The sequence below is a fragment of the Herpailurus yagouaroundi genome, unplaced genomic scaffold (genome assembly GCF_014898765.1).
Source record: "Herpailurus yagouaroundi ecotype Mexico unplaced genomic scaffold, PumYag 189, whole genome shotgun sequence".
NCBI classification, from domain to species: domain Eukaryota; kingdom Metazoa; phylum Chordata; class Mammalia; order Carnivora; family Felidae; genus Herpailurus; species Herpailurus yagouaroundi.
In genome coordinates this window covers 7,692,332-7,764,420 of record NW_024412420.1, presented here as the reverse complement: position 1 = coordinate 7,764,420, position 72,089 = coordinate 7,692,332, and positions in this window count along the sequence as shown.

Sequence of the window (72,089 nt, the reverse complement as noted above, 5' to 3'; positions counted from 1 at the left end):
CAAAAATATATTTGTGTTTGCAGTGGACAGATATTCGACAAATATTTATCAAGAATTCTCTGTGCCAGGTTAGACACTATAAATAATACTGAAGGTGAGCAATGCACATTTTTTTTTACCTTGAACTTACACCTTTTATGTGAATGTTTGTAAATATGTGAAAGGGAGAATAACAAATGGACAGTTGAGGAAGAATACATTTATTTGTGGGAAGCATTGAGTTATTAACAAAACTGTGGGAACAAGATGAAAACAAAGTTGACTGAGAAGGGAAAGCCAAGGACTAAGGACATAAAAGCAGGTGAACTCAGTCTGTCAATTATAAGGCCCACTCCAGCTACAATATATTCTAAGATGTTGCTGCCCACTGCTTAAGAGACAGCGCTATGATAATAGCTCAAATCATTTCACCTGAACACTGTTTACTGACTCAGAGTTTGCCAAGAACAGTTATTCGATGACATAGGCAACTAAATTTGATGTGCACTAGTGGAAAAGAATGAACTGAGACTACCATATTCTCTCTCTGGAATTGTATTGGGCAAACCAGAAAAACAAACAAACAAACAAACAAACAAAAAAGGACATTAAGAACAAGAGCTAAAAATTCCAGAGAGAGGACAGTGGACAGAAATGGGTCTATGAATTATCTTGGTAAGCCAGAACCATAAGGCAACAGGAACTATGGATACACATATGAAGTGGATACACAATATGAAGAGTATATGAAAGAGAAAATCAGTAGACTATGAGATAAAAATGGAATCAACAATGGGGCGCCTGGGTGGCTCAGCCGGTTAAGCGTCCGACTTCAGCTCAAGTCCCAGGTCTGCGGTCCGTGAGTTCAAGCCCCGCGTCGGGATCTGGGCTGATGGCTCAGAGCCTGAAGCCTGCTTCCGATTCCGTGTCTCCCTCTGTCTCTGCGCCCCCCCCCCATTCATGCTCTGTCTCTATCTGTCTCAAAAATAAATAAACGTTAAAAAAAATTAAAAAAAATGGAATCAACAAGCAGAAAATATGAGAAACAGTTTCCATGGTTAGGGTGTGGTTAATCCCTACAGCTTGTCTTTCCTTCCTTCCTCCCTTCCTCCCTTCCTTCGTTCCTCCCTGTCCCTCCTTCCCTCCCTCTCTTCGTTCCTTCGTTCCTTCCTTCCTTCTCTCCATCCCTCCTTACTTTCCTCCCTCATTCTTACCTTCCCTCCTCCCCTTCCTCCTTCCTTCCTTTCTCTTCTAATTGAGGTACATAGCACATGACATTAAATTTATCATCTTAACCATTTTTAAATGTACAGTTCAGTCATGTTAAGTTTTTCACATTATTTGCAACATATCTCTAGAACTTTTTCATCTTGCAAGACTGAAGCCCTGTACTCATCAAACACTAATTCTCCTTCTCTCTCCCCAGCCCTTGATAACAATCTACTTTCCATTTCTATGATTTTGTCTATTTTAGATACTTCATATGAGTGAAATCATAGACATATGTTATTCTGTGTCTCTACAGATTTCTTGAGTTGTGTGGTTTTCCAGTCTGACTCAACTTAGGGGCAAATGGATCACTACATCAGGTAGGAAAACAAATAGCCACCCATGAGAGACAAAACAATACAAAAAATCAACTAGTATGGAGCAAGATTTTCTTATTCAGTCTGGGAAATAATTGAAACATGCACTTTGAAATGTTGATTTATTCAACAAAATAATATTTTGGGGGGAGTACATGAGCCCAAATGATGGATTAGGCATTGGTGATGAAGAGAGATTAAAATAAATACATCCAGTTTTTTGCTTTGTGCCAGGAAAAAAAAACATTTTAAAATATTTTATTGATTTTAAAGTAAGCTTAATGTATTTAACTCAGCTTAGAGACTTGAGGGAGAATGCAACTAATGATGGATTCTTTAATAATGTTTTCATAAAACATTAAAATAGGTCTTAGTTCCACTCATCCTTTACAATGACAATACTCCTTGCTAGATTAATCCTAAAATAAACTTGATGTATTTTAATCCTGTGTGAATGTTTCAAATACACATTGTACTGAATTTTAGTAAAATGTATAAATGATGACATCTCTGTAAACAGTACTATACTCTACTAGCATAGAGATACTGCTGAGCTCACTGGCCATTATAGAACTGGGGTTATCAAATACCCTGCAAGCTTTGAAAGAGTCCTCCTTTTTATCATGCTAAGCATTTTTTTTTTAAATATCCTCTGCGTTGGCAAAACTAGACACACACTGTGAGAGTTTGTAATTAGGGTTTACTTAGAAAACATATTAAGTGTTATTAGAAAGCTTTTGTGCAAGTGCTAATGAACATACCGTATTTAACCATCATCAGACAGATTAAATACAAGAGACTAATGTTCTAAAGTAAGCAACTCTCAATAATGAGAATGTGCTAATAATTACAGTGTTGTCGTTATAAGGAGGAGACTTATTTCATGCCATTTATATTAAACTAATTTTTTTAACTTCTGACTAGTGACATAGTTGGACGATAGCTGCTAAAGTAAACTTATAACAGATGACCTCTGGGGAAATTGTATGGATTATAATAACAGGAAAATGAATTTGAAAAGAAAAAGTATTATCTGATTATGTGAAAGACCTTCCACAAATAACTAAGTATTTGGAAGGTCTTACCTCTGGTCTTTTCAGGATCATTGTGAACCTATTCAAGTAAGTGACCTTGATCTGGAACTGTTAGACTCAATGACAAGGGAAAGGAGGTAGCCAAATTCAGGTGGTGTAAGAGATGAGGTTTTGCATGAAGCTGGATGGTATAAAGCAATGAATTATGAGTTACAGGACAAGGTAATGAATGGAAATGATGCAAGACTCATTGTGGGGCATCATTTCCTTTCTTGGGAGTCAAGGTCAAAAGATAAGCTTCTTTGTAAACAAAGGAGTAAGTAGTACACATATTTCTCTGACTGGATCAGGAAAAGCTTCCCTCACACCTAGAAACCAAGTTCCTCTCAATTCGCTGATCATTTCTTATTACTTTGTCTTTCTTCAAGATATGAGAAGGTCCTTAAATACTCAGAGAATGAATATTGCCCTCAATACTCTAAATGTTGCAGCTCATATCAGATTGTGATGATAGAAAGGAGAGATACATTTGGGCAATGGCTCAAAAACTTAAACGTAATAGAAAACAGGTCAGCAGAAAGCTTCTTTAAAAGTAAAATTATGTAAGTATAAAGAAAATCACTATTTTGAAAATATAGTTTTTCTTGGTTGAAGCAAGAACATTTACTAAAAGGCTTATTTAAATGAATTCCATATTGCAAAGAAATTGCAGGTAGGCTCAAAAATGTAAACTTAGACTATGTTTTAACTCAACACCAAACCCCCAAAATAATCCAATTACAAAATGGACAGAGGACCTGAATAGACATTTTGCCAAAGAAGACATACATATGGCATACAGCCACATGAAAAGATGCTCAACATCACTAATTATCAGAGAAATGCAATCAAAATTACAATCAAATATCACCTCACCCCTGTCAGAATAGCTAGAATTAAAAACAAGAAATAACAGGTACAAGTGTTGGCAAGGATGTGGGGAAAAAAGAACCCTCTGCACTGTTGGTAGGAATGCAAACTGGTGCAGACACTGTGGAAAACAGTATGGACATTCCTCAGAAAATCAAAAATACATCTACCGTATGATCCATTAGTTCCAATACTGGACATTTACTCAAAGAAAGTGAAAACACTAATTCAAAAAGACACATGCACTCCTATGTTTACTGCAACATGATTCACAACAGTCAAGATATGGAAGCAACCCACTGTTCTTGCATAGGTGGATGCATAAAGTAGACATTATATATATATATATATATATATATATATATGACATTTATATTATGTCTTCTTTATGCATATATATATATACATATATATATATAATTTAGCCATAAAAAAGAATGAAATCTTGCCATTTGCAAAAACATGGATGGAAAAGACAGAGAAACACAAAATACTATACGACTTCACTTAAATGTGGAATCTAAAAAAAAAAACAAAACAAATGAATAAAGAAACAAAAAAGTAGAAACAGTCTCATAAATACAGAGAACAAACTGATGGTTGCCGGAAGGCTATGGGTGGGAGATGGGCAAATGGGTGAAGGTGAGTGGGAGGTACAGACTTCCAGCTGTGGAATGAATAAGTCACAGGAATAAAAAGTATAGCAAAGGGGGGACACATGGGTGGCTCAGTCCATTGAGCATCCAACTCTTGATTTTGGCCAGTGTCATGATTCCAGGGTCATGGGATCAAGCCCTGCATTGGGCTCTGTGCTGAGAGTGGAACCTGCTTAAGATTGTCTCTCTTTGCCTCTCTTCCCCTCTCCACCCACCCCCTTAAAAAAGAAAAAAAAAAAAAAAAAGTACAGCCTAGGGAATATAGTCAATGGTACTATAGCAGCATTGTGTGATAACAGATAGTAGCTACACTTGTGGTGAGCACAGGTTAAATACACTGTGAAATCACTATTTTGTGTTCTTGAAACTAATTTAACATTGTGTGCCAAATAAATATATACATATATATGTATTTAAGATATATATTTAGATATATATATTTAATGTATATATATTATATATATATTTAAGATATATATTTAAGATTAAGATATATATATTTATGATACATACTTATATATTTAAGATATATATATCTTAATTGCAAACTACACAACATACTTGTAAAAACAAGTGGAAATTATAAGACAAAATTATTTGAAAAGCTTAAGGGACAAAACGAAGTAGAATTCTGGTAAAAACTAATCCAATTCTATCACTTTATGAATAAAGGAGTTAAATTCCTTAGATGTAAAACCAGTTGTCCTAGATCATGCCTCCAATTTATCAAGGTATTTTTTTCTTTAAAAAGTTTGTGTTTTTTGTAATCTCTCCACCCAATGTGGGACTTGAACTCACAACCCTGATCTGAGATCAAGTCACATGCTCCTCTGACCGAGCCAGCCAGGCACCCCAAGATATTTCTTTTTAAAAAACAAAAATGAAGAGAGAGAGTATGAAGACAGAATACACAGAGACACAGTTTAATGGAGGAGCAAAGCAGTTAGGTTCAAGATTAGGAACTTGATAAACTGGAAAGACCCGAAAAACACCAAAGATTAAGAAAAGTATGTTGAATAAGTTAAGGCAAAAAGTTATAGAAGTCTATTGGAAAGTCTTCCAAAAAATCAGTATCGGTACAAGAGACAATAGGAAGTGAGACTGAAAATTCTCATTCTGGGAAGATAGCATCACAAACCCTACAGTAATGAATTCAGAAACAGCTCTTGTCAATCTATAGATTCTGGGGTAGGTTATCATTAAAAGACACCAACAGAGATATGACATAACCTATTGATTCTAATGCCATTATTTCAGCATCTATAATTGTTTGTCCAAGACTGTACTAAATTTTATACACACACAAACACACACACACGCTCTTCCCCTCATTTTAGAAATGAGTATTATCCAAGCAAATTAATAGGATCAATCAATTTATATAGGGAATGTCCACTTCTTGTATACTGCATTTTGGAATTATAGCATATAAATTATTTATAGGCAAATAAATATTCCACATGGAAATCTAATTCCTAAGGCAAAACCCCAGCTTAGTAATTCATAAGTGGTTTAAGCAACTGTGATTCTTGAAAAAAATGTAATCACCTGTCTTAAATGATGTCTTATAATTCATTCTCTCAGTTAATATGGATTTGTTAGGGATTCTTATGATTCCAAATTGCTTATCACCTTTCTTACGATGGAAAATAATTAACAAGTATTTTAGAGCTTTCAACTCCAGTAGTATTTAAGTGTGGAATACTTTAGGACATTTTGTTTTGTTTTTGTTTTTGTTTTCTGGAAATCCTGGTTGTGGACAAGTAGAATGCTACTGTAAAGTTATTAGAAACAGTTCATGGCCATGTTTACATTATGAAATCATGAATCAGTGTGGTTTCTGTGTGATTGAGACATTCTTACCTGATTATTTTTATCTACAGGGAAATTTTAAGCAGCTACAATTTATGTCCTGATTCAAAATTCTAATATCAGTAAGAGACAAATGGAAGTCATTCTGAGGTGGTATTATCTCCTTACAGGCTCAAAATGTATTCAGTAATGGGGTTAAGATTGAAAACTGACCCCCCCCAAAAAAAGAGAAAATACTAATTTTGAGAGTTTAATGAGACTAAATTTCTAAAAAGCTGAGTATTTTACTTAATTCAAGTATTTGGATACCTTTTTAAAATATTTTCAGCGCACAAATATTTAGCCACAGTTACAGCCTAAATGCTGTGTGCTTTACAGGGCCAGAAAAACAAATTTAGCTTTGATCAAATATTTCAGCACCAAGATAATTGACTCTCCTCAAAGGTAGAATTAGATAAAAGAATGATAGAGTGCCAACATATCAGGCTATTATCAGATGCTATAATTTATATGGTCCACATTGATTCTGTTCTTTGTAGGAGCTAATGCACATGCTTGTAGATTTAGCAAGAGGATTTTAAAAAGGAAGTATAAAATCCACAAAATATATATCTCCATGAAGTTTTATACCAGCAAATCCATGAGCACTGAAGTGAAGAAAAGGCAACCTATATTTTATATGATATTTAATTTAACTCCTCCATTGCCCTTTAACACATAACACCCAGCCATAAAGTCTAATTTTCTTCTGTTTCAATAACTTTAACATGATATAGAACAAAAAGTTACAACTATTTATATTGCCTTAAGAATAAAAATCAATTTGCCCTAGTCAAAGATAATATAAAACTAATTAATTGAAATACAATTCTTAAAAAACTTTTAGTATCAGTAAATGAGGTTGAAAAAAAAGTGAAATCTTCTGCTCTCAAAACTGAAATATTAACTAAAACATTTTTAGAACAAATTCTATGTCTAAATCTTTAGTGAAAATCTTGTAACTTATTTAAGATTCAGTAAAGAAGAATGTAATCTAAACAGCCAGGAGTTGATTGTGTATACTAGAAGAGAATAGATTCTCAGGGCACCTGGGTGGCTCAGTCAGTTGAGCGTCCAGCTTCGGCTCAGGTCATGGTCTCCTGGTTCCCGAGTTCGAGCCCTGCGTTGGGCTCTGTGCTGACAGCTCAGAGCCTGGACCCTGCTTTGGATTCTGTGACTCCTTCTCTCTCTGTCTCTCTCAAAAATAAATAAACATTAAAAAAAAAAAACATTTTAAGAATAGATTCTCTAAAAAAGTGAATAATTAAAAATCTTGCACTTTCGAAAGTCTCTTTCGTTTCAGATGTGGAATGAGACCCTATAGGAAGAAGAATTTTATCACATATTATGACCGGCAGGAAATAAAGGAAATGATCAACTCTCCATCCAAAAAGGGGTGGGGAATGGTATCTGAGCAGGAAACAAGTATTGACGTGCAAAAAGTTAGGTGATTCTGAGGGTAAATATTTATATAGTACATACTGTTATCTAAAGACTGAGCTGTAAATCACTGGCAAGATGGTAGAACTGTATTTAAAATTCTTTCTTCTCCAGTAAACTGGGGGTGGGGGGCAAAGGCCCTGAAAATGGCCCCTACCTTAGTAGTAGCACCATAGATCTGGGAAGAAGCAAAGGGATGAGAGGCTGCAGGAATTCCCATGAGTTCAAGGGAACCAAATTTTCATTAACAATAAAAAAAAAAAAAAATCTGAAAAAAAAAAACAACAAGGAAACAAGCCAATGTGAGTGAGATTCAGCAGGAAAACAAATAAACTGACTTAGAATATCTACAAGCTGATGTAGAATACAACTAATTTCAGATTAAAATATAAAATAAATGGATTAAGGATATGTTAAAATATGAGAAGAAATAACAAAACTAGTGAAGCAGAAAGGGTCTACAATGAATAACTGAAGATATTTGAAAAGAAAATCAAACATAATTTTTGGAATAAATATGATTTTTAGTATGAACTACTAGATGGATGGGTGAAAACTATGTAAGTTAAGGTAAAAAGAGAACTTTTTAACTAGACCACAAATGATTAATATCCAAAAATGCATCGAGAGTCAAAACAATGTAAAATATAAAAATGAAAGCATGCAGAATAAAAAGTCCAGTCACTATCATAAAGTACCAGAAGAACATAGTAAAGAAGCAATATATGAAGAGATGTTGAGTTCATTTGTTTTAAACTAATAAAGTACATTTATCAAAGATAAATGTACATAATAAGATTACAACATACATAAGCAAAATAAATGGGAAAAAAATCATTCCAAAAAATATTCCACTAAAACTGCAAAGCCCCAAAGACAAAGAGAAGATTTCATCTTAAAGCCAAAGAAGATCAATAAATAACAGAAAATCAGATCACCAACAAAGCAATGACAATAAAACTGACAACTGACTTCTTGATAGCAAAAAAGAAACAAGTAGACAATGAAACCAGTATTAGAAATTTGAGAGAAAGTCACTATCAACCTGGAATTCTGCACCTAGCAAAATTGTGTTTTAAAAATAATGATTATCATTTTCAGGTAAGTTAAGTAATCATGATATGCATTCAAGCATAACATAGAGGGAAATTCATAGCATTCAGTGTCTATGTTAAAAGACAGCCTAAAAATGGTAAGTTTAAATATCTGGACTGAGATGTGAGGGATAATACAATATAAATGCACAGAAATCCAGTAAAGACATATTAAAGATATTAGCAAAGTGGAATAAAACAAAAAATAAAGATCCATAATGGAATCCACAAAGTTAAAAAGTGATTATTTGAAAGCCCAAAAAAATAAGGGAAATAGTAGCAAAATTCATTCAGAATAGAAGAGAAGTGAATAAATGAGTGAATGAATGAATTATAATAAGAAAGGGTATAACTAGTGGGCAATAAGTAGAAAGACGAGTTACCCCCATGAAAAACTTTTACACTTAAGTTCCAAAAATTAGATCCAATGTGTGAATGTCTAAAAAATTTTACTTATTGGAATTGAATGAAGGAGAAATAAAATGCAAAATTCATACAAGTCCTGAAGAAAAAGAAAGTTAGGGGCACATGGATAGCTCAGATGCTTGAGCTTCTGGTCTTGATTTCAGCACAAGTCATGATCTCACAGTTGGTGAGATCGAACCCTGAGGCAGGCTCTGTGCTGATAGCGTGAAGCCTACTTGGGATTCATTCTCTCTCTGTCCCTCTGTCTGTGAGAGTGCAATGAGAGTGACACTCTGGACCCCGGAACCACTGTAGCTCCAGTGCACATGCGCTCCAGACGGGCTTTGCGACCGTCCCACGGACATGCGCACTCTAGATATTGGCTCCCTGGCCACTCCACAGGTGCCGGTGGTTTAGACACAGGGCCACTGCCACCAGAAGCATGCCAGTGAGCAGGTGCCAGAGGAAGCCACGAATTTCCCCATGGGAGAAAAGAGATTGGAAAGACACCAGGAGTCCTCTCCCACCAACAAACCCAACAGCACTTGGCCACTATGGACACCTGCAGTCTTGGCCGCTGAGGATCCCTGCCATCCTAATTCTAACTGCAGCTCATGGGGCTGCACAGAGGCTAAGACAGCTACATACACCCTGAGCCTCCTGCCCCATGCAGCCAGCCCTCACACCCACCCATCCGTACCAGAAGACTTTTCCTTCCTCAGCATTAGAGGGAGAAGATTTCAGGTTATCTAGTTTATAATATGGCTGCAACTAAAATTGCTTATTCCTTCTTCAATTGCCCCAATATAGTTTCCACTGCACTGAAACCATGTACTGGAACTGTGTGTGATTACGCTTGCTGTGTCGTTGAATCTCATCTGATCTGGACTATTCTGTTTTCCTTTACATGAGCAATCATCAGCATTCAAAGGCTTTGGACTTCTTTTTTTAAATTTTTAAAATTCAATTTAGTCACATACAGCGTAGTATTGGTTTCCAGAGTAGGACCCAATGATTCACCACTTACCTGCAATACCCAGTGCTCATCTCAACAACGCCCATCATCCATTTAGCCCATCCCCCCACCCACTTTCCCTCCAGCAATCCTTAGTTTATTCTCTGTATTTAAGAGTGTCTTATGGTTTGGGGCACCTGGATGGCTCAGTTGGTTAAGCGTCTGACTTTGGCTCAGGTCATAATCTCATGGCTTGTGAGTTTGAGCCCTGTGTCAGGCTCTGTGCTGACAGCTCAGAACCTGGAGCCTGCTTCCGATTCTGTGTCTCCGTCTGTCCCTGCCCCTCCCAGACACACGCTCTTTCTCTCTCTCAAAAATAAATAAACATTTTTAAAAAAGAGTCTGCTATGGTTTGCTTCCCTTCTGTTTTTATCTTATTTTTCCTTCCCCTCCCGTATGTTCATCTATTCTATTTCTTAACTTCCACGTATGAGTGAAATTATATATTTATCTTTTATCTTTCTTTGACTGATTTATTTCGCATAGCATAGTACACTCTAGTTCCATCCATGTTGTTGGAAATGGCAAGACTTCATTCTTTTTTGATGGCTGAGTAATATTCCATTGTGTGTGTGTGTGTGTGTGTGTGTGTGTGTGTATGTATGTATATATATATATATATATATATATATATATATATATACACATACCACATCTTCTTTATCCATTTATCAATTAGTGGACATTTGGGCTCTTTCCATAACTTGGCTATTGTTGATAGTGCTGCCATAAACATTGGGGTGCATGTGTCCCTTTGAATCTGTATTTTTGTACCCTTTGGATAAATTCCTAGTAGTGCAACCCTAGGTTGAGGGTAGTTCTATTTTTAATTTTTGAGGAACCTCCATACTATTTTCCAGAGTGGCCACATCAGTTTGCATTCCCATTAACAGTGCAAAGTGTCCCCTTTTCTCTGCATTCTTGCCAACATCTGTTGTTGCCTGAGTTGTTAATTTTAGCCACTCTGACTGATTTGAGGTGGCATCTCATTTTGATTTTGATTTGTATTTCTCTGTTGATGAGTGATGTTGAGCTTCTTCTCATGTGTCTGTTGGCCATCTGGATGTTTTCTTTGGAAGGGTGTCTACTCCTGTCTTCTGCCCATTTCTTCACTGAATTATTTGTTTTTTGGGTGTTGAGTTTGGTAAATTCTTTATAGATTTTGGATACTAACCCTTTATCTGATATGTCATTTGCAAATAGCTTCTCCCACTTAATTTGTTGCCTTTTAGTTTTGTTGATTGTTTCCTTTGCTGTGCAGAATCTTTTTATCTTGGTAAAGTCCCAATGGTTCATTTTTTCTTTTGTTTCCCTTGTCTCCAGAGACATGTCAAGTAAGAAATTGCTGCAGCCAGACTCAAAGAGGTTGTTTCTTGTTTTCTTCTCTAGGATTTTGATCATTTCCTGTCTCACATCCGTTTTGGTTGTGTGTGTGTGTGTGTGTGTTTTACTCTGTTTTTAACTTTTTAAATTTATTTTTGTGTATGGTGTAAGAAAGTGGTCCAGGTTCATTTTCCCACATCTTGTTGTCCAGTTTTACCAGCACCGTTTGCTGAAGACACGTCTTCTTTTCCTCTGGATATTCTTTCCTGCATTATTGAAGATTTGTTGGTCACACATTTGTGTGTCCGTTTCTGGGTTCCCTATTCTATTCCAATGATCTATGTATCTGTTTTTGTGCCTGTACCTTGCTGTCTTGATGATTACAGCTTTGTAATACAGCTTGGAGTCTGGAACTGTGATGCCTCCAGCTTTGGTTTTCTTTTTCAACATTACTCTGGTTATTTGGGGACTTTTCTGGTTCCATACAATTTTATAGTTGTTTGTTCTAGCTCTGTGAAGAATGCTGGTGTTATCTTGATAGGGATTCATTAAATGTGTGTATTTATTCGGGTAGTGTAGACTTTTTCTTTCCCTCCTGAAATACCCCTTTCTTTGCTTTTTTAAAAATACTGTCTTCTATGTTTCTTTCTTTTTCACCAGGACATACCTTTCAGTTTATTTTTGCCAACTTCACTTCTTTTCTCTACATTCTTGCCCAAGTTGATATCAATGACTTTTCACACTTTAATGTCATCCAAATGCAGATAAGCTACCAAACTTACATCTCCAACATATTTCTCTTTTCCTGTTTCCTACTACTTACATCTCACCTTACTTGATATATAAATTTCCACTCTAGAACCTGTTTTCATAACTCAATTCAGACTTCCCCTTCCTGGCGTGCAATATTCCCATCAACACACATGGTTAAACTAGAAATCTGAAGTTCATCTCCACTGACTCTGAGATCTAAACCTATCATTTAATCTTTTGTAATTTTAGGAGAAAGTTTTTGGAACAATGCTATAGCATATTATCTTTAAATGCAGCTTTAGGGGTGCCTGGGTGGCTCAGTCGGTTGAGCATCGGACTTTGGCTTGGGTCATGATCTCACAGCTCGTGAGTTCGAGCCCCATGTCAGGCTCTGTGCTGACAGCTCCAAACCTGAAGCCTGCTTCAGATTCGGTGCCTCCCTCTCTCTCTGCCCCAACCCACTCACATTCTGTCTCTGTCTCTCTCAAAAATAAATAAACATTAAAAAAAAATAAAAAATAAAAGCAGCTTTATACATTGATATGCCCAGGGGAAGTCATCACATGGAAAGTTATTATTTGGGGGAATAGATTATAAATAATTTTATTTTATTTTTTAAAAATTTAATATTAGGGGTGCCTGGGTGGATCAGTTGGTTAAGCATTTGACTCTTGGTTTCAGATCAGGTCATGATCTCACAGTTTCATGGGTTCAAGCCCTGCATTGGGCTCTATGCTGACAGTGGATGCTGCTTAGGACCCTCTGTCTCTCTCTCTCTCTCTCTCTCTCTGCCCCTCCCCCACTCATGCTGTCTCTGTCTCTCTCAAAATAAATAAGTAAACTTTAAAAAAATTAAAATTTCATATAAATAATATAATTATAATCAGAAAAACAGATGATTAAAACAAATTTGAAATTTTTCTTGAAACCAGAAATCCTCGGGATCATTCTTTCTTGATAACTTAACCAATCTCATATATATCCCTTAGCTCAATTGCTTTATTACCTAGACATATCTGGCAAACTGAGGGCAAAAAAAAGCATTCCTTTTATCATATGTGTTTGGAGTATTAAGAAAGGTCTAACCCTAATTTTCTTTTTTTTTAATTTTTTTTTTAACGTTTATTTATTTTTGAGACAGAGAGAGACACAGCATGAACGGGGGAGGGGCAGAGAGAGAGGGAAACACAGAATCGGAAGCAGGCTCCAGGCTCTGAGCCATCAGCCCAGAGCCCGATGCGGGGCTCGAACTCGCAGACCGCGAGATGGTGACCTGAGCTGAAGTCGGACGCTTAACCGACTGAGCCACCCAGGCGCCCTGTAATTTTCAAGATTTGAGGGTTAGCAGAATAGATACAAAGGGGTTTCTTTTGAAAGTCAAGATTGTGCATATATGTTTTAGCTACATGCATGTGTTTAAGCCATTAAGAAAATTATGAAATGGAAAGATTTGAAAGATCGAATGTGTTTTGAACATTGCTCTGTGCTTCAATTATATTCAGTAAGATTTCATTCTCCATCTGATAGTGGTCTTAAATTTATATTTATGAATGTTAGCTTTGAATGACCAAAGTTGATTCTTTACATTGCTTGTAATAGTTTTTTAATAGAAACCATTAGTTTGAATTATGAGCAATCTAGTATATATTTTGGAATGTATTACTTCAAGTAACTGCTAATAATTCTGTGCAAGTTCATTTCATATGCTGAAATATATGGCAGTTACGTTAAAATTAAATGGTACTACAGACCCTTGATAAGTTTATTAATTACCAAGAAACTTGAATACTAAATATGTTATTGATGGAATAATTCACTTAAAGTAGTGACCAGTGTAGAGGAATGGAACACACATAGACATTGGTGAAAAAAAAGATATCGATTTGAAACCCACCACTTACTGTCTGTATGACCTTAAGCAGGTTGCTTAACCTCTCGAGCATATCTATACAATTTGAAAAATAATTCTTACTTCTTAGCATTCTAAGAATCAGAAAAAAATTATGTAAAATTCCTGACTTATAGTAATTTATATCTTTCTGACTACTTTTAACTTATTAACTTAAATGATACCATACATACAATTCTGATATTTTACATCACCTACCATGTACCAGATGAGACTGGTTGGTTAGTCAATCCTCATTGTCTCTGTTGACATTTGACTCTCTTGGTGGCTTCATAGCACTTGAGATGAAGGCTGTTTTGGGTATTTCAGAGTGGGAAAGGGAGAACTACACATGTAAACACACAGCCCAAAATAGTCAAGAGGAAGCACATGTGTACTCATTTTTGTGATTTTAGAGCAAACATTCCCTCCAACCCTGCTCAAATTTCAACTTTCTTTAGCCCATATTATCAAGATGACAATTCACAAACCGGGTTATCTAGAGTGATTCTATTCACTCAACAGGTAGTAACATGTTGTATTTACTAGAATGTGCTAGGTTGGAGGAAACTGTATGCATGTCCATTAGCAAAGCATGAAAATATTTCACTAAAATATGCTCATTTCGCTAAAATATGCTTAACAATTAACAAAGAATAATGGGGTAATAAGAAAAGTGAATGCAATGAACTTATGTCTGGTTGGTATAAATGGCACATCACAGATAGTTCAGAGAACATCATCCCTTCTTCTTATAGCAACTTCAGCCTTGGCTTTGAATCAGAAAGGTATACTAAAATCTCCATACATAAAATCTGCATTGGAGACACATGAAGCAAAATTTTAAATAATTATTGATCAGGGAAATATTCACCATAGTTATTTCAAGGTACTTTATAGTACTTGAGAATACAGAATGCTCCATTTCATTATTAAAAAAATTCAATCCGATCAATTATATTATACAGATTTCTCATTTGCTGGTAAAACTTTAAGCATAATGGGAAAACTTTAAAACTGGAGCTGGAAGAGGCATTAAATGTCATATTGGTTATTCCCCTGCTACAAAATTGACTTAATTCAATTCACATAGATCATTATTGATTCTAGTTCTACAAAATGCGAATGAAAAAATCCTGTCTGGCATAATTTAAAGTCTACAATGCCAATATTTTTTCCTCCCTTATATAACTTCAATTTGTTGAAATGCAAGAATGTCAAATTAAATTACAATCAATATTAGTAAATAAAATTCCTGTATAAAAATGTATTTTCCAAGTATCAACTTAAGACTGTCTAAAACCAAAATATGGATTATATTCATATTGTACCCAAGCAAAGCATGGATAATTTCTTGGAATTCCTTGGGGATTCCCCAAAGTAGTGTCTGGAGATTCTCATTATTTATGTTTTAATTTTTTTCAGAGCTAATTGCTATTCTACATTTGTTTTGTTTTGTTGTTTACATTTTATACAATATATTTTGCTATATTTATTACTTATATTGGTTTATGGCCATGATTCTAAGCTTCAGTGCATATGCATCAGAGTCACATAGCAAGCCTATTAAGAACATAGCTTTGTTAGCCTCAGACATGCTCACCTACTTACACTTGCTTGTCTCAGATTCTGATTTGGCAGAAGTGCATTAAGGTCTAGGAATATGATTTCGAAAATAAACCTTCTGATGGCTCTGGCTGACTGGATTGCACAACTGGAAAGTACAGTCCTATGATTTTCTTTCCCGTGCTCTCCTTGTGAGCATTGTGCATGAAGTTTACCCTTGTGCTAATGTGTTAAGTGGTTCATCTTTTTAAAGACTCAAGAGTTTTGATGACAGACATTACCTATTTGATACAATTTTCTGATGAAATCATATTTATTTGTGACTTCTGAAGGAATGAATCATGTACTAAATTTTCAAGTTCTTCTATAGTTACCACTTGTAGCTGTTTTCTACATCTCCTTTAGTCAGTTTTTATAGATAAATTTTTTATTGTAAAATTTGTTTGTGTTTGTGAGGTGGAGGGGGTTATATCCTGGTGGAATAATTTCAGATTTTATATTTATAAGCCTCTTCTTTCTCCTTCCTCTCTGTTTACTTCGTTCTGTGTCTAGTTTCTTCAGTTTAATGCTTAATTTTTTTCATACTCCTTTTATAGTATGACTAGTATGATTATCTCCTAACCATGGACATGGTATAGCTCTGCTTAGATTTGGGTCTATTTTGATGCCTGCCAATTTTTTTTTTTTTTTTACTTCTTAGATATCATTTTATTAAATTTAATTCTACATTTCATATAAATTGTATTGCTGATGTGAATAGGATATTTTTTATTACTTTGTTTTCTAAATGTTTATTTTAGTTACATTGTAAGAATTTTTATTTTGATGTACCAGTGTTTGTGTAAGGATTTTTGTTTTGTACCTGGGAATTTTGCTGAATTCCTATTAATTCTGATGGTCTGACTGTTGCTGGTCTTTGATTTTCTATGTAAGTAACGTTATATGTGTATATATATATATGTATAATTTCATTTTTCCTTTTCAATTTTTAGTTTTCTTCACATTTTCTTTTTTCTTTCTTTTTAATTTTTTTTAACCTTAGCTACTAGATCCTTTAATACAATGTGAACAGCAGTAATGGAAAACAGCACCCTTATCATGTAGTGACCTTAACTAACTTCAAAAATCTCATGTTTAATATATTTGTTGTAGTATTTTTTATAAGAAATAAATTGGGCTATTTCTCTTGTATAAATGTGGATGGTCTGTTCTATGAAATTTGAGTATGTTCGATTTAAGCTGCCTATGAAATCAGCTGGACCAAAAGATCACTCAGGTCATGGAACTTGATTACCAATTCAACACATTGTATCTCTTCACCTCCTATTTTTCTGAGTAATTTCGCATTAAGTATACCTCTTTTAAAGATCATCTATCAAGGGAGTGCCTGGGTGGCTCAGTCTGTTAAGCATCTGACTGTGACTCAGGTCATGATCTCACCATTGCTGAGTTGGAGCCGCGCATCAGGCTCTGTGCTGACAGCTCGGAGCCTGGAGCCTGCTTCAGAGTCTGTGTCTTCCCCTCTCTCTGCCCCTCCCATGCTCATGCTCTGACTCTCTCTGTCTCTCAATAATAAATAAACATTAAAAAAGAAAAATAAAAAAAATTTTAAAAAAGCATCCGACTTCAGCACAGGTCATGATCTCACAGCTCATGGGTTCAAGCCCTGCATCAGGCTGTGTGCTGACAGCTCAGAGCCTGGAGTCTAAGATTCTGTGTCTCCCTCTCTCTCTGCTCCTACCCCGCTCATGTTCTACCTCTCTCTCTCTCTTAAAAATAAATAAGCATTAAATTTTTTTAAAAAAAGATCATCTATATAGGCTTTTGTTTTGCTCTAGTAGGATAGGTACTTAATAAGGATAAATGTATTTTCCTGGCTCTGTTTTTAGTCTTCCTTTAGTCTTCTCTGTTGAATTGATATAATTTTTTTAAAAATTCATTTTCATTAAGATAAATTAGAAGCAAAATATTCAGATTCTCTCTTTCAGAAGATGTCCTTTACAATTTAATACACATATTTATCATTATTTTTTCTAGAAATGTTTAAAAGTTTCAGCATTTCTATCTCTCATTCAACCACATGAAGGACTTTAACAAATTTTGACAACTCATTCACTATTTTCCAATCAAGTTTTATTTTATTTATTTTTTCAATGTTTACTTATTAGGGCCTTTCATTCTTTCTTGGAACCTATGCATTCCCTTAGTTTATATTTTCCTCTCTAGGTGTAATTGTTTAGAATTCATTTGGTGAGATTTGTTGAATATTTTCCTAATGTTTATATGAACACATCAGGAAGGTTTTTGTATTACTTTATGAATTATAGTTGCCTGATAGCCATGTGAAAGACTGTCAGTGATGCCCAAACAACACAACCAACGTCATTTTGTTCACAGCAAGAGTTGATAATCCAGGCCCAAGATGATCAGATGTCTGCTCAATTTTGCATCCCATCGTGACAGATGATCTGGAGAGTTCCATAATAGAAAAAGCAGAGAGACCATTTGTTGCCTAAGATTGGTGAATTCTGTCAAAAGCTATTCGGACCCCAGTATCAATCAAGTTCAGAGGCAAGACTGGCAAATGCCAGGCAGAGGCATTTGAAGAAGCAGGGAAGCTACACCACCAGCTCTCAGAAACAGATCCATGCCCAAGACCACTTATGGAAACAACAGCAGACCAGGGCTGTTGTTCAACAGTGGTGACATGCTTCTGGCCTAAACCTCCAGAAGGTCTAGGACTCCACAAAAGATGATCACTTGAGGGCCCAACTATGGGGATCAAGGAATCTAGACAAACTAACTAGGTCCTGACAGAAGTTTTGAGGCTAAAGACAAAAAATTAGCTTTAGAATTTTGTCAGAGGCCATTTCTAATTAGTTAATTAATTTATTTCTTTTTAATGTTTATTTACTTTTGAGAGAGAGAGAGAGAGAGCACGAGCATGAATGGGGGAGGGGCAGAGAGAGGGAGACACAATCCAAAGTAGGCTCCAGGCTCTGAGCTGTCGGCAACAGAGCCTGATGCAGGGTTTGAACTCATGAACTATGAGATCATGAACTGAGCCAAAGTCAGGTGCTTAACAGACTGAGCCACCCAGGCACCCCATTGCTTCTAGTTTAAATGTTCACTTGTGTAACACCAAGGTGTCCATTTTGTGGTGCAACAACTTTGTAATTTCAGGAAAGCCTGTCAGATTAAATTTGCACTTTCTAGTCTGTTGATGTTCATCGAATGCACTGTGCTTTAATGGTAGCACTCTCCAGGGGTGCCTGGGTGTCTCAGTCGGTTAAGCATCTGAATTTGGCTCAGGTCATGATCTCACAGTTCGTGGGATTGAGCCCCACATCAGGCTCTGTGTTGACAGCTTAGAGCCTGGAGCCTGCTTGGGATTGTCTCTCCCTCTCTCTCTGTCCTGCATGCACTCTCTCTCTCTCAAAATAAATAAACATTTAAAAAAATTTTAGCACTCTTCTAAATATCTAGACAAAATATGAACAATTTGTTTCCAAAGGGAAGGCCACAGTTTAAGGAAATTTTATTCCAAAGTTGAATTTCTCTGCATTCACAAAAAAAGAGATCTAAAAGTGCTTGACCATGTTTTATATGTTAAGCAGTGTTATAAGGTGCTTTAAATAGCTGGTTTTATTAACTTTTCCACCCTAATCTATGAAAAGATATGCTCACTGCTAGTCTATACGTTTGGAACCAAGACTGAAAATGATCACATAATTTTCCCAAGGCTACACAGCTCATGTCTAATCAACTCTGAAACTCCTGCTGCCTCTATTTCATCAAGATGTCCTCTATAATCAAAACGTGTTGACATGTCTAGGCCTTAAGAAGTGAAGTCCTTCATCTGAAGAACTTTATATGCCTTAAACATGAAAACAATTATATAGACCAGAAGTAGCCTTACATTGCACTCTTATGTTAAATAAGGTAATGTACGCTGTATGGAAAAGTTACTATCCACTATATATCAAAAATTATATGCTATCATGTATTTTATTAAGCAAACAGGTGATGATAATATCCTTCTACCTAAAACTAAACCAGTCCTCCATTCTTTTAGTATGAATTCGGTTTAAATCTGACATGTTGATGGTTAGATGTCAAGATGCTAATATTGACTTTTATTTTTTTAATCACTTTTCTAGGCAGTTAAGGCAAACTAAGTAACTCCACAGATTTCTACACAGAATATTGATAAAAAATTCAAGTGACTTCACAGCTGAGGATATTTATGGCTTTCCCTCCAATTAAATAGGGAGAAGGTAATATATTCTAAAGTATTTGACTGCAACATTGCTCCCAGGTTTTAAAGCACAGCAAAAAAAAAGTGATTTAGTATAAAAAGACATTACTTTGCATTAGTATTCTTTTAAACTTCAAAGACACAAGAAGTTCTATCAAAAAAAAAGCACAAGATTTAGGTTTTAAAAATTCTTTTTAATCTTCTCCATAGTTCTATTAATCAATAGCTGTAAACTTAGCACAGTGCAGGACAAGTCAGCAGTTAAAAAGAAACATGAGAATTAATAATATTGATGGTCTCTGGAATGAGTTGGGTCCGTATCTCCAACAAGATACAAAATCAGTGCAATTTATAGTCAATGGACGAATACACTTTTTTCAGTTCACTGATATTTTTTAAAAGCACTGCTTACAGAATTCTCTCCAGAAAACCATTCTATGTTGTTTTCATATTTTCTTCAAAATTTAGTAAAATTTTAATGGAATTCTATTGTATGCTGATTGTGGAAAAAATGTATTTGGAGGCTAAAGCATTTCTTGTTTCTCAAAGCATAAAAACCTAAGTATTCACTCAAAAATGTTTAAGTCATTCAACAATATCATTGCACACTGAGTGCCATAAATTCAATGGCATTTATTGCATGAGGAGAAAGGGTTACAAAGATCAATAAAATCACATCAATTACCTCAAGGAACAAATTCCATTATTTTAATTCATCATAAATAAATTACTATATTTAAATCATTCTAAGAGCCCATCAACTGTAAAGTGATGTCTCTTGCAGGATGTTAAAATATAAAAACTGTGTACCTTGGAATTAATGAAATACGACATAATGCAGAGTCTGAAACCAAAACTCACTTAATTGTTTTGCATCCCCTCATTTCATTTAGCATCAAACTATAACACTTTTCATAGGCCACTAAATAATTTAAAAATAATTTTTTAATGTTTATTTATTTTTGAGAACGAGACAGAGCATGAGTGGGGGAGGGTCAGAGAAAGGGAGAGACAGAATCTGAAACAGGCTCCAGGCTCTGAGCTGTCAGCACAGACCCCTACATGGATCTCAAACCCACGGACCACAAAATCATGATCTGAGCCAAAGTCGGATGCTTAACTGACTGAGCCACTCAGGCGCTCCAATAATTTTTGAAAACATAATTTTAATGACTTCATATTAGCCTACTATATGAGTGAGCCATTGCTTATTAATAAGATCTCTAGTTACTATTTTTATTCTTTTCTTCGTACTAAATGTTTCCATCTTGAATATCATGCTTACCATTGAATATTTCCTTTGGATAAACTTTTTTTGTTGTTTATTAATCTGAGATCAATAATTATGATACTATTGTAATACACGATACTCTGAACTGACACTCATATATTTTTACTCTGAAACATTTTTGTTTGCATAAAATACTTTTTTTGCAAATAAATAAATAAATCATATTTATGATTGTTTTTCTTTAGGAAGGGTATTAGATAAGGCACTTTCTGAGCCTGCCATGTCTGAGAAATATTTTGCCTGCAGTGACTGGGTCACTTTTATTTTTCTTCTGTAAATGTTATTCAATTTTCTTCTGACATTTTAGTGCCACTGAGATTTCTGAGGCCAGCCTCACTTTTGTATATTTCATTCACCCAATGAATATCTACTGAGCATTCACAGGGGTCTAGGTGCTGGTAAACAGTTACCAAGATGGCAGGGTTGTTACCCTTATGGACTTTTTTGTCACATAGAACCTGTCTTTTTTAGGCAGCAACTTCTTTTCACCCTACATACTTAGAGAAATAGTATTTCCTTGTCTCTTAATTAAATTTTATGTTAAATTCTGGGATGGAAAACAGATTTCATCCAATTTTCCAAATCTGATGGATTGTTAATGGTGACCTCTAGGGATGTGTTGAAAAATTAGGAGATTGATTTTGAATTCACTGGGAAGAGTTTCATAATCGTCAGTCATTGTGATAGGTCCCCTGGCTGCTGAGTATGTTCCAGTCCAAGTCAAGCAAAGATCTCTTCAATATTTTTCCTGAATCTTGGTGATCCATTTCAATTTGCAGCTGTTTCCCCCCACCCCCCTGCCCAAGTCATTTTTTTTTTAGTATTTCTTCCATTACTGATTCTTTACCATCTGTGTTCTTAACTTTGGGAATACAAATTTTATACATAACAGATACCTGTGATCTGCATAGTTCACCTTTGCTTATTTTTATCTCCATCTCCATCTCCTTTTGGGAAATATTGCAGAAATGACTGTGTATGCAATAATCTTTCTTCTTTTTCATTGTAGCCACCCACTACAATGACTTTTATTATTCACTAATGAAATATTCACTTTGTGTATCAGTCAAAGTTGGCAGAAAATGTACGAAATTCTCAAATTTGGTATGTTTAGGAAAGGTTTGAAATAGGTGCTAATTATACATGCATGGTCTGGATATAAGAAAACCACAAGGTAGAGTTGATTACTCTGGCACTAATAATAGCTAAGTGCTCTTTCCTCGCCACCTCCAACCCTCTTATGCCTGAGGTGAAACAGCAGTTACCAAAACCTGGAGCTGGAGACAGCCATGTGGAATGGGCCACCTGCTATTAGCTAATGGTTAAGAGCAGATGAAAGCCTACAGCAGCCCCATAGGGAGAGAACCAAAGAATAATTCGTAGCAAGGTGTTTTAGGATAAAAAATGCAATCCTCTCTATTTACCAGGAATATACAAAAAAAAAAATGAAAAAGAAAAATCCAACAGTGTGAAATGACTTTACATTGACACATGATATATAATAACATTATATGGCAGAACTGAGACCAAACATATTAACCATAATACTAAACTTAACTCAGTAAGAAAAGATTTGTTTGATTGGAGTACGCAAATCCAAACCCAATTCTTTGCTGTGTGCATGAGACACATCTGAAAATGAAGTGGCTAATATAAATGGATGGGGAAATAAACAAGGAAAATACAATAAAAACAAAGCGGGGGGGGGGGGGGGCGGGACGCTTCTGATACCAAGCAAGACCATCCAAAAAGCAGTAAGTGATACAAAGAATGGAGGATTGACAGCTTTGGCAAATGAAAGTCCTGAAATCTCCATTAACTTTGAATTTCAGATGAACGGTGAATATTTTAATATACAGAAATCCCATGCACATTTGCAGCACTATTTAAAATCATTTGTTGTGTACATGAAATCTAAATTTAATGGAGTGGAGATTCATGTATTTTTCTAAGAACCTCACTCTTTCCCCCACTACATAATGTTCACCTGAGCAAGCACAAGCCAGGGGATGTAATCACAAACAATTTCATTTTTGTCTCTCACTGCCTCTTTAACTCTGCTGTGTTCCCAGCAGGTGTTACTCCTTCCGCCTAGACTTTCTAACTCCTCCAAGGGATGCAGCTTGGGAAGGAAGAACAGCTAAGGAGAGAAGAAAGTTCCAACTTGGCTGAGAGTGTTATGGTTATTATTATACAGACCCTGTTGGAATATGTTCAGAACTGACTAAATTTCATTCATTGTTTCTGGGGAGATCCTCTTGCCATCTCTGGGGACGTCGTCTTTACAGTCTCTTTGATGTGAGTGAATGCATCTCATTTCTGGCCGGAAGTTACTCCTTCCTTGGCTTGTAGGAATACAGCACTACCTTCCGTTTATCTCTGCTGATTTAGCCTTGCTCCTCCGGGTAGTCTTTTGGATAGAATCCAAAACAACTTGTGTGTGTGTTTGACATCTGTATCACAGGAGGCACTCAGACATTCTTGGAAGCTAACCACTTGCAGCCACCTCTTCTTTGCTCAGCCATCAAAATAGCCAACCAGCTCGTTTCTAGCCTTTTGGATTTTCTAGGGTGAAACAGTCATTACTTTGCTCTGTCACTTACGTTGCAGAGAACACATACTATGCCATAAAGCCTCTAGCTAATTCACTCTAATACTTCTTCTGTATTTTGCCTGTTGAAAATGTATTTAAAACATATATCATCTTTTAAAAACCCACACAAAAAATTTAAAAGAAAAAATATATATTTTAATAAGTTAGGAGTTACAAAATGGTATAACTCAAACTACAAGCTTTGAAGGAGTATAATTAATAGCTTACAATATGGTTGCATAATTTGACTCAACATTTCCAATATTTCAAATGAAAAGCTTCCAAAAGATCAAAGCACCCACTACAAAGTCTCAGCTTTTCTCAAGGTTTTTACTGGAGGTAAAAATGAGAGAAAATGGAATCATGTGTTATTTTACAAATGTCATTTGATTATGAAAAATAATGTGTTTATAATACCAACATGGATATATGGAAAAACAAATCAAGGAAACAAAAACACACATAATTGCCCTTCCTAGAAATAACCATAATTATCATTTTAGCTTATGCCTTTTATCATTTCTCTAGGTATACTTGTGCATAGATTTTTAAAATAAAAATTTTAATATTTATTTATTTTTGAGAAAGAGACCAAGAGAGAGAATGAGAGAGAGAGAGAGAGGTCTCTAGCAGAAGAGGGGCAGAGAGAGAGAGGAAGACACAGAATCTGAAGCAGACTCCAGGCTCTGAGCTGTCAGCACAGAGCCCAACATGGGGCTTGAACTCACAAAACCATGAGATCATGACCTGAGCCGAAGTCAGACACTCAACCTACTGAGCCACCCAGACGTCCTGTGCATACATTTTTATACAATGACATAAATACTGTATAAGTATTGCAACCAATATGTTTTCACTTAATCATATAGTGTAAACATTTCTCATTCCATTAAGTGTTCCTTTTCATCAAATTAACATTTCTCTAGATGGTAACCTATAATTTATCTGCTCATTCTCCCATTTTAGGCATATCAGAAATCCTGTGATGAATATCTTTGTAAACTTATAAAGTTCATCTAATTTCCTTAAGATAAATTCATAAGAGCTAGTACCTGGGTCCAATAGTTTAAAAGTTTTGAAACCTCTTACCCATATTGCCAGATGGTTGTCCATAGGATCGTGTTCAATTGCACTACCCAATAGCAATTTATGAGAGTGTATCTTTTGTTACACCACCACTGATGCTTGGTATGACCATAAAATAATAATAATAAGCACTATTAGTTTGATTTTTGTTCTGATAACTTTATACCAATATTTTAAAAACTGTTCAATAGCATAAAGCATCTACAAAATATAAATAGTGTTTACTCAAGAAGTTTGGAAATGCCCAGGAAACAAAAGATTTCTTTACTACAAGATTTCTCAGAACCTTTAGCATGCTTAACATACTGAAATATATTATGAATCTATAAGTATCAGACTGGATTCTCAATTTGCTTTCTTCTACTGGGAATGTTTTCTATAACAAGGGTTTTTGTTTTTTTTTTTTTTAACAGAAGAGCCCAAATTCAAGTGGAAAAACTATCTTTGGGGCTGAATTTACTTGTTATGGGACTAATTATTGTTCAAGCTGTTTTCCTATAACTTTATTCCCTTTTTCTATGTAATTGCTCATGCTTAGGGCAACTAGACATAAATCTGGGGAGCATAAAACAAACAAAAAGCTACGTTTTGCTAATTTTTATGTTAATTATTTGTAGATAAATAAAATATTTTTCCATAATTTTGTTTTTTGACTAATTTATTTATTTTGTTTGTTTGTTTCAGTAAAAAGCTAAAATATTTCTTGAGAATATTCCTAGAAACTTTATTGTTAGGTAATTGTAACTCAAACTTTAAGGAAAACATTAAGTTTTATTTTCTGAAAATACTTTTACCTATCTTTCCAACCTGCAGTTTTTCCTCACTGATACAGCTAAAGTAACTGGGTATTATCCAAAGGGGAATATGATATTATATAAAAGATTCCTAGAGAAAATTGACCAATCATCAAGGCATTGTCAGAATTTTCAATCTTGTTATAAAATAAAGATACTCATTTAATGGCATTTGTGTTTGGAATTCTATTTAAAGTTGCATGTTGTAGAAAGTGTGCAAAATGGAACGGTGCAATTTTAAAAAGTTGTAAAGTGCTATCATTTTGATAAAATATTGGATTTGTAGGTGTTCGACCAAACTACACATGAAATCCAAACACAGTGTCTTAAAATAGTGATATTTCATCATACTCCATCAAGATATATGACAGGTGAGATGGATATCATGCAGTTTGTATACAAAAAGACTTAATAGTCTTTTTTTTTCTTTTAATGCTGAAAGCATAGATCAGGTTTCACTGATACTGACAAATCATGCCAACTTTAATAGCAACCGTGAGGGAAGCTTTTTTTTGGAAGATAAAATAAATTAGGAGAAGTCTGTTAATTTTTCACCAACTTATTAATTAGTTTTAGTTAATTTTATGGAAAGAAATTTTTTATATATTTTTTTTAATGTTTATTCATTTTTTGAGAGACAGAGCATGAATGGGGGAGGGGCAGAGAGAGAGAGGGAGACCTAGAATCCAAAGCAGGTTCCAGGCTCTGAACTGACAGCACAGAGCCCAAGGTGGGGCTCGAACTCCTGGGCCAGAGATCATGACTTAAGTCAGAGGCTTAACTGACTGAGCCACCCAGGCGCCCTAAGAAACCTTTTTTTTTTTTTTTTTTTTTAAAGACCACTGCAAGTTACTACATTTCTCTGAACTTTAATAAAAATCAGGTTGTGTTTAAGAAACATTTACAACTCAGTTGCTTGGGTCAGTGCCCAATATCCCCCATTTTGCGATTTGTTTTCAATATGCCTTATGTCTTGTTTTGTTCCTCTAATCTTCTATTACTACCACCTTTTATGTTATATGTATATTTTTTTTCTAGTATGCTGTTTTACTTTGTTGTTTCTTTTACTATATTTTGTAAATTGTTCTCACTTGTTGCCCTGGGAGTTGCAATTACGATATTAATTTATAATTTGGTTTAGATAAATATCAACTTAATTTCAATAACATACAGAATCTTTGCTCCTATATAACCCCATTCTCTCCTTGTTTCCGTGTGCTGTAATCATCACATAAATTACATCTTTGTATCTCCACAGGTTTATAATTATTGCTTTATGCTGTTACCTTTTAAATTAGATGGGGGAAAAAAGTATTACAAACAAAAAAATGCTTGTGTACCGTATTTTATATCTTCCCATGTAATTACCTTTACTGGTGTTCTTTTTTTGTTTTGTTTTGTTTTTCATTTCAGCCTGAAGGACTTTCATTAGTATTTCTTACAAGGCAATTCTGCAAGAAATAGTCTCAGTTTTTGTTTATCTGAGAATATCTTAACTTCTCCTTCACTGTTGAAGAATCATTTTGCTTGATATAGAATGCTTGGTTGACAGTCTTTTTCCTTAGAACACTTTACATATGTCATCTCACTGTGTTCTGACCTCCATGGTAATGACAATAATGCGGCTATTCATCAGCTGTTGAGGCTCCCTTGTTCATAATGAGTCATTTTTCTCTTGCTGTTTTCAAGATTCTTTGGCTTTGGCTTTGGGCAGTTTGACTATGATGTGTCTATATGTGGATTTCTTTGAATTCATCCTACTTAGAGTTTACTGAGCATCTTGGATGTGAAATGAATGTTCTAATGATTGTTGGTCACACTGTGTTCAAATACTCTCTTTTTTTCCTAGAACTTCCACTGTGTATGTTGGTTTGCTAGATGGAGTCTTTTGGGTCTCAAAGGCTAGATTCATTTGTCTTCATTATTTTTTTTTCTTTTCCTCAGGCTGAATAATGTCAACTGAACCATTGTCAATTGAATCATTGTCCATGATTCTTCCTTCTTCTACTTCAAATCTGAAGTTGAGTCCCTTTAGTAAAAATTTCAACAACAGAGTTTCTATTTGTTTCTTCTTTATAATTCCTATCTCTTTATTGACATAGTTGGCAAGACATTATTCTCATGGTTTCTTTGCATGTGGTTTCCTTTAGTGCTTTGACCATATTTAAAATAGTTGATTTAAAGTACTTGTCTATTAAGCCCACTATCAGGATTTCTCTAGGGAGAGATTCTATTAATGTCTCTGTTTTTTTTTTTTTATTCCCCTGGTTGTGGGTCATACTCTTATTTCTTTATTTGCCTCATAATATTTTGTTGAAAATTGGACATTTTAAATATTATTATGTGGCAAGTCTGGAAATCAGATTTTCCCCCATTCTTAGGTTTGTTTGTTTCTGTTTGTTGTTGTTGTTGTTTGTGTCTGTTTTGTTATTATTGCTAGTTGTTTAGTGTCTTTCCTAGGCTAATTTGGTAAAGTCTGTGTTCTTTGTTGTGTGTGGCTACAGAAGTCTGTGTTCCTTTCACTTAGTGGTCAGCCAATGACTAGTCAGCTAATGACCAAACATTTCCTTAAATTCCTTGAACCAATAAGTCTCCCAACCCTTGCTGAGAGGACTGTGTGTGTGTGTGTGTGTGTGTGTGGCAGGGATGGGGGGTGTTGGGATATACCTTTCATCTATGACAATACTGACTTCATTTTCAGTTCCTTCTTGCACAGGAATTGTAAATCAACCAGAAGTGAGATATTAGGCACTTCTAATGCTTCTCTTGGGCGTGCACATAGGATTCTGATCTTCTAGGTGACCATGAATATTCTGGAACTTTCCATATCCCTTATGGAATCTTATTCCTTAGTTTTTCCTAGTTTGGGTCAGCTGCATCAGACAGCTGTGATGACAAACAATTCCTATGTTTTGGACAAATGCCCTAAGGATAGAGTTGTTTGTATAGAAGAGACTGTGTCAGGTTAAAGAAAAACAAGCCCTGAGATGGAGCTTTTCAGGGAGCTTCCTGCCTGGTCAGTAATCTGAAGTGACAATTATCTGGGGATGAGGCTTTTGTTCTGTCCTGTGTTGTCCTCTGCAGTGGCTGCACGCCTTCCGGTTTTCACAGATAATACCATTGTGACATTGTCATTTTTCATAGCGACTGCCGAGCTTGGAGAGGATAATGGAGAGAGAAGCATTTAAACTCCAGAAATCATTGTTTTTCCTGAGATTCAGCCAGTGTTCTTGAATAAACACCCCTCAGATTGTTGCAAGTCTTTGGTTCATTTCCAGATTTCCAAAAAAGTGGATTTTGACTACTTTTGCCTGTGGTCTTATTGCTTTTATGGATTTTGGAGGTCCTTACTCTATGGTCTCAGAAGTACTTTCTACAGCTTTTGCATGTTTATGATAGTTTGTATGTGGAATTGATCTGTGAATTTAGATAGATATGTGATATTTGACTCAGATTTTATCTCCTTGAATATGAAAAAATATCCACTATCTTCTGGCATTACGTTATTGTCAATAAAAATCAGATCACCATCTTTTTTTTTTTTTTTTTTTGCCCTCTAAGTGACTTAATCATTTTGCTATTTTGTCTGAATTTGTTTTTCTTTCAAGACTTCATTTCAAACACATATTTTTTTAATGTTATTTATTTATTTATTTTTGAGAGAGAGAGAGAGAGAACACAAGAGGGTGAAGGGCAGAGAGAGAAAGAAAGGTAGACACATCCGAAGCAGGCTCCAAGCCCCGAGCTATCAGTGCAGAGCCCAACACGGGTCTTGAACCCACGAACTGGGAGATAATGACCTGAGCCAAAGTCAGATGCTCAACTGACTGAGCCACCCAGGCACCCCTTCAGGGCTTCATTTCAAATGAAGCCTTCTGGCATCATTCTCCCCTTATACGTGGTATCCTTTCAGCCTGTAATTCAAGCATTTGTTTTTTTCACTTTTAAACTTCAGGAATATTTTCCTGAAGGTATATCATAGCATTAGTTCTGTTTTGTTGCTTTTGCTTTCTTATCATTTTATTTCACTATTTTTATCTCTATTTTTTCTTCGTGTTTAAAATTGCTTTCCTTCCTGGGTCACTTGGGTGGCTCAGTTGGTTAAGCATCTGACTCTTGGTTTCAGCTCAGGTCATGATCTCACAGTTTGTGAAATCAAGCCCCATGTCGGGTTCAGCACTGACAGTGCTGAACCTACTTGAGATACTTTCTCTCTCTCTCTCCCTGCCCTTCCCCCACTCTCTCTCTCTCAAAATAAACAAACTTTTTTAAAAAAGACTGAAAAGTTGCCATCCTTCTTACACTACATTTGTAGTAAGGCATCTGTTCCTCTGTTTCTTTCCGTTATTGTTTACTTATGAAATTCACTTTCTTTTATTTCTTTCTTGAGCTCCTATGACCTTATCTTTGAATTTTCCTCGTCCTGATGTATGTTATTATTTTATATTTTGGATCACTTTTAGCCTGCTTTGAAATATTAGGTTAGAGATTTATCTGATTTATATGTATAAATTTGTTGTGTGGTCTCATTCTCTAGAGGGACAATATTCTGCTCGCTGCTCTTTCTTTTGTTACAATAACTTTGTGTGAGATTCAGTCATGATCCTTTTAAGTGGCTCATTTATACATTATATTAGTTTTGTTTAAGATTTTGAGAGAGAAGAACAGATTCTCTATCTCTCCCGTAGTAATCCTTCTTCTGTGTGTCTGTGATCAATTCAGAAACACTACCTTTCGTTTTATGAAGTCTTGGTTCTGTCCTCCTCTCTTTTCTGTGTATTCTGTATGTTCTGCATCTTCTTTTTCCTTTCTACTATTTTCTGTATCCTTCCCAATTTATATTACTCCCATCAATGTCTCTCCAATGGAAGAGAGATTTTTCTGGTTAGTTCTGAGAGCTTATAGGGCCCAGAGGACTTTGTTTCTCTAGGTTTTACTCTGAATCACTTACTTGCATTAACCCATATGTTAAACTGTGGAAAAATACTAACTGATGTTAGATGCTTTTCTCATACTGGCTCACTGTGCTTCCATGAAGTCCTGTTGGCTCTGTGAGGGTTCTCATCTTCCCAGGGCCCCATCAATTCTGTGGAACCATATGAGACGTGTGTCTGTCAGTGTTTTGTCCTTCCTCGTTTACACTTTGGGTTTCAGGGGGGGAATGTCACTTTTTTTTTTTTTTTTTTGGATGTGATCTGTACATCTGGATATTCTGCAAATGTTCCAAAAAGATACTACCATTACCACCACTTTCACAAAATATATCCTGTATATAGGGTTTGTCTTTTTTTATTCATGGTCTTTCCATTCTTTAGAGATTATGCCTGTGTAGTCTAGTTTTCAATTATAGATGGGAAACTTGATGCCAGTTTATTTTCTCTCGTTACTTGAAGCTTGCTAGTCTTTTTATTTGTTGGCTTGTGCCTGCAAAATATAGAATTTTTATTCTATATTCTATATAGAATTTTATTCTATATTCTAAAGCAGAAAATCTCACCAGCATATGACTAAGTATACTTAGTCTTTAAATTCATAGTGCCCCTTATTCATTGACGATTATTTTCTACCTACTCTTCTCAGGTAGAATTAAATTGTATATGTCTAAGAAAAATATATTAGAACAGAACAGAGGAACAGGACAATCCTTGACAGAACTTATATCAGTACTGCACAGACATAACCATCTCCTGTAAGAATGACAAAAAATGTAAATCATTAGGATGTCTTAGCGTATCTTTCTTTTATCAACTGTGCATAAAGCAAAGTGTGTGTTCATTGATTTCTTTTATAGCCTCTCTTTTGGTCGGCTCTCTCCTCTAATTCTGGAATTTATGTTATATATGTATTGCATCACCTGGCTTTGTCCTCTTGTCTCTTATCTCTTCCTTATCGTCCCTTTCGTTTATACGTGAGGAAAATTTCTTGATCTGCTCTTATAATTCACTGTTCGTTTTTTGTAGTAATCAATGTGTTATCTATTCCCATCACTGTGTTTTTTGTTCAGCAATAATCTTTCTTGCTTAAGATTGTTCATAGATTGGGGTTTCCTGAATCTTACTGCATGTGTGACTTGCTTTCTTTTTATATTTTTAATTTTCCCCATTCTTGCTAGATGTGCCTTTCAAATGGGACCATTTGCTCGAAATATTGTTTTTCTTGTCTTTAATTGCTAAAGTTAACAAATTTCTACTGTTCCTAACCTGATGGTTTATTTTCAAAAGGTGGGTATATTGGCAATCCGGATGGGTCAAATACTTTTATAATTACCTGTTCGAATTATTACATTCTGTGCAAAATAAAATAGACATGTTCTTAATTTTGCCAGCGTCGAGGGTTCATTTGCTTGAAAGAAGTATAAAGTGAGCTACACAACCTGATGAGGTTACAAGCTGAGAAGTTTCACTGTCAAGGGAAAGGGAAATTTTTTTGAAAAATTTTTAATGTTTATTTTTGAGAGAGAGAGAGAGAGAGAGCATGAGTGGGGCAGGGGCAGAGAGAGGGAGACACAGAATATGAAGCAGGCTCCAGGCTTTGAGCTGTCAGCACAGAGCCATCCAGGGCTCAAACCCACAAACTGCGAGACCATGACCTGAGCTGAAGTAGGACACTTAACCAACTGAGCCACCCAGGTGCCATCTTCCCTTTTTTAAATTTTTGTTCTGTTCCCGCCTTTCCTAATTGCCGTAACTCCTTTCATGTGGTGCCTTCTGGAGCTCTCCTTTAGTTCAAATATTCTCTGAGCCAGCGTTAAGCTAGGCAAGACCATGGCATCTGATACATCTCCTGAAGTCCTGTGTTGGATCAGACTTAGTTCCAGCAATTGCCTCACGATCTCCCAACCAACAGTCCATGTTACGGTTGAAAGTGCTTGGTACCCTGAGCTGGAGGGGAACAAGGCAAGTTGTGTAACTGAGTGGAATTCTGATTACGTGTATAGAAGAAGGAACTGATGGAGGAAGAGTCAGTGATAGGTAGAATGACTGTATCACAAAGTTTTGTGTGGCCAATTTAACAAGAGCCTGATTCCCCTGCTGGCTGGCAGATGACTGTCCCTCAAGGCAATGCCTTCCTCTTTGTTCTGTTGGCCCAGGCAATTCCTGAATGATAGTGAGTTATGCAGCCAGGTTTCTTGTGTGCTGCTGTCCAGTGAATTTCCTAAAATCCATAAATTTGGGGCTTATTAGGGACGGGTACACCATAATTTTAAGAAGCCCAGATTCTAAATCTGGGCTACGTTTCAGATTTCAGAGTTTTTGTTTGCTTTTGCTCTTTTAATACTGAAGTCTAGGCCCCACCCCAGACTAATTAAAATTGAATGTCTATGGGATTGTTATTTGAAAAATTTCCCCCAGGCAATTCTGATGCCTGGTCAAGGTTAAGAATCACTTGTCATAGAGCCTGTATTTGTATCCTTTCTTTTCCTTCGATAAGCCCTACGACCAAGCTGTACAATGTGGGTTATCTGTAGAAAGGGGTAGTAAGAGTGCCATGATGACAAGGGGAATAAACAAGTTGCTCTACCCAGAGTTATGCGTGTGGGAAGTTGGGACTACAGAAATTGGCACGTTGGGGTGTGGAGGCCAGTTACACTCTTAAGAGAGATCTATTGGCCTGGGATAAGTTAATGATCATTTACTTTGTTCCATAGATATAATGTATTGTTATTAATCTTAAAGTTATCCTTACCTTCCAAGGAGAAAGATGCTTTCTGACTATTAACAAATGTTAATTTTCTAGTGGTTCACTTAAAAGGCAGCATTTATGGGACCTAATGAATTGAGTGGGGCTGGAGGAAGAAGAAGAAGGGGAAGAAGGAGAGGAAGAAGAAGAAGGTATAGTTCCTAGCCTAATGTTCTATGAACTTTAGGACTCACTTATGAAACTAGGGGGAAAACCATAAAGTATTGTGATAATTCTGTGATGCACAGATGTGCAGTACAGCATAAACTTGAATCACATTTCATGCTTTTGTGTAAGTGGTGGGCAAGGTATGTGGGGGCATCAACACAGTCTTCACATGAAGAGCATAGTACAGAGAACCCCAGACACAAAAGAGAAACCATGGACTCCAGGTATAACTCAGAAACTTTCTGATTACATAATCCTGCCTAAACTCTCAAGGCTTCCTGAGTCCCCTTTCATCACTTTAGAACTGGTCTGGTAATAATTGGCATGTGTAACTTTTCAAGAATATTGTGAGGGATACCTGGGTGGCTCACTTGGTTGAGCGTCTGACTTTGGCTCAGGCCATGATCTCATGGTTCGTGAGTTTGAGCCCCACTTTGGGCTCTGTGTTTACAGCTCAGAGCCTGGAGCCTGCTTCAGATTCTGTGTTTTCCTCTCTTTCTGTCCCTCCCCCACTTGTGCTTTCCCTCTCTCTCTCAAAAATAAAAAATAAACATAAAAATTTTTTTAAAAAAGGATATTGGGAGAAACACAATCATGTAATCATGCGTGTGGAAGTAATCTGGTAATTATAGAGGCTATGTAAATATCATATACTACTAATGTTACTTATAACTTCATGTCTTCTTTTAATGTTATGATACAAAATATGTTCATAAAACAAAATATAGAAAATGTGATAGGGGTGCCTGGGTGGCTCAGTCTGTTAAGTGTCCCACTTTGGCTCAGGTCATCTCGCAATTCACAGGTTCGAGACCCACATTGGGCTCTGTGCTGACAGTTCAGAGCCTGGAGCCTGCCTTGGATTCTGTGTCTCCCTCTCTCTCTGCCCCTCCTCTGCTTTTGCTCTGTGTCTCTCAAAAATGAATAAACACTAAAAATTTTTTTAAAAGAAAATGTGATGAAAAGCTTGCCAATCAAATATAACAGAAAAAATGTGTTCTATTTCAATAAATGCTAATCATCTAATTAAAAGTTATGTATATCTTGGTTTTGATTTTCAAAATGTACTTAAATTCACTCTTCTGGTAGTTGATAGGGTGATGCATATTATCCTACCCCACAAATTTCCTTAGGGGGAACGATACTACTGTTCCAATCTCTGGGGTGTGGTGGGGGGGGGGATATTACAGATTCTTCTCCACATTCCACTCTTCTCCTCCTGGGGAAGAACTCTGAACAACAGAGCAAAGCAATTAACAAACTGAGATGAGACAAAGATGCTTTCTCAGTTTCCTTGTCATTTATCTTTGTGTTTTTCTTAAACCTCCTCCCCTTCACATGCCACCGAGTCTTTACAATGATGATCTTAGACTGGTAAGAGTATGCGGGTTTGCATTGTACTGTGTTCTGGGTTTCAGAGTCATAATTTTGCCTAATTATCATCGAATCCATAATTATAAAGCATAAGCAACACACCAGCTTACAGTTGTTGCTTCAGGCAAAATTGTTGTGGCAACAACCTAAGTAATCGATGGTTGACAGCAAAAAGTGTTTCTCTCTCCTGTTCTAGGAGCTGGGACTCTACTGGCTGGTTCAGCAATATGTGTAACTTTAATCTGAGGCCAGGCTGAGTAACTCCAATCTGTGACAGGCCATTGTCATATCAGTGGTCAAGAATGGAAAAGAATTTAACCAAACCACACAGTCACCCTGACGCTTCCGTTTGATCGTGGAAAGCATCATATTTCCTCATATCTGATTGGCCTCTGCATGTCATGGAGCATGTCCTTCATTCATTCAAAGTGAATGAAGCTGGGATGTATACCCTGCCTGTAGGATGCATGCACAAGTCACATGACTGTGAGCGGAGAGGTTTATTTCTGGTACAAGGAAAGGAAAAATAATCCAATGTTAACACTGGCTAGGTGGCATTTGCTCCAGAAGTCTAAAATTGAATCAGGCATCTGGGCGAGGGCTTCTGAGTAAGGGTATGCAGAACAAGAACTGGGAATAAAAGAATTTTGAACTGAAGTTTTACAGATTCAGATTTATGCAAAACAATGAATTTCATTTTAATTTTTCCCTGGGACTTTAGAAGAGAAGAGATTCCATGTTTTTCAAAACTAAATGATCTGTTTTGATGCATACCAGTGCCATAGGTGGGACAAGGAGCCCTGGTCCCAGGGAAATAAGCCAAATGTCCCATTTGCTACTGAGGGAGAACACCACCGTCAAGGGGAAAATGTATGACCCCAGTATGATCTCCTACCCTGATGGAGTTGGCTGAGCTCTGGTTGATGTTGGCTTAGTCATTCATTGATCTCCAAGCTTGATGGATTAAGAACACTCAAAGTGAAGAACATTGGTGGGGGTAGTGTAGGAAGAGAGAAGACTTATTTATATACTTCCCACATTTTTACCGTGGAATGAGGGTATCTGTTCCATCCACTGGGATGAATGTTATTGGAAAATTGGAAAGCTTGGTCTCATGCCCTGCCCTTCCCTTGCTTTCATACCCTGTCCTGCTCTTTGCTTCCTGGCCTGGTGAGAGCCAGCTCTCATACACTTCTTCTCTCTCATACGGTAAAAAGACAGAGGCATTTCACCAAGAAGCAAGGGGAGGCCTGCAGTTCACCTGCTACTTTTTTCCTTGCTCTGTTAAGCATTCCTTCCTAAAAGAAGCATGTTATTTGTCTCACTGTTTCGCATGATACTTTCTCTGACTTTCTCTTGTATTGACAAGCTGTGAAACAAGCCATGGCCCCTAGGCAGTTGGCTAGTGCGAGTGCTCAGAATTCACTCTGCAGACCCAGAGGCCCCAGCTGCTCCTGTTCTTAAGGTCTAGAACAGAGCTTTCCAATAGAATAGAACAGAAGGTGAGCCGTGTGTATCCTTTTAAATTTCCTAATAGCCACATTAAAAAATAAAAAGATGAAGTGACATTACATTTAATAGTATATTTTATGTCATCCAATATATTCATGCTATCATTATTTCAACATATAACCAATATAAAAATTATCAATTAAATATCTTTTTTTGTATTAAATCTTTGAAATCCAGAGTATATTTTATACTTAGAGCCCATCTCAATATGGACAAGCCACATATCAAGTGCTCACGTGACACACATGCTTAGTGGGTATTTCTCGGACACCGCAGGTCTAGAGTTCTGTTTTTGTTTCCACTGGAGGTTAGAAGATGTTGTAATTTCTTGTGAAAACAGTCCCAAGGTGCATGCTACAAAAGCATATAACAGCTGAAGTGCATTCTGTTATGTATAAAAGGGGACATTATACTGTACCTTCATTTTTTGTATCTGTTTTCACTTGGTTCAGCACACCAGTTATTAAAATTAAGAAGCCTAGCTTCTATTTTATTTGTATTAGAGACATTTTATCTTACCAGGCCAGTGGATCCATGGTTTTCTGCAAGATCAAGGCAACATGATTTTTGAGCTCAAGCCTTGTAAATTATAAGAGTTGATGGACAAGTGAACTTGCAGCACTGTTAAGGGCATAGAGTATTTCATAACAATTGACTGGAAAAATTCCACATACAATTCAACAGACGTAGACATGTAAGGTCTTTCTGATTATATTTCTCATCCTTTCAACTAGCAAATTATTATTTATTAATTCATATTCTAGCTAAAGTGCAAAGCTCAGCTAAGGTGTTTATACACCTAGTGCAATAAAAAAGGGACATTTTAAATCCAATAACAAAGTTTACATACCATCGACCTTTAACTTGATATATTTGATATTGCTCAATAAAGATAATTACTTTTCAGTTGTAATGTAATGTCATACTATGTGACCATTCACAGTAATAGAGAACTTTACCTGACTGCCAATAAAATAGCAAAAAAAAAAAAAAAATCCAATTAATGAGGTTCCAAGGTGTCATAATTATAATTAGCACACCAAAGGGATATCTCATTTGATTAAGTCATTATACAGAGAATTTAACAGCAATGCCAACTATTCTATCAGCTATTAAATGTGGATTAAAAAAAGAAGAAGAAAGGTGCTTTGAGCATGCATACATGTTTTTACTTACTTTATGGGCTCACCTAAGTTTCTAAGATACACAAGACTAATTGTATGGTTCAGTTTTAAAAGGCTCTGCTAGAATGTTATGGAATCCAGCATATACACTCAATTACTTAAAATTCTGATCTCTATTATTGACCACAGATTACAATGGACATATGATCCTCTTATTTTGCTTTTGCATATCGTTACTTAATTCTATTCTAGAAATATTTGAATAAGACGTGTGCAAGGCAGGATGAAATAATCATTAAAATTATGGGCTCCATAGCCAGACCACCTACATCACTTGCTAACTCTGTAATCTTGAACTATCTGATTATCTGAATTCTTTGCTGCTTGATTTTAACTGTGAAAGGGAGATAACAGTCATTAACCCCTAGAGTTGTGTGATGATTAAGATAATTAATACGTGTAAAATGATTCAGAGCCATTCTCGGTAAAGAGAAACTAGTTAGTAAAATTTTGGTGATGGTGTTTCATCAGTAACAGTGGTGGTAACAGTGGTAATAGTAACGTCCTTGTCTGTAAATCTGCACGTAAAGTATTTGAATCATCTGTCAATGAAGAAAGAATAGCTGCATTCTAGGGTGGGTGGTTTTGTGGGGGTTTTTTGGTGTTTTTTTTTTGTTTGTTTCATTTTGTTTTGTTTTGTTAAAGATCTCAACTTCACTACTCCAACTTAAATTTCTTTCTTTGCCTTCTAAAAAATTCACAGTGGAAAAAACAACTGTTATTCAAAGAAGATAAACTAAAAGATATACTGCGTATGTAGTCCCTTGTCTAAAAGACTTGCTCAATAAGTACCACCTCTTATCCTTGTTATTTTACTATTGCTGTCCACCTACTTAGATATTCTCAACTCTAACCTTAGAACAACTTAGAGATCCATAAAGTTATGAACTGACAGCTGCTTTCTTTTCCTCCACTAAAATACCTTGTCCTTTACCATGACCGATATAAATAACGGTTATTCAGTAATTAACTCGCTGTACAAACAATATTTGCTTAATACTGGCAGTCCAGCTGGGCACCGTGCCTAGTCCTGGAACTAAAAACAAACCTCCATTCTTCACAAGTTTACAGTCAAATGAACCAGTGGTCTCTAGAACAGGGTCTGACATTGAGGACCATGGACAAGTGGACAAAATATTCACATTTCTGGGTTTATTTTTATCTCATCCATTCTCATGTCTATTCTGTGCATATTTTATGTAGTACAAATGTATTTATGGAGTGGGAAATGTGTTCAGAAATAAAAATATTCATGTATTAGAAGAATTTTAAATATCTACTTACGTGAGCACGTGATGTAACTTGTTTATAAAGATGGACATGAAGCGAGTGCAGGGGCTAGGTACTCTGAGAGGTACGCAGAAACTTGCTTGTAGACAACTCTGTACATCATGCTTACGAGTTGAGAGTTCATTCTGTGGGCCATTGATAGTTTGTTGGAATTTAAATAATGGAGTGGCATGCTCAGATTTGAGTTTTAGAAACAAAAATATAGATTTAACATTTATCTAGGGCTGACTGTGAGTCAGACACTGCTGTGTATTTCATATGCATAATGACATTAAATGTAATGTTCATGTTTTGTGAGACAGGCAGTATTTCAGGCTCTGTCTACAGATGAATAAAGAAGATAACTACCCTGGCCAAGTAAGGAACTAATAAATGTAATAAATGAGTCCTTTTTTTTTTGAGAGAGAGAAAGGGCACAAGTGAGTGAGGGGCAGAGACAGAGATTCCAGGAGAGGCAGAGGGAGAGAGAGAGAGATGGAGAGAGAGAGAGAAGCAGGGCTCACCCGAAGTGGGGCACAAGCTCACCTGATGTGGGACTCGAACTTGTGAACCATGAGATCATGACCTGACCCAAATGAGATGTTTAACGACTGCACCAAGTTCTAGGACTCAAATCTAGGTCTGATGTACTTACGAGGATACTCTCTTTGTTACAATAGCAGGATGGGGGACAAGTAAGACTGGAAACTTTAATATTCAGCTGGGAACACACCAAGAAGAGACGGTGAGTCTGTCAGTTGTGCTGAGCAAGGAAGTGGGCACCGAGATGAGGAGTTAAAGTCCACTCAGCCAACATCTAAGGAGCGCCTCCTGTGTGCCTATACCACTGCTCGTTCCAGCATGATTCTTGGGTATGTTGTCCATTACAACATTCAACATCTCCCTCAAACAAAAATTATGAGATTAATTTTCACAAAAATGTCTGCATTTCTTGATAAACAGTAAGATTCCTTTTATGAGACCATTGGGATTATGTAATTTAAGAAGTTTACCTTTAAGTCTCAGGTTTCAAAAAGCTAGGGGTGCAAATTCAAGATCAGCCTCATTACTTACTATAGCCTAACATTTCTGTTTGTACTATTCTTGTGTGTTCTAAAAATGTATTCTTTACGGCAATTAATCTTTTGTTAAAAGTCATATCAATTTGGGGGAAAGGAATATGCCACATGACATAAATGGCTACGGAATAAAAACTATAATTCAAAAACTGGCATCATGCTATTGATAAAAACGTGTGACTTACCCTCTTCGAATTGAGATGCTTAATTATATTTTTTTAAAAAGAGAAGAAAAACAATTAAAAAAATTAAAATATTTTCTAATCACATGAAGTGCTCCAAATTTCAAACAAAATCCATCAACAAGACTCCTTAGCAAACATACCGTCTTCACATGCTGACCTCTCTTTTTTTTTTATTGGAAGATTAATAATGTATCTTAGCAACGACACCTGGATTCAAGGCACATGGGAAAGTCTTGGCAGTATTCAAGGTCAAAATGCTCTAAGCATAGACTGAATGCCAAGAAACTATATGCCACTTTACTTCTCAATGTATTAACAAATTTCTGTAGATGGAAAGAGAGAAACAAAATTAAAAACAGGGAGGGGTGCCTGGGCAGCTCAGTCAGTTCAGCGTCCGACTTCGGCTCAGGTCACGATCTCGTGGTTTGTGGGTTCAAGCCCCGCGTGTGGCTCTGTGCTGACAGCTCAGAGCCTAGAGTCGGTTTCAGATTCTGTGTCTCCCTCTGTCTCTCTCTGCCCCTCACCTGCTCATGCTCTGTGTCTCTCTCTCTCAAAAAAAAAATAAATAAACATTAATTTAAAAAAAGGGGGGGAAGGAAAGAAAATGACGAAAGGAAAGAAAGAAGAAATGAAAAATGATGACTGGATAGGTAAATAACTGTTCAATTAGGATGAAGTCCAGTGGTCTAGTTAAAGCAAATATAATGTATGTATCCGTCAAATGCTAGTGAGTAGTTGGTTAACTTTTGGGCTTGTGATCATAAGTATGGGAAAAAAATATATATATAATTATTGATTATTGATTATAAAATGAAGATAAAATAAGCGTAAGCAAGTCTTATTAATGTCTGCACACATGCTGGAGACAATACCGACATAGCATTTTGTGGAGGTACGGAGGATGTAGATTTACCTTGTCAGGTTAGCTATTAAGGCTCTCAAATGCCTCACTAGCAAAGTTGTAGGAATGAAGTTAGAGCAGACTGATTGGAAAACACCGGCATATGATATTGTTACTCTCATTTCCACACATGTAGAAATTGGAGAACAACTGTGAGGAAAGACTTCTGAGTGTGGAATGAGACAGAGAACCCCTGTGGCACGATTTCCCCGTGGTTGGAGACTGTTCTGTGAAGCCCACCAAAGATTAAAGCAGTAAGACATTCTAGTGAACATTGCAGAGATGGAGTGCATGTGTTTCATTTGCCTGATGAATCCAAAGGCAGGTTGAAATTAGCAATCCAAATTTAATTATTTTGACGTAGAGAAAAAATTTAAAATTAGAATATCTTGGAGCCTATTAAAATAATTATGTAATCGATTCATTTTTGACTCACAATTTTGATCATTATGTTCACATTCTGTGAGTCAAAAAATGAAATGCCTTAAAAATTTCTTACAATCAAAGTGTTTGAATAACTTTGAGAATGGATCTTAATGAAACATTAGATATTTAAGGTTGAATTACTGGCTCATATAAGACATGAATAAATGGTTTGAGTCTTAAAGGGGGAGTCACAGAACTTTATCCTTAGGCAGGAGCTCTTCAACATAAAAAGATTAATTTTTACTTTCTAGCATGATTGCAAGGGTTAAAATAGCAGGGCATAAGACTGAAAATAAACACTTCAAGGGAAAACACATACATGCAAATGTGCGCACGCGTGCGCACACACATATGCACCCAGATTTAAGATTTTTCCTTTGGAGGAAACTCAAAGCAGTAGAATAATACATATACATTTTTCTTCCTAATAGAAAGGGATCTTGGGGCGCCTGGGTGGCTCAGTCGGTTAAGCGTCCGACTCTGGCTCAGGTCATGATCTCATTCACAAGTTTGAGCCTTGCTCGGGCTCTGTGCTGACAGCTCAGAGCCTGGAGTCTGCTTCGGATTCTGTATCTCCCTCTCTCTCTGCTCCTCCCCCACTCACACTGTCTGTCTGTCTCTCTCAAAAATAATAAACATTAAAAAAAAAGAAAGGTATCTTAAAACTCCTTATATTTAAATTCCTTATTTTTTTTAAGTTTATTTATTTTGAAACAGAGAGTGTGAGAAGGGAAGGGGCAGAGAGAGAAGGAGAAAGAGAATCACAAGCATGTTCTCAGCGTAGAGCCCAACATGGGGCTCGATCTCACCACCAACCGTGAGATCCTGACCTGAGCTGAAATCAAGAGTCTGGTGCTTAACCCACTGAACCACCCAGGGGCCCCTACATTCCTTGTTTTGTAATAAAGACTAAAATGTAGAAAATGAACTGGAACAAAAACCCTTCTATCCTGATTCCAAGTCAAATACTATCGTTTTTGCCTCTTGTGCCATTCAGTTAAAGTACATACAAATATACCGATCATATAAGACAATAAATTAACATAAAGATTTAAGAAATTAAAGAGGGGAGAGTGATCTGAGGTGATCAGACAAGTTCTATAAAGGAGAAGGCTTGTACCAGATCACAGACAATGGATATCTCAGGCAAGAACAGCAAGCACTATAGGGAACAGCAAGCACTATAGGGAACAGCAAGCAGAGAGACCACTCAGAGAGAAGAATATTTCTACTCTATGTCGTAGAGGGTAGTAGAGGGCACGTCTCTGTTTATTTCTCCCTAACGATACTGCAGCAAAGATTTTAGTATCCCTCTCAGCCAGGTATTCCCATTAACTTCTTATATTTTTAAAGCAAGAATGAACATTTTCATGACACTTTCGTATATTTTATGTCTTTTGACTAACACAATTGCCCTATGAGATACTATTAACATTTCATCTATGAGAAAACGGAGGCTCACACATTTGAGCTGATTTATCCATAGTCATATAGCTATTTACACACAAAGAATGGTTTGAATGCAGGTCTTATGACTCCAAGCCTTGAACTTTTCTACCATATCACAGCTAGGATTTATCCAGCCTGATACTAAAACAGCTCTTGGCCCAACAGAAAACACTGGAAGAAGATGCAGGGGCAATTTGGAAAGATTGCTACCCCTTTCTGTCAAGAAGATAATTGTAACTTTAATCTGGATTTAACTTTAAGGAATTCTAGTTCAACTGTCTCATAAATCTGTTTCCCTCATGGCTACTTATGTGTCCTCAGGCTTTTTGGTTGGCAGAAAGCTCAGAGATTAATGTTCCTGGGATATCTCCAATGTCCCACATGCATTATATGGCTCTTACTTGTACCATCTAATGCTATCTAGTCAAGGGTAAGGGAAGGATATGGTAGGATTTCACTAAGTTAAAACTAAGTACAGTTCATTGATAATGGTATTATAACTTCATGTTAGCAAAAGTCACAATATAATGTTTTTATTTTTCAGTGGAAACCAAGTCACCTGAATGTCTGCACTTTACTTCCTTGCCTGGGCCCGAGTTCACGAGAGATTTTGCAAGATTAAGATAAAATCATGTCATGTCATTAAAATCACAATAACAACAAATACAAACAAACAATTAAAATATAGTCAAGTAGATGACGTTTTATGGTGGGACAGAAAAAATAGTTTCCCTCGGGGCGCCTGGGTGGCTCAGTCGATTAAGCTTCTGACTTCAGCTCAGGTCATGATCTCATGGTCCGTGAGTTCGAGCCCTGCATCGGGCTCTGTGCTGTTAATTCAGAGCTTGGAGCTTGTTTCAGATTCTGTCTCCCTCTCTCTCTGCCCCTCCCCCACTAACTCTCTGTCTCTATCAAAAAATGAGTCAACAGTAAAAAAAAAAATAGTTTCCCTCTATCCTTCTAGGTCCTTGGCTGAGACATACCTGTAATAAAAGACAAGTTCAGGCCATTGACTTCTGCACCACTAAGAGTTTCTATAGAGATTTATTCATCCTCCTCATCCTCATAGAGGAACACATCTTTCCAGGTAGAGATTTCTCTTAGAAATATAAATGCCTCTCACCAAAAGGTAACTTCTACTTGTTTTCCAGAGCTTCCCCCATGTCTGCTCTTTCTTAAAGTTAACCAACTCAAGGAAATCCTTATCACAAAGAGACATATATATTTTGTTCCCCTTTACTATACAAATTTATGAATATATTAACCAAATTGACTGCCAGAGTTGGTGGATTTTGCATTACACAAATTTAACTACTCCCCTAATTTGAGTGGTATGGCAGATCATTGTGCTAAACAGACCCCCCTTCAGATAAGGACTCACTTCCCAGATCAGAGGGGAACAGTTTGCATTGATAGCCTCTGGCTATTAGCTTTTGGGAGTTGGCCTTAGGTTTCAAGCTAAGGTCACCATTTTGGGGATGGCCCCAGTGACCAAGAGAGGTGATGGCGGTCAAGGGCATGTTGTTTTGGAGGCATCCCCTAGGTAATAACTGAACAAGAGCCTCCACATTGTCTCCCAGGGCAGGGCTCTTCTATCAGGCAGTGTTGCCCCAAAGCTCCCCGTGGGCTAGTAGAGTTTTGGCAGATCTGCAGTGCTGACAGGTCCCCTGCCCTATCCTGATATCTCCCATTTCCTTTCATAGGTGTTATTCTCCAGCGTTAGGTCCCCAAAAATCCACCTAGTAAATCCTTAAGATCTAATTGGCTTTATTTAACGATCCATGAATCGGGCACCATCCCATCTAGCAAGTACAAAGTGGCTCTAACGGGTTACAGAAAGAGAAAGGTTTTTAAAGGCAGAATTAGGAAATCATAAACAAACAAACAGACAGACAAAAGGATTGTTTCAGGTGAGGCACCTTCCTCTGGGGGCAAAAGGGTCTATTAGAAATTTCCAGACTGACTAGAAAGTTCCAGACTGATTGGTTAAGACTGCATTTCTGCAGAAGGTTAAAACTGCAATTATGTTAGGTATAAAATCTTGATGGGCTTAGCTCAACTGACTCTATTTTGGACTGGTTGTTTCTTTTTTAAAATGTCACAAACTCAATGAAATCTCTGACATCTTTGGGCATACTGACTCAAGTTCCTCTGTTACACATAATCTTCATTCCATATTATACTATGCATCACAGTGTAATTGTAATTATTTGGTGTGGTTGCTGTCTCTACATCTGCCCAATGAAATAGTGTTTTATTTTTTCCACTTATATCTCTGTTAGATAATACACATTTAGAAAGAGACAGTATTCTTCAGGGAAGATGTGTCATTTTAGAACACTAGTTTGCAAGAGACTAGTGGATTAAGGATGGAGACAATGTCTTAGAATTGTGATCAGTCTCAGCTGGATTATCCACCCTTATTTTACCCTTATAAAGAGACGCTAATAACTGAAATGTACTGACTGTATCCTCAAATCCTAGTACAGAAATTCACACAAATATGCCATAGTCAGTGATATTTAGTACCTCTGTGGAGTGTTTAAATTGCAAACCTTTCCTGAACTCTACATTTCAACATCCTTTGCCTATAAAAAGGATAAGCATGCAAAAAGGGGAAATCCTACAACACAATAGAATTCTGAGAAATTATGCAAAAGAAAAGTACCACATTTTATAGAAAATTCCTAGTAAATTTACAAGTAATATATGGAAAACTAACCAATAAATCAGTTATCTTTTGTTGTAATTCAGTTTCTGAAAACTTATAATAAGATTGATAGCTTCCTTTGATAATTATGTTGAGCTATTGTGACGTATAGTGTATATGGAAATAACTTTTGAAGTACATTTATTACATAATCCTAAATCTCTAGATGTAAATAATAATAAAAAAAAGTGTACTCATTTTTGGAGGGGGCACTTTGTTCTTTAAATCACACTTTAATTGAAGTAGCTACTAACACACCTTCATTAGGTGTATGCCATGAAAATTGAAAGTTATGAAGTTCAAATATAATTTTGGAGAATAAAAGTGATGTCCTTTACTGGATGGCAATAAAATAAAACAAAAATATGTGTATTCAAAACTTTATGTGTTTAGGAAGAAGGAGATAATTATAAATATGCACAAAATCATTAACAGTTTTTCCTATCTGAGCTATTTCTCCATTGCTTTGCCTTGACATTTCACCAATACAGCACTATAGTAGTGGGAGAGGGAAGGCAAGGACGGTGAACCACATTCTTCCATCAGGAGTCAAGAATAAGCTGGTAGCTAGCCAAGATGCTACCTATTCATGGCATATATCCATTTTCGGAATCCAGTAGGTAAAACAAGATCAAATGAACATAGATACAGGCTTTCTCAGTAGACTAACATTACATAGCAAAGCTGAGTGGGGTCAGAATTCACAGTCAGGAGTGAGGCAAATAAAGGAAGGAAGCACAGGTTTCCAGTGTAGTCAAATGGACACATGATCGAGGACACAGAGTAGAAACCTAAGTTTGAGGAACAGGTTAGAGATGGGCTGAAGTTGAAGACAGCATCCATAAAAAGAGCAAATGAAACCCTGGAGTATGAAGACTATACTGCTATGATTTCTGTTGACCCATACATTTCCATCCCTAGCTTTTAAATTCATAGACCATAGCTTCAAAGCAATGTCTAATATGTAAAGGGGATTGTATTATTTGCTGCATTCATCAAAATGTCCACATTGCTTTTATGATAAGGAATGTTATTATTATCCTTTTACATATAATTTTATAATAAGAGTAATCAGCAAATATTAACATGTTTTTTGAATTTCTTTGAAAATAAAAAATGATATACATCAGGACATACCCACTGACCTGATTCAATTATGCCTGAATGAGTACAATATGGAAGATCTAATTCAAAGTTAGGGTCGTAGCCATTCTAGAACTATGTTGCCTTTGTCGTATCAGAGCATAACTTCATCCAAATTTCCTAAGACTGTAATATTTTAATTTTGATAAGAACTGTATCCAGACATTTTTAAGAAGGCTTCTTTTTAAGAGTATATTCTTTAACCTATTGCGATGTAGCTTTTGATTAAAAAAATACATGGGTGTTATGAGAGAAAACAGCACTGCTAAATTTATCCTCAGACTCCTGTTCAAAATTTGTAAAAAAAAATCAATAGGGTTATTTGTATTGCCTTTCTCTTTCTGAAGCACTTTTGTTGGTTGATGAAACTCCTGAGTAGGTGAGTTTGAGCCAGGGGGGCTTGAGGAGAATCCTTACTCTGTCATTCTTTTCTTTACGACTTTGGACCAATTGCTTTCTCTTTCTGTATATATATTTTTTGTTTTGTTTCCATTTGTAAACCAAGATGACACATTCCATCTTTCTCCTTCATTGGGATTTGGGAGTATTAAAGCATTGACTGATTAAGGCATCTAAGAACTGATTTTTATTTTTCACCCTCGACAGGTAACTTATGAAAGCAATGCACCATATATTAGAGTTAGGATGACTGATTTATATTGTAGTATATGGATGTGTATCCATAGTATCACAAGTCACCAAAAGTGGCTATATGTGGTTTATAATATTTAATTTTGTATAAAAAATGTATAAATGTGTTTTGCTTTATCTCTCCATTTGTTTTTAATTATAAATTAACATACTTTTCTTTAAATTATTAATATTAACAAGTACATACAATTCAATTCAAGATTATAAATTCCTCAAGTATTACTTCAGTGAAAAGAAAAGAAAAGAAAAAGAAAGAGAAAAAGAAAAAGAAAAGACTAATCTAATACAAATCTTCTAAGGTTAGTGATATATAACTATGAGAGTTACTCAAATTTCTATTGGTTTTTTTCCTAAAATGTTTTTAAATTCCCTCCTGTAGACCATGTTGTGCATTTTTTATTGAAAGATAGAACTTTGATACATTGTACACCTTAAACTTATAGTGTTATGTGTAAATTACATCTCAATAAAACTGGAAAAAATGAATAAAACTACCAGATACAATCATTCATTCACCAACTAAATAGTCAAAGATACTACCCAGTGTTACTTCCAGGAAAGGGTAACTGATATATAGAAAGAGGTAGAGATGACAGAGATAGATGATAGAGATAGATAGAAAGAGATAGAGGTAGAGATAGAGATAGAGATGAGATAGAGATAGAGATTCAGATATAGATACAGATACAGATACAAATAGGAATGACAGAGATACATGATAGAGATAGATAGATAGATAGATGATAGAGATAGAGATGATAGAGATAGAGATGATAGAGATAGAGATGGAGATAGAGATGGAGATAGGGATGAGATAGGAATGATAGAGACAAAATGATAGAGATAGATAGAGATAGATAGAGATAGAGATAGAGATAGAGATAGAGATAGAGATGGAGGTGATAGAGATGGAGATGAAGATGGAGATAGGGATGGAGATAGAGATGGAGATAGGAATGATAGAGATAAAATGATAGAGATAGAGATAGATAGAGATAGAGATAGAGATAGGAATGATAGAGATGGAGATAGAGATGGAGATAGGAATGACAGAGATAACATGATAGAGATAGATAGATAGATTAGATAGATAGATAGATAGATAGAGATGGAGATGGAGATGATAGAGATAGATATAAAGATGGAGATAGGGATGGAGATAGGAATAACAGAGATAAAATGATAGAGATAAATAGAAATGGAGATAGAGATAGAGATGATAGAGATGGAGATAGGAATGATAGAGATGGAGATAGAGATAGAGATGATAGAGATGGAGATAGGAATGATAGAGATGGAGATAGAGATAGAGATAGAAATTATAGAGATGGAGATGGAGATGCAGATGGAGATAGGAGTGATAGAGATGGAGATAGAGAATTACCATCAGACTCCACAGCTTTAAAGTTTCAGTCCCATTAGAATGCCCTCACTTCATAGGCCAGTAGCAAGTCCCCACGCTTCTGTCCTGCTTGGCTACAAAGTCGGGGACATCACCACCATGTTCAGTAGTTTGCTATAATGACTCATAAAGCTCAGGCAAATGCTATATTTATGCTTATAGTTCACCACAATAGATATAAATGCACAGCCAGATTAAAGGTACATGGGAAGGAGCATCTGGGTGGCTCAGTTGGTTGAGTATGTGACTCTTCATATCACCACAGGTCACAATCTCTCAGTTGTGAGATCCAAGCCCCCCCTCAGGCTCCCCACTGAGCATGGAGCCTGCTTGGGATTCTCTCTTCTTCTTGCTCTGCCCTTCCCCTGCTCTCTCTCTTCTCTTTCTCTGTCTCTCTCTCTTTCTCAAAATAAATAAACATTAAAAAAAGAGGTACATAGGAAGACATCCAGAGGGCCTCAAGTACGGAAGTATCTGTCCCTATGGAGTTGGAGGTGCCTACCTCCAGGAATGTGGATATATTTTCCAATTCAGAAGCACCCTAAACCGTGTAATTTGAGGGGTTTTTATTGCAGGTTTCATTACATAGGTATGGTTTTAGCCATTACATAGGCATGATTCACTTAGATATCTAGCTACTCTCCCTTCCTAGGAATTATGGTGTGGGGCTAGAAGTACTAAACTTCTAATCAAGTCTTGGTTTTTCTTGGGGCCAGCCCTCATCATGAAGCTGTATGAGGGACCCACCAAGGGTAATATCATTAGAACAAAAGATAGTCCTATCACCTCAGGAAATTCAGAGGTTTAAAAGCTTCAAGGGTTCCAGGAACCAGGGATAAAAATCAAATATCTTTCTTATACACCATAGATGACAAGGAACTTTATGCTGTGGAGATAGAAAGAAAGTGGGTGATGGGGCACCTGGCTGGCTCAGTTTATACAGTACACAACTCTTGATCTTGGGGTTGTAAGTTCAAACCCCACATTGGGTGTAAAGATTACCTAAAAATAAAATGAAAGAAAGAAAGAAAGAAAGAAAGAAAGAAAGAAAGAAAGAAAGAAAAAGAAGAAAGGAAGGAAGACAAGAAAGAAAGAAAAGAAAGGAGGAAGGAAGAAAAGAAAGAAAGGGGATGGTTGGCATCCACAAGGATTCTAATCCCACTCCTTACTAGCTATTTGATCGTGGGCAGAAATTTTAACTATTTAGTACTCAGTTTCCTCATTCATTACAAAAAGAATAAGCAGAGTTAAATAATGTAAGGTATGTGAAACATAGAGCACAGAGCTGGTACATGGCTAACACTCACTAAGAGTTATTACTTAAATCAGAGGTCTGCAAACTTCTGCTTTACGTGAACAGAGATTTTATGCTTTATAGCTCAGCAAGTTTCTACAGCAACTATTGAAAACTGCCATTGCAGAGAGAAAGCACTCATAGATAAAATATAAACAAACATGCCTGTGTTCCAATAAAACTTTATTTATAAAAATAAACAACAGCCGGGGCGCCTGGGTGGCGCAGTCGGTTAAGCGTCAGACTTCAGCCAGGTCACAATCTCGCGGTCCGTGAGTTCGAGCCCCGCGTCAGGCTCTGGGCTGATGGCTCAGAGCCTGGAGCCTGTTTCCGATTCTGTGTCTCCCTCTCTCTCTGCTCCTCCCCCGTTCATGCTCTGTCTCTCTCTGTCCCAAAAATAAATTAAAAAAAAAACGTTGAAAAAAAATTAAAAAATAAACAACAGCCCACATTTGGCTTGTAGGCATTAAATTGCCCAGAACCCTGATTTACATGATGCAAATTCAGAATTATAATAATTTGATATTGTGTATCAACTCTAAATTTACAAATTGACCACATAGAATGCACTTTGCTAAAAGAATTGTGCATTTTTTCATGAACTGTGGTGCTGATATTTTGGGTGGCATTTTGCTTCTTCCAAAGACATGTTAAAAACCACAAAATTTCTAGAAAAAAAAGCATAGGCAGTAATTTCTCTGACATTAGCTGTAGCAAGGGAAACAGAAGTGAAAATAAACCACTAGGACTACATGGGGCGCCTGGGTGGCTCAGTTGGTTGAGCGTCCGACTTCAGCTCAGGTCAGGATCTCACAGTTTGTGAGTTTGAGCGCCACATGGGGCTCTGTGCTGACAGCTCAGAGCCTGGAGCCTGTTTCAGATTCTGTGTCTCCCTCTCTCTGCCCCTTCCCGCTCATGCTCTCTCTCTATCTTTCAAAAATGAATAAATGAATAAACATTAAAAAAAATTTTTTTTAAGCTACTAGGACTACATCAAAATAAAACATTTCTGCACAGTGAAGGAAACAATGAATAAAGCTAAAGGCAACCTGCAGAATAAAAGAAGATATTTGCAAAAGATATATCTAATAAAGGGTTAGTGTCCAATATATATGTAAAGAACTTATAAAACAACATCCAAAAAAACAAATAATCCAATTAAAAAGTGTCAGAAGACATGAACAGACATTTCTTCAAAGACATCCAGATGGCCAACAGGCATATGAAAAAGTGCTCATTATCACTCATCATCAGGGAAATTCAAATCAAAACTACATTCAGATATCACCTCACACCTGTCAGAATGGCTAAAAGCAAAAACACAAAAACAACAGATATTGGCGAGGATGTGGAGAAAAGGAAACCCTCTTGCACTGCTGGTGGGAAAGCAAAGTGGTGCAGTCCATCGGGGAAAACAGTATGGAGTCCTCAGAAAGTTAAAAATAGAATTACTCTATGATCTAGTAATTGTACTACTGGGTATTTACCCAAAGAATACAAACATACTAATTCAAAGGGATACATGCACTACAATGTTTATAGCAGCATTGTCTACAATAGCCCAGGCATGGAAGCAGCCCAAGTGTCTAGCAATTGATGAATGTATAAAGAAGTTGTGGTATACATAGATACAATGGAATGTTATTCAGGCAAAAAAAAAAAAAAAAAAGAAAGAAATCTTGCCATTTGCAACAGCATGGATGGAGCTAGTGAATCTAATGCTAAGTGAAATAAGTCAGAGAAAGACAAATACCATATGATTTCAGTCATATGTGGAATTTAAGAAACAGAACAAATGAACAAAGGGGAAAAAGAGAGAGAGAGAGGCAAACCAAGAAGAAACTTAACTATAGAGAACAACCTGATGGTTACCACAGGGGAGGTGTGCAGGAGAATGAGTAAAATAGGTTATGAGGATTAAGGAGTGCACTTGTGATGAGTGCTGGGTGATTAAAATAAAAACTTAAAAAAATATGTATATATGTTTAACTTCTAACCTGCAGTACCTAAGAATGTAACTTTATGTGAAAAGGAATTGCTTACAGAGATAATCAAGTTAAATAAAGTTATTAGGATGGGATCTAATCTAATACAGCCAGTGTGCTTATAAGAAGGGGAAATCTGGATGTAAGATAATCACAGAGGGAAGTTGACTTGGAACAGATCTTTCCCTACTGCCCCCAGAGAGAGCATGGCCTTGCCAATACCTTGAGTTTAGACTTCTGGGTTTGCAGAACTCTGGGACCATGCTTTTCTGTTATCTTAAGCCACTAGTTTGCTGCACTCTAGGAAATCAACACAGACTTTGGTGCTGGGAAGTGGGGTGCTGCTGTAACAAATATCTTACAGATATGCACATGTCTTTGGAAATTGCTAATGGCAAAAACTGGAAGAGTTTTGAGATGCATGACAGAAAAAAAAAATAGACTGCCTTGAAGACACTGCCGTTAGAAGGAAGGACACTGAAGGAGGCAGCAGTGAAAAATCACTGATTTGCAGTTTAGAGGCAGGATGATAGTAATGGAGAGGACATTCCAATGTGTAATCTCCAAGCCTTCATTTATTTTAAGAATGCCTAAAATACCCCTTTGCTGGGTATTTTTTTATGAGGCAGAATATCTGCTGAAGCAACTCCCTCCGCAGAAGCAACTTAATCTGATACATCGTGTCAAAGTCTTGGACCCCACGTAGAGCACATTTTCCACCTCCCAGGAAGAAGTGTCTTCTCACCAGAAGTGTCCCTTCTGACTCATGGTGTAAGATTTTATTCAGCTTGTCAAAGAAACTAATGGAGGCAAATGTCAAAAATTCAGAGCTCCTTAGACAAAAAACTGACAACTATTACAAAAAGAGGCAACACCATCCTAGTTAATCAGGTATGTTTACTTTCTTTGTTCAACAATTACTGAGTGTCTATTATGAACTATGCCTGCATTAAGCGAAGTGAGCCAGCCTGCCATGATTTATGTGTGGTAAATGTCAAACTAGTAATACCAGACAGCTACAGTAGTAGCAACTAGTGGAATCAAGAGAAACAGACTCATAAATACAGAGAACACACTGTTGGTTGACAGAGGAGGCGGGGAGGAGTAGGGGAGGATGTCAGGGAGGTGGGGAGGTGAGGGGGAGTGGGGGTGAAATAGGTGAAGGAGATAAAGAGGTACAAACTTGCAGTTATAAAGTAACTAAGTCTCGAGGTAAAAAGTACAGCATGGAGGCAGGGGGGCGGTGCCTGGGTGGCTCAGTCGGTTAAGCGTCTGACTTTGGCTCAGGATATAATCTCAGGGTTCGTGGGTACAAGCCCCGCATCGGGCTCTGTGCTGACAGCCCAGAGCCTGGAGCTTGCTTGGGATTCTGTGTCTCCCTCTCTCTGCCCCTTCCCTGCTCATGCTCTGTCTCTATAAATAAATTAATTAATTAATTAATTAATTAATTAACAAACATTAAAAAACTTAAAAAAAGAAAAGTACAGCATAGGGAATATAGCCAATAATATTGTAATACCATTGTCTAATGACAGGTGGTAATTATACTTATCTTGGTGAACATTTCATAATGTATAAAATTGTCAAATCACCATCTTGTACACATGAAGCTAATATAATATTACATGTTGACTATTAAAGAGAAGCATTATTAGAGTCCAGGACATTGAACTTGAGACTTAAAATATGCAAGAAAAAAAAACCTAAGAAGAGTTAGCCAGAGTATCTCCCAAGTTATATCTCACAAGGGTTTTTCAAGAAATAATCCTGGAATAGGTAACAAATCCATCAGGGGAAGCCAGTGTGGTGGTTTCAGGGATATTTGTGCAGAAGGGGGCTCTTAAAATATCCTGTTAATAATATGGACTCTTGTGGCTACCAACTGTGGGTCATGTTATAAAATAAAAACAAACTTAAGAGCAGAATAGCAAGAAAAAGATTAGTAAAGAAAGCATAGATGGTTAATTAAGTAGATTAAAATTTTTAAAAATTGAGAAAAGAAATGAAGTGCTAAGAAAATAGAATATTCTAAATGAGGATTTTAATAATTAAAGAATTAACATAAAAGGGAGCTAAATTCAAGGTTTTTTTAGAAGAATTAGAATACAACATCAAACGAGTCAAATAGAAGGAACAGTAAAGAGGGGGAAAAGCAGGTATAGAATTAGCAAACATTTATTTTATTTATTTATTTATTTATTTATTTATTTATTTGGAGAAAGAGAGTGTGTGCAAGTGGGAGAGGGGCAGAGAGAGAGAGAGAATCCCAGGCAGGCTCCCCACTGTCAGCACAGAGCCCTATGTGGGGCTCGAACTCATGAACCCTGAGATCATGACCTCAGCTGAAGTCAGATGCTTAACCAATCAAGCCACCCAGGCACCCCTAGAATTAGCAAACATTTTTTTAAAGACATTCAGAATAAAATACTTCTACAAGGTATAAAAGAGAAAAAAAAATTTTTTAAGTCAAATGCTGACAATAGAGTGTAAGATGAAGTTTGAAGACAAGAGATGCTGCAGGAATCAAAGTAAGAATGGCAATATTCCAGAGGAGAAAGAAAACCCACCAATCTGGCAGGCCAATTACATTTTGCTAATAAACGGTTGATTAAACAGATGTCTGGATCTTCAGATGTATCCCCTAAATTTGTTTTCTTTTCTGGTTGGCAAGGGCTGAAGGGCAAAGCCTTTTTTTTTCTCCCACCTTAGGTGTGCAACAATAGGACAGTCTGTGGTTTGAGCCTAACGTTTAAGACCTGCTAGTGAGGTTAAAGCCCCCGGAGGATGGCGGGGAGCATCCGCAGCAAAGCCTAGTAAACCTGGAGCTCTCTGGCCTAGGACATGCTCTGCTGCCGAATTTATTATACAAGGAGGAAATAAATTTAAATTCAAAGTATTGTTTTATTTGTTCCAATAAGCAACATGCCTTTTCCTGAAGGAGCCATATCTCTTTTCTAATGACAATTGGCATTTATTAATATATCATTATGATTAATTTCACAGTCTTACTCTTACTTCGGCTTCTTGCTGGGATATAAAAATCTCATATTCTTACACGAACTGCTGCTTGGACTGGACAGGATAACAAATACAGGTTTCACTTTGCCCCATGTTTCAATCTTCATAAAATTCAAATTCTCTATATTTGAGAAGATGCTTCTTAAAATCCATCACTATTTGGTAGTCTCTACTGATTTGGAATGATCAAGTAAATATCCAGCCTGTTCCTGTTTGAATTACAATTGGAAAGTGTAATGTGGCTACTAAGCGTCACCTGTGCTTGGAAATTGGGAATGAATGGCTGGCAGAGGAGTGTTACAAGTACCCTGTATGTGCAGGATCATAGTGCAAAGCTATGATTAAGAGAGGCAGAGGCAGCCCAGACTCTCAAAGGCATATGTCTGGGGTAGAAGAATAATCCTTCTGGGCAATGTTTCAAGTTATAGCCTGCAGAATGCTTGAGTCATCTCTGGGCTCAGGTAAGAAAAAAAATGAATTTTTTTCAAAAAGCAGATTTTAACAATCTAATTTTCCCGATTTCCTACTTTGGCAAAAAGTTCTACATCAGGCATTGAAGAGGTAATTAAAGTCAAGATGTTCAGGAAATTAACTTTGATAGCATTAGAAGGGAAGAGATAATGCTCTAGAGTATGTTGTGTTTAGTATATCATGCTTAATACGATTTTGAGGGGAAAAATTGAAAAATGGAGTGTAACAGAGAGAGCATACTGTTCTGTATCACCTTGGCATTGTTAACGCACTTACCTGAAATGGTAAAGCACCCTTACCTGTATATTAATAGTACATCATTCAGCTACAGGCATTCTCCAGATTGGCCCTATGTCGTAACTGAGTCATGAAGGACATATGCATTTATAATGAAATATAAAGGTTTTTTTTTTTTACCTAAAAGAAAGATCTGGATTAATTTCACTTTTTCAATGGTTGTAAATAAACAAATAGCATAAGGTTTACCATCTTAGCCATTTTCAAGTGCATAGCTCAGTAGTGTTAACTATATTCACATTATTGAGGAACACATCTCTAGAACTTTTTCATCTTGCAAATGTGAAAGATGAAAGACAGTGCAGAAACTTGGACTCTTACAGGCCGATGACAAAATGGCAAATGGCCCATGAAAAAAATGAGTATAAATCCATTTATACTCTTCAAAGAGGTAAATGTCTTCAAAGAACTAAAGTTTAAAATATATTTCTAGCGGTGCCTGGGTGGCTCAGTTGGTTAAGTGTCTGACTTCAGCTCGGGTCGTGATCCCATGGTTTATAAATTTGAGGCCCTCATTAGACTCTCTGCTGCCAGCACAGAGCCAGCTTCAGATCCTCTGCCCTCCTCTCTCTCTGCTCCTCCCCTACTCGTGCTGTCTCTCCCTCTCAAAAATAAATCAACATTTAAATAAAATAAAATAGAATAAAATAAAATACAATTCTATCCTGAGGTTAAAAACCTTTCTAATTTTCTATCCTGAGCTTAAAAACTTCCTAATTTTTAAATATTAATCTATAATAAATAGTTATTATATAGTTGTGTGTGTGTGTGTATATATGTATGTATAGGTATAGGTATAGGTATAGGTATAGGTATATATATATGTATATATAATAGCATTTACCACTGAGGTAGAAACAGCTTGTTCATATAAATCCTGGAAGTGCTTAAATGCATGGGATTCAAATGTGGTCCCCATACGATATCAAGCTTGACAATTATGGCCATATGGTGTTCATGTCCCCCTTTTCCTGAGAACATCCTGATCTTTTAACAAATGTCTCCTTCGTTGTGTATTTACCTCCTTTGGAAATATGGTAAATCTAAACAACTGTTTCCAACTCCAAGAGCATTTGGCAGGAGGTCTATTCTCTTCCCATCCAAGTACAGCTATGGGGCAGATGTGTACCAATTGGAAAATCCCCTTTTTTAGAATGACCCTGACTAGATGCTAGCTGCCAGGTTTCTACTTTTTGGCTCCTGGAAACATTCCATCCACTCCCTGAGCCTAGTTATCATCCTTCCAGAAAATAACCTTTTATTTAGTTTATCAAGAGTTTTCTTTTTTGCTTTTTTAACGTTTATTTTATTTTTGAGAGAGAGAGCATGAGTGAGGAAGGGGCGGGGGGGGGGGGGTGGGAAAGAGATCCAAAGCGGGCTCTGCACTGACAGCAGCAAGCCTGATGCAGGGCTCAAACTCACAAACCCTGAGATCATGACCTGAGCTGAAGTCTCGGACACTCGACCGACTGAGCCACCCAGGTGCCCCAAGAGTTTTCTTATTTATTTGTTTGTTTAATGTTTATTTCTTTTTTAATGTTTATTTCTGAGATAGAGCATGAGTGGGGGAGGGGCAGAGAGAGAGGGAGACACAGAATCTGAAGCAGTCTCCAGGCTCTGAGCTGTCAGCACAGAGCCTGACGCTGGGCTCGAACTCACAAACTGTGAGATCATGACCTGAGCCAAAGTCGGTCACTCAACCGACTGAGCCACCCAGGTGCCCCAATGTTTATTTATTTTTGAGAGAGAGAGAGAGCATGAGCAGGGGAGGGGCAGAGAGAGCAGGGCTCTCCGAGCCGTCAGCACAAACCCTACGCAGTGCTCGAACCCACGAACCGTGAGATCATGACCTGAGCCGAAGTTGGACAGTTAACCGACTGAGCCACCCAGGCGCCTGAGTTTTCTTATTTTTAATTGCTATCATACCAGAAACTAGCTGATAGATTTACCAAACAGCTATATAACCGTGAGGAAATTACATCCTTTCTAAGGATGATAATAATATCTGCCTTAGAAGGTTGTTGAGAAAATTAAAGGAGGTAAACTGCTTAGCACATAGCTAGCCACTTTGCTATCCTTATTGTTGTTGCTGCTATATGGAGTGCATAATCACAAGCCACAAAAGACACCACAAAAACATGGGTGCCTTTCCTGTGGCTCTCGGGCATTCATATGAAAGCCAACAGACTGAAGGGATATAACATAGGGGTTTTCTCTCATATATCCAACAGCACCTTTAAAATCAATTTTCAAGCATAAAACCTGACCTCGGTTTAGAAATAAATGGAATTATTTTCAGTACTTGCTTCTAAGCCTTCCTTCCCAATGCCAGCTCTCACTCACCGATTATCTTTAGTGGTTTTGCTTATTTCGGAATCCCCATAAAATTCATTCAAATAAAATTTTCCAGGGCATCAAAATTGTTGTAGTGGACTGGACTTCCCTGACAATGAGTTATCAGTCACAAAGTACTTTCTCCAGCTGCATAGATATTAGGGGAAGAACATCTTATTTGTTCTCCCCAGTTGAGCAACTAGCCTAGGCAGGGGCCAGAGAAAGTAGAGGAAGTGATAAGTGGCTGGATATATGATACTATTATTAATAACCTGATTGATCAACCTTTTCTGACAATCTCTTGTCCCTAACTAGTAAATTCCCCAGTGAAAGCAAAAAATGTGAACTCAATCTAAAAAAACAACAAAATGTTACTTCACCCACTCTACACATTTTTGCCCTTTGATCTCATGGTCCCTTTCATGTGCTGTTTGATTCCAGTGGACGATTCAAATATATGTGGATGGATTTTTTTTTCCCCGTAGAAGTAATTAGGTTGTTTGAGATAGTACAAGCTGAGGAGTACATACTGATTAAAAGCTTCTGCTTCCAGTTATAGAGAGCCGACCTTAAATCTCCTCTCCTCCCTATGGTGCAAACTGTACATAATTGGGAATATTTTGTACCAGAACCAGAGAAGGCATTTGTACGCAGGGTTTTTGCTACACAGAGCTCATGGAACCAGGCCCACTTTCAAGGTTTATCTGCAAGAATAAGAAGTCACTTAGGCACTCACAATGCTTAACCATTGCACTAGTAGCTGGGATACGACTGCACGAGAGAGTGGTCTTTTGCCTGGCAATCTTAATACAATATCTGTAAATTCAGACAGACGTAGTTTTGGATGGCTATTTTACCCTCTGAAATGTCCTCAGACAAGAGATCTTTTTATTATTCATAGAGATCAATAGCTTATATTCACAATCTGTTTTGTCGTTATGATTCAGAATCAAACCTTGTTCGCTGCAAGTTTCCTTGAAAACTGACAAGTTTGGGGAAGAGAGGAAGGGGAGGTAATCATTAAAAAGGCACAAAAGGGGTGACTGGGTGGCTCAGGCAGTTAAGTGTCCCACTCTTGATATTGACTAAGGTTATGATCTCACAGAGGGGTGAGATCGAGCCCCATGTCAGGCTCTGCACTGACAACATGGAGCCTTCTTGGGATTCTCTTTCTCCCTCTCTCTCTCTGCTCCCCCACCCCCGACCTCTCTCTCTCAAAATAAATAAATAAACATTTAATTTGTTTAATGTTTATTTATTTTAGAGACAGAGAGACAGAGCATGAGCAGGGGAGGGCCAGAGAGAGCCGGAGACAGAATCCGAAGCAGGCTCCGGGCTCTGAGCTGTCAGCACAGAGCCTGACGTGGGGCTCAAACCCACAAACCATGAGATAATGACCTGAGCTGAAGTCGGACACTCAACCGACTGAGCCACCCAGGTGCCCCAATAAATAAACATTTAAAAGAAGGAAGAAAAAACCCTGTATGAATTAGTTCCCTGTCATATTTTCATCACTATCCTTGGCTTCGTGTCTGTATGGATTTCACTTAAGAACATGGGGTAAAACGGGCCTGGCTGTTTTTGCAGCTATTGACTTTAACTGGCATAGCCTTTTCATCAAGTCCAAAGGGAATGCATCACTTTGGAGGTATCGGCTTGAGTTGGAAGGTTTACAAATAGCCTTCATCTTTCTGCATAAAGATTCAGGCAGTGCTATTTTCTGCAACATACCAAACAGTACAGTTGCCACTTATCTATTTGAGGTGCTCCCAACAAATCAAACTAGATAAGTAAATGCTCAGGAAAATGCTCAGTATTATCACAGGAAAAATACTAACAGCGGCCTGTGAAATGGAGACACAAGGCAAAACACGTTAAATGTGGAAATGCACATAGTATGGTAACTGACACACAGTTCCATAAATGTTAGCTAAAATCATAATAACACATATTATTAGTTAATTTTTATTCTCTTAAAGTAGATCTGACTAATCATCGCTTACAGTTCCAATTACCTCCTCTATGATGATAAATCTCAAATGCATCACGAACCCAAATCTCTGAACTGAGTTCCAGGTGTAAACAACTGATCGATTGAATCCAATATTTCCTTCAGTGTGCCTCCAGCCCGTCATACCCAATATTTTTTATCTTGGCTTATCGAGTTTGGAAACCTAGGAAGCCTTAGATTCCTTACTCATTCTTCACTGCCTGTGATTGAGTCACTGAGTCATTCGATTTCAGCTCCAACATCTCTTTAATTCATCACTTCCTGTTCTCTACACTTCCCATGTCCTTTTCTTGTTCACATGCACATTTTTCTCAAAGGAACTATTGCAAGATCTTTGGCACTCTTCCATTGGTTATCTTTAAATTATAACACATAACATGTATATCTATACATTCATATATGGACATAATTATACATATATGTAACTATAACGTTACATATAATAAATATAACAATCTATAATATATCACGTATGTAACATATGTAACACACATATATATGAACTAGGATTAGCTACATAATTTGTGGGGCCCTGTACAAAGTTAAAATGAGAGAACCCTTCTTCAAATCTGGAAAAAAAAAAAAAGTACTGTGAAAGGGACTAAATGTGTAAAATATTCTTTTTTTCCAGTCTCTCTGTCTCTTTGTTTTATTTCCCACCTTCATGGTGTTTTTTATTTGTTATTTAAAGTAACAGTCCTGGGGCGCCTGGGTGGCGCAGTTCGGTTAAGCGTCCGACTTCAGCCAGGTCACAATCTCGCGGTCCGTGAGTTCCAGCCCCGCGTCGGGCTCTGGGCTGATGGCTCGGAGCCTGGAGCCTGTTTCCGATTCTGTGTCTCCCTCTCTCTCTGCCCCTCCCCCGTTCATGCTCTGTCTCTCTCTGTCCCAAAATAAATAAAAAACGTTGAAAAAATAAATAAATAAAACAAAGTAACAGTCCCTTCAGGGGCCCCTGGCTGGCCCCATCAGTTCAGCAGTTAAAGAATTAAGCTACCCACTCTTGTGTGACGGAGCCCCTGGTCAGTGCAGAGCCTGCTAGGGATTCTCTCTCTCCCTCCCTCGCTGCCCCTCCCCCACTGGTGCACATGCTTGCTTTCTCTCACAAAATAAATGAATAAACTTAATAAATAAACTCACACTCCCTCCAGCGTGGGGATATTCACAAGGTGAGTGAAGAACCTCACAGGCGCCCAGGGCCAGGCCCATGATTCTCCATGCGGCACTCTCAAGGCCCAGCAGCATCTGAAATACCCTCACACCAGCTGCCAGACGTGTGCACTGAGATCTGGCAGGGCTGGGGAGTCAATCGCTCCCTCAACACACGGCAGACCAGTGCCCCCAAAAGAGGGCACGTCTTCGTGTGGGGATGTTATCTGTACCCAGATCAAGATTGAGCGGCACACTCTTTCCCTACCCAATCACCCCTGGAAGGAGCAATAACTCATGATAAAAATATTCTTAGAGAATTCCAAATTTTCTCTCTAAATAAAATATATTGCAGTGATTAATTATATAAACTTTGGGGTCACAGAGCTTTGCCTGCCACCAGCTTTACGATCTTGGATAAATTTATTAAATTCTCCAACCCTCTAATTATCACAGATGAGTCTGCAAAATGAGATAATAATAATACCAACTTTATAGGATTTTTCATAAGGGCTAAATGAGACTATCATGTAAATTGCTTGCTTGATGTTAGCTATAACTGATATAAAATAGTCTACCTTATCCTATTTATTGTTTTCTTCTATGAATCCTAAATTATCTCTTATTAATATTTCCACTATTGATTTGTTAGCATTTTCCTATTATAATGTTCCCCATCTCTTTATTTTTAACTTTTCTTGTATCATTTTTTTTTTGTAGTGTGGCTTGAGAAAATAGCATGTAGTTATTTTTTTTAAAGCATGGGAGAGTTTCATGGGGAAATTTAACCAAACTTACTGAGTTTAGTGATACCCTAACTATGACCATATGTTTTTACTATTACTTTTCTTCTTCCTACTTCAGAGTTTTGCTCTTGGTTAATTCCTTTTTACTACTTTGGTTTGGAAATTATACATCCTTACAATTATTCTATCGGTTTCCCTTAAATATGTAATAAACATCTATTAACAGATGCAGATTTCTATCTACGCCAGCACTTAAACAAAACAAAGCCCTTAGTCATTTTCTCTTACTAACTCCACCTTTGCTTCCATGTTTCTTAACTTTCAGTATCACTGTTCCCTATATGTCATTTCTCCTCTTTTTGACACTTTTGGCTCCTTTGCAGTGCATGTTCCATTTTTGTGTGTCCGTGTGTGTGTGTGTGTGTGTGTGTGTGTGTGTGTAAATTTTATGAGTCATTACATGTCTGAAAAAAGCATTTATTTTCCCCTCCAATTGAATGCTATTATAGCTATGCACCATTCTGATTTTTCTTCCCATCTTTGCAAACACTGCTTTACTGTTTTCCCCATTCGATGTTGTAAGTCCGAAATCTAAGGCTGTCTAAGTATCATTCATTGTAGGTAAACACTTTTCATTTCAGGTTTTATCTTTTCTTTTTGGAAACTTTAAAGATTTTATTCTCATCTTAATTGAGATTCAGAATTTTCACCAGAATAAGTTTAGATGTGTCTGTTTCACTTTTGCTCAGCCTCTGGCAGACTCTCTTAATCTGAGACTGAAGTCTTTATGAAGAAACCAGAATACCAAGCATCAATAGAGTAATGTCAAAAAAAATAAGAGTCTTCCCAAAAGACGGTAGTGGGCGTCTAGTCAGCTGTAATTAAAACTCCACAGCCTTGTCCCCACTTTTCTGCCTTAACAAATGCTTCTTAATTATTCATGGTGCTTCAAGCACATTCGGGCATATTGTGCTATGAAGCAAATAAGAACATTATTATTTACAGCTATTAATTTCCATCAAATACTTTCCCTTGGGGGTAAGTTGAGGCTTCTCTTGTTCAGTGCTCTCATTCTGTGTTGGACATCTCTCAGAGGCTAACTAGCCAGGGAACACTCAATGAAACATCACTCCCCTTTATTATTCTGACACAATTTTGGGCGCCTGGGAGGCTCAGTTGGTTAGGCGTCCGACTTCGGCTCAGGTCATGGTCTCCTGGTTTGTGGGTTCGAGCCCCTCATCGGGCTCTGTGCTGACAGCTCAGAGCCTAGAGCCTGCTTTGGATTCTGTGTCTCCCTCTCTCTCTGCTCCTCTCCCACTCATGCTCTGTCTCTCTCTCTCTCAAAAATAAATAAATGTTAAAAAAATTTTTAACCTGACACAATTTTACCAGGCACTCATTTTGTTACAAACCCCTAGTTGGGCAAGAATTCCACATAAATGAACATGTTGAATCCCAAATGGTATGAGGAAGTAAAGGCTGCTTTAAGACCCTGGCACCAAAACCTTATGTAATATTTTGTTTCTCTCTTTTCCTTCAGACACTACATCGTGGCCTGACCTGATTGTTTTCCTGGATTTTTCTTTTTCCAGTTGGTCATACCCTCATTGATCTGATGCTCGTGATATGAACACCTCTATCTACTTCTATTTGTGTGTGTGTGTGTGTGTGTGTGTGTGTGTGTGTGTGTTTACTGCTCCTTGGGAGATTTCTAACTGCCTGAGTCATTGGCTTTGGCTGCATAAATTGGTGAGCTGAGGCTGCAGATATGGAGCTGTCCCGACCTCACTCCCAGGTTATAAATGATGCTGTCTGGCTAGAGGACACTGCATTAATGGGCATTATGGATGGGCCTGCTCTATTTCAGAACTGTGCTTTTCAAGACAATCTCTGTCTGAGACAGGGGAGATCTAGAAGGCTACGGTAGAGGGAAAGAAGTTCCCTTTTTCAGGTGAAAAATAAGTGTAAGGTAACCATAAAGTGACCAGGTATGAAAGCAGTAGAGGTATGCTGGTGACAAAAAAAGAAAAAAAAAAATTAAAAACCTCCTACTTTTTTTTGCCTGAAGAATCTATTAAAATCTCAGTTTCATTTTACTTTATGTAATAAAATGAAACACAAAATGAAACAAAACAATAAAAACACCTCTCCTGTTATTTTTTAACTTATACCAAATCATTTTTATATTGAGGGACTAGAATGGAAATGTATTGCCTGTGATAAGTGCATTTTAAAGTCAAAGGGAAGTAGGGGAGGCTACCTTGGGGCAGAGAGGGGGCAAGATAAATGATTATCGCTGGTTCAACATGAGTCAAGGAGGTTGGTGTTGGCGGTAGCCCTCTTAGGGGGTGGAGTGACAAGCCGTAGGACAATGACTTGCCATGTCAATAATTTACCTACGTGGTTATCCTATTTACTATAGTTCCTTCAAGGGAAAAATATCTTTAAAAATGTATGATTATTGGGGCGCCTGGGTGGCTCAGTCGGTTGAGCGTCCGACTTCAGCTCAGGTCACGATCTCACGGTTTGTGAGTTCGAGCCCCGTGTCAGGCTCTGAGCTGATGGCTCAGAGCCTGGAGCCTGCTTCCGATTCTGTGTCTCCCTCTCTCTCTGCCCCTCCCCCATTCATGCTCTGTCTCTCTCTGTCTCAAAAATAAATAAACATTAAAAAAATGTATGATTATTGATAACTGAGGAAGGAGGAGGAAGTGACATCAGCTGGGATTTTGAACTTAGGACATCAGGACTCTGTTTCCTTCCCTTACATTAAATTCCGGAATGATCTGAAGCAAGTTATTCCACCTTTCCGGACCAGCTACTCCTCACCTGAAGAGGAATGTGACAACAGCCCCCCTACATTGATGTGGAGAAGATTAATGCAATGATGTGTTTCAGTGCCAAGCACAGTGCCTGGGGGGATTGAAAGTGAGGTGCAAATACCTGCTTCTCTCATTCCACCCCCTCCTTTGGATCGCTTCCCATCTGTCCTGCCTGCATCGGTTTCCTTTTTAAAATACGCGTCATGCAGGTTTTAATATTTCAGTTGAGAGTTTACAGTTAGCACTTGAGACTCACATTACCTGCCTTTGAAATGCTCTCAGTTTCCCCTTGGACGTCGAGAAAATCACAGTGCCAGATAGGTTTTGTAAACCAGAGCAGTATCCATTAATTCAGTCCCTAGAATGTGGAGAGAAAAACACAGAACCATTTTTACCCTGACAATTTCCAAGGCATCGCTGCTTAAGACTGAAATAATTTGAGAAAGCAGATCATTTGAAGCTAATGGCATTCAGTCATGTTCTCAATTTAGAGACCTTCTACTGAGTATCAATTACTACTCACACTTCAGAGAGGGTAACAAATCAACCCGATTTCGGATCATTTGATATGAGAGAAAAAAAATTACTAGGAAGCTTTATGTAATTTTCACTTTCACTGCTTAAGCCAAAGAGGGAAAATGATAGAGAATCAGAGACCAAAATCTAACCTAATCAGTGAAGTTCCTCCTGGCTAAATAACTAAAGACTATTGTAAAATTGTAAAATTCTTAACTAAGGAGCAATAAATTCCCACAGTTAAGCTTTTTAGACAACAGAAACTTAAACATTAAGAGGAGCAGGGCATGATCAGTCCCTCAAAGGGCTTACACGCATTTCCTAAATTGATCTGGCTTCTAATTTCTTCCTGGTGCCTTGGGAGTGGAGTGTGATTATCTGTGAAGTGATGAAGGTCCTTTGTGCAAAGCACATATGCCCCAGCCCCAGCTTAGGTCCTTATGAGGGAAGTACAGTCATTAAGTCTCACCAGCATGTTCTTGAGGCAAAGCTATGTCCGACAAACAGACAGCTGGGGCCACTTGATTTAAATGTTTTCTCTTGACCCTCAAAGGCACATCTGATTGGTAGAGAACGTCTTTGTGCTAAAACTGGCCAAGTCTTTCCTCCAGATCTGAAGTGAGGGAAGAAATGTTTATTTATGGATGAATGTTCTGGGGTAATGCTCTGGGGTAAAATCACCTGGAAGACACAGCTACAGATTGCCTTTATAAATTGATGGGCGATTACATCATGAGTTGGCATCCACTACAGATCACAAAAGTCAGTCCACAACACTGCAGGTGACTTAGGTATGGGTGAGACTCCTTTGACCCTTCATGGGCATTTCGGCTTTGGACTCAGTATGTCATTGCCCAGCCCACTCTTAAATATGATTAAAAAAAATATGATACTTAAACATCTTTCTTGAGTCCTCATTGACAGGCTCATTACAGGGTAACTTCATCTTGACAACTACTAAAAGCATAGTGCTTCCCAGCAGGTGTCCCATAAACAGTATTCACGGAAACTATGTGTCTCTATGATGAGTGTGCAATGCAAGTGTAACATAGACACAATTAAGAAGTGCTGCCACAGGTGCAATGTTTTATGAGGCATCATCTGGGTCCTGAGCAGAAATTCATAAGCCCATAGTGTTTGCATGCTCACTTGTTAAAACATGGGATTCACTCACCAACGCAAAATACTACCAACAGATATTTAAACTTTGCTGGGTTTTTACTTTGTTGTTTTTGTTTTTACTCTTTCTTTGCTCCCTTCCTTCCCTCCCTCCTTTATTCCTTTCTTGGCCTTTTATTTTATTTTTCACTTCATTTACCATGAGGTTTTTGTCTACTTGAAGCCAACTACATATTAAAAGTACCAATTATGTGTAAAACATTATGCTAAGCACAGTTGGGGATATGGCTACAGCTATAACAATGTCCTCATCCTCAAGGAACTTACTTTAGTTCCCAGTGCAAATATGTGCACAAATGTATATATAGCAAAATAATGATGACAGTATACACCAAGGAACACTATGCATGCTTATACAAAGCCCTCTTTGCATAGAGACATTTACATAGAAACAAAAATGGCACCTGAATTGAGCTTTGAAGAATGAGTAAGGTTTTTCAGAAAGCAATCAACTGACAATAAGAATTCAAGACAGATAGGATAGTATAAAGAGATAAATAAACTAGGGGGTCAAAGCCAAGTTTTTTAGAGCTTTTAAGGCATAGTGATTAAAGGTTAGTGATATGATTAGCCACCAAAACAAAACAAACACCCCTTGGAAAATTAGCAGATGATAGATGGTTTGGGGATTAAATGATGCATAATATATATATATATATATATATATATATATATATATATGATCAGAGCCATAGACCCAGAGTGTTGAAATCCAGAGGCAAGAACTAATGTTTTGGGAAGATAGGAAGCCAGGACTTTATAGCCTCATAAAGTGATAACATTTCAGGAGAGAGTAGATATATAGGTCACTTAGACAGTTGTGAGAGGAGGAATGTGTCAGGACCTTGGGAACACACACCCTTTGGAGGTAGGAGGAAATCAAGAGAGAAGCCAGGTTAGTGAAGAATAATGGACGTCAGAGGAGAAGGCATCATTAGATCGGATGCTATGAGGATCCAAGAGCATGAGGACTTAGAAAGGACTAGAATGTATAATTAGGCAGAGAGCAGAGCATCAGACTTATAAGTCCATAGTTTGAGTTTGTATCCTTGATCTACCGCTTAGCTGTGTGAACTCAGGGAAGTTATTTAGCCACTCTGGCCCTCCCTTGTCTTATTCATAAAATAGAATTGTGGTTGTAAGCAAACATGGAAAAAATAATTTGAACAATACTGGCAAATAGTGAACAATATAAATATGTTCTCCATCTTTCCTTCCCAGCAGACTCTCTCCTTCACGCCTATTTACACCAGCTGCATTGAGACTGATCTAAATGACGGTTGCAAGTCCTGAGTCCACATGACTTGTTAGCTCAAGTACACCCAACACTGATCAAACATGCTTCTTTAATGTTTTGTTTTTGCTTGGTTGTCTCCTAATTCTCAACAAAAAGAATCTAATTGACCCAACCTAGTCAGATTTCTTCCCCCCAAGTCAATCAGCGTTGGCCAGAGATCAGAGTAAGGTGGTACTGAATTGGGCACCATCAGAGCTGGGGAAGTGCAGACTATCTTAAGTGGCAGAGATGGCCAAAGTGGGCTTGGTTGCCATTTCCAATACAAAGGGAACAGATAAAGGCTAGAAAAGGTCAAATATAAATCCTGGGTTCAGAGTGCCATCTTCTGTTTATGTGCTTATAGTGCATAGAATGGGGGATCTAAAGCACTCTAGTTGGCCAGCACAGATTATAGCTTATGGTTCTAGTCAAGCTAATGGCTTCATTCACCAAAACCTAACAGTGACAGAGGAGGTGGTAAGATACCTCACTCTTACACACATGCCCTCTTCTGGAGTTTCTGCTACTAACCATTACTATTCAATCACTGAACTCTCCAGCCAGAGGACCGATGCTATACAGACAGAATCGTGCTCTGAGACAGGCTCTGCACTTATTATCTGTGTGACTTTGGTTGAGTTCCGTAATATCTGTGCCTCAGTTTCTTTTTGTGTTAAATGGGAATGTATGCACCAGCTCACAGTTTGTTACACCTAGCACAATGTCTGACCTATAGTAGTTGTTCGATAAATGTTATATGCCCTTGAAGAGTGAACAGAGTGGAAACATTTACTATATGAGACAGAGTGAATCAGAGGAAATGAAGCTTGAGCAAAAGTCCTAAGATTCCATTTCTTTTTTTCTCTATGAGATGCCCTAGTTATGTGATATTCGAATCTCAATTTTCCTTTGAACTTCAAATTTCTCATGTACAAACAGGGATAGTCTTTAATTGCTATGAATATTTTTCTAGATGTTCAAAGGGCCAAGTGAGCTAGGGTGTAGGAAAACATTTTACAAATTAGAAAATGCTGAATACAAAGTATCATGAAACCTTATTCTAATCATTATTATTGAATAACTGGAATTTTAAAACGTAGTCCATATATTGTTTTTAAAACATCATTAAAGTAGATTCTGGAATAAAATATGTTATTCTTAATCTCCTAGACAGAAATTTCTTATGATGTGGGCCAAATATGATGAACGAGTGGACTTGGCTTTGTCCATATGCTACTTTAAAAATATGGCTACAAATGTTTTGAAAACGTGTTTAAAATGGGAGATTTCATACAAAAACCTATATTTGCATCTTCTCTTGAAAAAGAAAAGGAGTGTCTTATAATACAGAGACAACATTTCATGTGGGCATGATGTGCCATAGCTGAGTAGCAGCTATCTACTTCCAATAGTGCACACACACATTCTGGTTTGCCAGAGTCTCCACTACTCCTTAGTATACTACACACTGAAGCTGAGTGTCACTATTTATCAACAAACACTATTTTATTCTACTTATGCCACAGTGTTTGGATTGGCTGTTGTTGTTGTTTATTGTTGTTGTTTTCAGTTTTATTTATTTTGAGAGAGAGGAGAGAGTACCAGCAGGGGAGGGGCACAGAGAGAGGGAGAGAGAGAATTCCAATCAGGCTCTGCACTGACAATGCAGAGCCTGACGTGGAACTTGAACCCACGACCATAATAAGATCACGACCTGAGTTGAAATCAATAGTTGGACGCTTAACTGAATGAGCCACCCAGACACCCCACTACAGTGTTTTTTGTGTGCCAAGTAGTCTCCTTTATTATTTACTTTATCTGCCTGTGCCCCCTGCCCCAAAATATGCATAACTACATCAGTATTCCTCCACGGAGAATCCATTTCCTGGGTATAACACCCAGGACAGAGTCTGAACCACCCATAAAATGCTATGATCAAAGGCACAAAAGTGCATTATTATTATTTAGAAATAATTCCAAATATAAGAGTGAAACATGCTGTTGTCTTCCTGTTAAATATAAAACTCATAAATCTGAATAAGACACTCTCAGCAATGCCAGTTAACCTAAGTTTCCCTACATTTGTTGCATATTTTTCTTCTCACAAAACCAATGATATTGAGCTGAATGCACCTGTGAATGGGATTCCTAGAGTCTGTAATCTCTAATATCATATGTAACATCTGTGTTTGCCTTTGTCTAGGAAGTGGTCCCTTATCATCATATAAATTCCTAAATATTTATTCCTTGATATTTATTTATATCACATATATATTTATATCAATTAATATCAATAATTTATATCTATATATATTTATATCAATTCCTTTATATTTATCCCTAAATATAAATTCCTTCACATTTAATGTGAAAAGTTGCTCAACATCACTAATCACTAGAGTGATGCAAATCAAAACCAAAATGAGAGATCACCTCACACATTTTAGGAGAGCTATCAAAAAAAAAAAATAAGATAAGTGTTGTTAGGGCTGTGGCGACTAGTAACTCTTGTATACCCACTGGTAGGAATGTTAAATTGGTGCAGCTACTATGGAAAACAGTATGGAAGTTCATCAGAAAAAATTCAAAATAGAACTACCATTAAGATCCAGCAATCCCACTTCTGGGTATTTATGTAAAGGAATTTTAATCAAGATCTTGTAGAGACAGCTTCATTCCACGTTTACTGCAGCATTATTCATAATAGCCGAGATACAGAAGGAACTTACATGTCTATTGACAGATAAATGGATAAAGAAAATGTTGCATATGTATATAAGGGAATATTATTCAGCCTTAAAAAAGAAGGAAGTTCTTCCAATTGCAACAACATGGGTGAACCTGGAGGACATTATGCTAAGTGAAACAAGCCAGGCACAGAAAGACAAATATATACGATTTCACTTTTACATGGAATCTAAAAGAGTCAAAATCATAGAAGCAGAGACTAGAATGGTGATTGTCAGAGGCTTGGGGGAGGGTAGAATGAGGAGGTAAGGGTCAAAGGGTACAAAGTTTCAGCTATGTAAAATAAATAATTTTTGGAGCTCTGTTTACAGCATAGTCGCTACAGCTAACAATACCGCATGGCATATTTAAAATTAATTAAAAGTTACGTTAAGTGTTCTTACCACACAAAAAATCATCATCGTTATCATCTTAAAGAGGGTGGAGGAAACGTTGGCCTTGATAGTGGTGATGTTTTTGTGGGTGTATACTTATCCCCAAAGTCATTGACTTGTATACATTAAATACATACAATTTTTTACATATCAATCATAAGTCAATATTTTGGTTTTTAAAAATCACTACCTTACAGAGAACTAATAGTACTTTAACTATAGTATCTAAGTCTGTGTTGAAATTTAATAATTGTGGGAAGAGGAAATACATTTTCTCAGCCAATCCTGATACTGAAATACGGTGGGTTGAAGGCAGGGATGTCACAGTGAAAGAAACTTGTGTATGTGTGTAGAGGTGTGTGCACGTGTGTGTACATGTGTATATATGTGGAAATCCTGATTTCAAAAAAAAAATAATGGAAATATGGAAAAAAATCTTGAAATATGCTTGTATCCAATAAGATCTACTCAGATGCTGCACACACTTATTAAGAGACAATTTTCCACTGATCTCTCATGTTCCATCAAGTCTTGGGAGCAGAGGTACTAACTTTCCTTTTATTCCAAACTATGTTTCCAAGGATGTTTGTATAGCAAAAAGCCTTGGAAGATGGAGACCATCACACTCTGTAGCAGAGGGCAGGATTGTTCAGTAACCAAGATAGTGTCTCCTTTTAGAGCAAAGTTTGGTTTACAAAGAGGCTAAAATTTTAGACCCTTCACAGTTTTTGACAACATTCAGCCTCACCCAATCCTCTTTCTTAGAGCCCTTTGTCTCATTTCTTAGCCTTCCTCAGCTTCTTTGGGGTCCATATTCCCATCTATATTGCCAAAATCCACTATCTCTGGCCACATTTTCCATGGAGAACCTGGAGATAAACTAAAATTTAAAGTTTTCAGCCAATTCAAGTCCCTGACCCATCAGAGCATTACTGGCATCTCAAACTTTTAATATTCCAGTTGAGAATGGAAAAACAAAGGAATGAAAAAAAAAAACACATCGTTATGTAAACATTGATTCTTAAGTAAACATTGATTCTTAAGTAGAATAGAAACTGATAGAACCAGTGGATCTTGTGCACGTCCCCCAAAATTATACCGAGCCCTATGAGGATGGCAAATTTGCTCAGCCCTGAAAGAGGTAGGGCGATGGGTATCTTCTCTACTCTATGAAGTCCTCACTTGAAGTAAAAGGATATGAATCCACCATGCCAGTGCAAG